The sequence below is a fragment of the Haliotis cracherodii genome, unplaced genomic scaffold (genome assembly GCF_022045235.1).
Source record: "Haliotis cracherodii isolate W230 unplaced genomic scaffold, xgHalCrac1.p SCAF_6, whole genome shotgun sequence".
Classification (NCBI taxonomy): domain Eukaryota; kingdom Metazoa; phylum Mollusca; class Gastropoda; order Lepetellida; family Haliotidae; genus Haliotis; species Haliotis cracherodii.
In genome coordinates, this window is record NW_027266319.1 from 60,902,329 (window position 1) to 60,964,395 (window position 62,067).

Genomic DNA, 62,067 nt, shown 5'->3' on the forward strand with positions numbered 1-62,067 from the left:
TAGAAGAGATCGACCAAGTGGAGGCGGGGGTGTAGCTGTATATGTAAAACTAGTTTATATGTTAAAAACATCAACTGTGCGTAAATGTACTCGAAGCATTATGGGTACAGGTAAGAGTGAAAGAGTGAGTTTGGTTTAACACCGCTTTTAACAGTATTCCAGTTATATCACGGCGTGTCAGCTTAATGTGGGAGGAAAGCCCGAAGTGATGCAGGTCTCAGACGTATACCACTTCGGTGAAACCTACGAGCACGGGTATGGTGCTGACAAACCTAGAAACATAATCGGGGCGAACCGGGATTCGAATCCACAATCATAGGTTACTGGCGTGCCCAAGGGACGCAACTCTGCACAGCGAATCGCGGCGCCTTAGACGAATGGGCCACCCGTGCCCCCGGTACAGGTAAGATGCAATTGAGTGAGTGAGTTAAAGCTTAACGTCACATCGGCAATATTTCAGCAATATCATGACGAGGTAAGATGCAAGGCCAGTAAATACGTAGTAGGGACATTCTATAGGTCAGATAAAAATTTCTGGGTCCCCCGCCGTGATATTGCTGGAGTATTGCTAAAAGCGGCGTAAAACCATACTCACTCACTCACTCATTCACTCACTCACTGTTTAAGGGACACGTAAGAAAGAAATGTAGTGCATCCTCCGTATGATAGTGGCAACAACATCTGGGGCTATCGGATATAAATCTGACAATTTTGTCGGCGTTAACATCATTGCAGCCAAGCCTGAGACGGGAGTGTATAACCTCACAGAATCTTGATCCATAATTTAAATCAAAGTATATACCATTCTTATCATTGCTTTTTATAAAAGTTCCTAAGCTATACGCTTTGGTTTATTTAATTTATTTGAATTCCAAATATTAGTTGTGTCTGGAATAAATGATGTGTATTTGTTTTACACTTTATATTTTGCAGCTTTGGGCAGTTTCTCATATTATAATCACTAACTTGCAACGGCACGCTATTTGGAACTATGGATGAGAGATACTCCGATACTAGATTGTTAACCAGATATTCAATACTTGAAAATGCCTTCTATCTTCTAATGGCGTAAGATTTGTTTCTTTATAAAGTTTACCGTGACCAGTGCCACGAACGGCCCCACAAATAGTTCTGAGTGCATCTAGATTCAGTTTTTCAAGAAGCAACGCCTGATCTTTTGTGCATTGTTTAATGTATCCTTGGACGGGTCTACTTTTCCGGGAAGTTGGAAAGAAGCTTCCGAAGTACTTTTTTATAAGAAAGGTAATATCAATGAATGTAGTAATTATAAATTATAGCTCTCACGTGTTGTGTGGCGAAAATGCGTTTTTAAGTATGTTTTTAATTACTTAAGAGATAATAATTTGCTTACAAATCTTCAATCAGGTCTCATGCCAGGAGATTCTGCCGCTAACCACCCGACTTACTATGATTTTATTGCTGGAGAATTGGATAAAGGCAAAGAAATCGGAGCAGTCTTTTGCGACATTAGTAAGGCCTTTGATAAAGTTTGGCATAAAGGCATTATCCATAAACTCAAATCCTATGGTATTGAAGGGAAATTATTGAGATGGTTTGACAACTACCTAAAATATATGTCAATGCGTTGTTATCAGTGGGTATAGTTCAGTTAGTGAGTGAGTTAGTATGGTTTTATGCCGCTTTTAGCAATATTCCAGCAATATTACGGCGGTGGACACCAGAAATGGGCTTCACACATTGTACCCATGTCGGGAATCGAATCCGGGTCTTCGGCGTGACGAGCTAATGCTTTAACCACTAGGCTACCCCACCGCCCGTATATAGTTCCGACTTACGACCAGTTACGAACGGAGTTCAACAAGGATCAGTTTTAGGACCGCTACTGTTTCTAATTTTCATAAACGACATTATAGACGATACTGATAGTAATATTAGATTGCTTGCCAATGACATGTCCCTATATGTCGTGGTAAATGATCCGAACACAGCAGCACATTGTCTGAAAAACGATCTAAGTAGAATATCCTCTTGGGCAGAAAACTGGCAGGTCGATTTCAACTCTAATAAATCAGTATCTGTTCAATTTTAGAACGTCAGTCCAATGATTCACTGTCTCAGGAGTCTCAAGTATCGTTCAAAAAGAAAAAAAACACTGGAAACTATGTATACATGTTTCATATTACCCATATTTGATTATTGTTGCCACATGTGGGACAACTGCACAAAAGAACAGGCGTTGCTTCTTGACAAACTGAATCTAGATGCACTCAGAACTATTTGTGGGGCTGTTCGTGGCACTGGTCACGTTAAACTTTATAAAGAAAGAAATCTTACGTCATTAGAAGAAAGCAGTCATTTTCAAATATTGAATATCTGGTTAACAATCTAGTATCGGAATATCTCTCATCCATAGTTCCAAATAGAGTGCCGTTGCAAGTTAGTGATTATGATATGAGACACTGCCCAAAGCTGCAAAATATAAAGTGTAAAACAAATACACATCATTTATTCCAGACACAACTAATATTTGGAATTCAAATAAATTAAATAAACCAAAGCGTATAGCTTAGGAACTTTTATAAAAAGCAATGATAAGAATGGTATATACTTTGATTTAAATTATGGATCAAGATTCTGTGAGGTTATACACTCCCGTCTCAGACTTGGCTGCAGTGATGTTGACGCCGACAAAATTGTCAGATTTATATCCGATAGCCCCAGATGTTGTTGCCACTATCATACGGAGGATGCACTACATTTCTTTCTTACGTGTCCCTTAAACAGTGAGTGAGTGAATGAGTGAATGAGAGAGTGATTGAGTGAGTGAGTGAGTATGGTTTTACGCCGCTTTTAGCAATATTCCAGCAATATTACGGCGGGGGACACCAGAAATGGGCTTCACACATTGTACCCATGTCAGGAATCGATCCCAGGTCTTCGGTGTGACGAGCGAACGCTTTAACCACTAGGCCATTCGACCGCCCCAATTTTCGAGTATATATATATATACCCGACCCTGTATATACTCGGATATGCTTTTCAAAAAAAAAAAAAAAAAATATATATATATATATATACCCGACCGCCCCTGTCCCTAAAACAGTACAGAAAGGCAAAATATTTATCATTTCGTAAAAGGCTACGATTTAAATTCAATTCTAAATGGTAATTCACATTTAACGATTGTAACAAATCTTGAAACTTTTAAATCAGTGCACAGATATAGTCTATCTTCTTGCCGATTTAGAGATTTATTTTACCTTTTATTATGTTTGTGTTAATCCTGATTTAAGGTCTACGGGCGGCCTTTATACACCATGTCATATGTATTCATCACTGCCGAGGGTGAGACACAAATAATGATCTACTTTCAGGACCTCATTATTCCTTCTTGAAAAGCTGTAACCACCCCTGCCCAATGAAAATCTACCCCACCCCCACTCACAGAGAAGCCGCCCGTTTGTTCTTGGAATTGAAGTCATGCGAGATAAAAACGCATTGATTAGATCAATCTAGCCGCTTAAAGAGGACTCAAATCATTTGTGAAAATGTCACGTGTTGTGATCAGACTGATAGGTACATTTTCATTACACAAGGTACGTGTAGATACATGTCGATACCGTGTTCGATATAGCAGCACCGACATGTACCACTGTTCTAACACATTGTCTGTAATGCTACTGATCCATACACCTCCGGGTCTAATGAGTCTTCACTGAGTATTCGTGTGGGCGTGTAAGAGGTCTTATTATCTTTTGTTCAGTGGGGTAATCATATGTGTCCTGAGAGTGCCGTAACTAGAGATCTAAATATACTCACGTTAAGTTTATCCCTGCTTTTCGTGAAAGGCGAAAGGGATTGGGTGGTCAGGAAATGACTTTGTTGATGCATGTCATCGTATTGCAGACCAATTGCTGACCGCCTCCGTGGTCTAGTGGTAGAGCGTTCGCCCGGACAGCGGAAGGTCCGGGGTTCGATCCCCGACCACGTCATACCAAAAGATGGTACTTGTTGTTACCCTGTCTGGTACTCGGCATTAAGGGGCTAAAACAAGGACTGGTCGGCTCGGAGTCAGTATACTGTGTCTGAGTGGGGTATTCATATTAAACTAGCACTATAAATCGGCATCAACCCGGACTAGTACAAGCAGTCACCCACATACACGCACATGCACGTCGCTATGTAAGAGCAATATTCTTGGACGCGACGTTAAACCCCATTTCACCTCACCTCACCTATCCCAATTGCTAGGGTCGATTCTCACGATGTCTATCACCGCAGACTCGATTATTTACAGACCGCCATAATATAGCTGGAATATTGCTGAGTGCGGCGTTAAACAACAAACAACAAACGACACCAAAATGTAACGGGTACACAATTTGGTTGTGTTTTGAACGTGTACGTCCTGGCGTAGACTGAGATGAGCAGCAGAGACCCAGAGCCTGTCGGTCCCACAGTCCCAGGGAAAGGCATTTGCGGGAAGCGTCAGGTAGTGGCCTTATGGAGACCTATTCTGATCCGGAATCGCAGCAGTTTCCACGACTATGATGCCACGAATGAGTGAGTGAGTGAGTGATGCCACGAGTGAGTGAGTGAGTGAGTATGGTTTCACGCCGCTTTGGGAAATATAACAGCAATATCACGGCGGAGGACATCAGAAAATTGGCTTCACACATTGTACCCATTTGGGAATTCCAACCCGGGTTTTAGGCGTGACGAGCGAACGCTTTAACCACTAGGCTACCCCACCACGCCAACATGACTATGAACTATGTATAACTGATGATAATACATGTACAACGAAGTATGTAATCCTTTTGTTAGAACCATACATGCCCAGGACATAAAATCAATTCCTTTTAAGTAAGCCCTGCAAGAACTTTAAATAGGACAAGGTTATTAAACACATTTTAATACAGAATACATAATCGGTGTGCATACATTATATTCTGACAGTCTAAACATTGAACTATGATACACGAATATTCATTATCAATCAATTTTAAAGTTTTTTCAACATGAACACGTCATAAGTGGTTACTTGTACATTTAAGAGTGTTTGCTGGCCTGAAAGATGGATAACGAATTTTAAATAATTTGTTCTCACTGTCCAAAAGAAAAAGAAAAAAAATCGCTGTGCATTCTGTTGTCCTAGGTATATTTATAATAGTATTATAACTACCGCATCAAATCTACACTTCATAATAGAAACATGTGGAGAAATCACCCACCGTTTTAACCGTTTTAATAATAATGTATGATAAAACTCAATCTTATTAATATCAGACCTCAGTTCTCGCTACCGTAATGGGATGTCCTCAGATCTTTGTTTAGCTGTAGCGAGAAACAAGATCTGATTTTAATGAGATTGGATAAAACTTTAAGCAATCAGAAAAAAAGTATAGACAGTGGTGTGATGTCAGGCAACGAGGCTACAATGAAGTGACGTCACCGTCAGCACCGTTTGAAGTAATCAATACGTGACGTACCGTAACGTAGGAATTAATTCAGCGTTTTGTTTGACACATACCGCGGCACCTTTCACGATTCGAATTAAATCTATGACTGGAACGCGTCACATTTGCGATAACGTGACGTCATCACTGATTGTCAGTGATCCATTCATTTTATTTTCATAACTTATTTTATTTTTTACGCCCGATGGAATCTGTTTTGGCAGACAACCGAGACTGATTGTTATCTGGCGTTGACGTTGACGTTGACGGGTTAGAGCTGCGTAGTCAGTATTCCAGTAGACTTCCTTAAGTTCAAAGTTCTGTTTTCAATGTGTAACAGGGACGTAACGGTTAAGACTGCCCCAAACCCTTTAAAACTTAAAAAAAAAAGATTTCTTGACGGTGGCATTGTTATATTCTTAGTTTGTTTGTTGTTTGTACTTTAACGCCGTACTCAGCAATATTCCAGCTGTATGACAGCGGTCTGTAAATAATCGAGTTTGGACCACATAATCCAGTGATTGAAATCATGAGCATCGATCCACGCAATTGGGATATTATTAGATGCATCAACCAAGTCAGTGAGCCTGACCACCCGATCCCGTTAGTCGCCTAGATTGATGTGATATTCTGTGACAGTTGTTTCAATTGAATTAATCTGTAATGACAAGAGAACATTATAGCATTGCGTGTATACATATAATGAGAGAGAGAGAGAGAGAGAGAGAGAGAGAGAGAGAGATACCCGCTCAATCACTTTCACGTTGGTGACAAGCATATTCAAACCCCTTTATGATGGCTTTACCAAATAATATACTCGTTCGTTTAAGACAGCACAGGATGGGATAATTTACTAAATTAAATGATAAAAAAATGCATTTTATGCAAAAAAGTTTCTTTCCGATTCTGATTTATTGCAAAAATATCTCAAGTATGACTAAGATGCTTGTTGATATTTCTCAATCTCTTTCAAATGAATTTACTTCGCTTTGCATGAAGGGAGAGAATGTTCAAGAATGCTTAAGAAGCTGCAGATAAATCCACAAAGATCTGTGGACATCCCATTACAGGTCACGTTCGGAACAACATTTCGCAAACTTTGGCCGATCAATGAAAAGATCAACAGGAAGTTGACATTAGCTAAACAGAAAGCAGCTTTACGAGCTTTTTGACCCTTGTTTCGAAATGGCGACTTCCATTCCGGACCATGCTTTGAAAAATAGTTTCACAAAGTTCTTGATTCAAAATCTGAAAACTGAACAAAACAAAACTCTGGGATGTCTAATAGATGGCCGATATTGTATGGCAATACTTTCCATTGGCTATAGAAAATCTCTTCCGTTTCAAATGTTTATCAAATTCAACGTTTGCTTATTAATGATTTCTCTGATGCAAGACCAAGTAGAAAAGCTGACAAATATCGATGATATTACAGCGGTTTACAAAGGTGAGTATTATAAATATTGAAATTCAACCAAACACGGCAATACATTTGACATGATAATCGTCCGCCCTATGCTATGCACTATGTTTAAAAGTAATACTATCTAGATCTTCTACTAACATAGGAGTACCTTGGTGAGACCTTTTAATGAGACTGAACCGAAGGGGAATGAAACAACACAAGATGTGGCCAAACGAATTTCGAACCTATGAAAACCTTGCGAACCCAACATGATGCTTCTTCCGAATCTTTCCAAAATATAAATCGCTGTGGTAAAATTACATTGACATAATACCTTTTTTTATACATAACACTGGATTGCATCAGACTTTAAGCATTATTATAAGAACAGAAGTTTGTCTTTTGTGAAAGTGGTTCTTTACATCTTTTCGAAAATCTAGCTTAAAGATTGTTTTTGTGACGCTTTGTTATTCTACAAGTCATTTTTTAAGAAAGGGATGTTTTTAAGTCCAATTACTTGAATAGGAATTCAAAGGATGCATTTGGCTGCACATAACCGAAGAAGCCCCGACCATCTCAGTGGTCCGATGGTATTCCTGTCGGTCATAGCACATTACAAGACACAGTCACGAATATGCAGGATGGATGGAGCCGATTGCAAGACCAATCATTCCATCAGGACCACAGCTGCAATACGCTTATATCAAACAAACGCGGATGAACAAACCATTTACGAACATACAGGTAAACAAAAAGAGGAGTCATTGCGTGTACAAAACGAACTGGGTGGTTGATCTTTTATTACCGTGTGTAAGATAAAAAAAATGTAGCCGCAATGTATTATAACCAGCAATATTTTTATACAGAAACTAAAAATGTTCAAAACTGAAGTTGAATGTGTAATTGACGTTAGACGGTAAGAATGCGGAAAAAGCATTTTGAAAAGTGAATGAGTATGGTTTTACGCCGCTTTTAGCAATATTCCAGCAATATCCGGGCGGGGGACACCAATATGTGCGTCACATATTGTACCTTCGGCGTGACGAGCGAACGCTTTAACTACTAGGCTAACCGACCGGCCCCAATTTTGAAAAGAGAGAGAGAGGTTATCACGCGAGTGTGTTTGGTGATGGTAAATATCCAGCATTAGGAAGAAACATTGTATTTAGCGAGCCTTGCAGGATATTTACCATCCCCAAACACACAAGCGTGATAACCTCTTTATCATATAATGTCATTCTTAAATTCTGTGCTTGGAAATCGCTTTCACTCTCTCACAAACATTACCGAAACGTTGCGAGTTTTCCTGGAATGCGCGCATTAATATTTACTACGTCACAGGGTAAGTGATGTGTCAGTCGGACAGTGACAGTAGCCAATGTAGTTCTAATTGAAATCTGTTTCTTATGCAGTGGCGAAGCAACATATACGCAAAACAACAATTGTTTTTAATTGCCTTTCGCGGCAATCCATCTGACTGTCCGCTAGAGTAACTGCCCTTTGTCAAAGGGAAGCTACTCTAACCCTAGTCTATGAGACGTCACGGCCAAATTCAGACGTTGTTGATAGTCGGCCTGTCCTGTCATAACGTTAAGAAGTGATGTACACACAGCGATAAAAGGTAACAATTCAAACATATTTCGGTCAAATCGAACTATTTTAATTTGTGGAAAAGGTTTCAAGCCGTAAAGGTATACAAGCACAGATATGGCTACTGATCCCGTTTGGCTAGGCCTAGCGCCCTCGCATAATTGTTTCGAAATTTATATCTCCAAAGTTGCCAAAATTTATAACAGCCTTAGCGACGTCACAGTTAGACACTGATTCTAAGTATATTAGACTGTTCTTTTGATAATGATAGAAATTATCTCTGTAGTTTATCCAGATTCACGATGGTTAATTCTGACTCGATTGCCGAATGACAAGGGCGACGCCATGTTTGTTATAAACACTGAAAGTAGTCCCTCCTTGACCTTTGATATTTGCATCTCTATCCGCATTTGACCCCAACGTATATCTTTTTTATCCGTTGGCGTTATTCTGCCGAGAAACCTACTCATTATATGATAAATGTATCTATGGGTTATGTCCGAATTTGCAGCACCGAACTATTAATCTTACCACTTTTACAAGTGTTATGATCGAGTAGGGTGTGACAATGGAACCAGTAGAATACCGAGCAGTGATTAGGTTTTTATATTTGAAAGGTCTTGTTGAAGGTCAAGGAAGTAATGCGGTGCGCTAAAGACACCAAGTGATGGGCAGATGAAGCTAGTGTCTGACCTCCTAGCTCCTGGCTCCAGAAATTTAAGACTCGAACACTACTGGCAACTGTTAGCTGACAGCACTAGTAGCTGATAGTACTTCGCTGACACCACTGGCAACTGCTACTACGTACTTATCTGGCGTCACTAGTAGCTGATAATACTTCGCTGACACCACAGGCAACTGCTACTACTTATCTGGCGTCACTAGTAGCTGATAATACTTCGCTGACACCACCGGCAACTGCTACTACTTATCTGGCGTCACTAGTAGCTGATAATACTTCGCTGACACCACCGGCAACTGCTACTACTTATCTGGCGTCACTAGTAGCTGATAATACTTCGCTGACACCACCGGCAACTGCTACTACTTATCTGGCGTCACTAGTAGCTGATAATACTTCGCTGACACCACCGGCAACTGCTACTACTTATCTGGCGTCACTAGTAGCGGTCACCACTGGCCACTGCTACTTCTTCGCTGGCACAACTGGCCACTGCTACTTCTTCGCTGGCACAACTGGCCACTACTACATTTTCGCTGGCACAACTGACCACTGCTACTTCTTCGCTGGCACAACCGGCCACTACTACATTTTCGCTGGCACAACTGGCCACTGCTAATTCTTCGCTGGCACAACTAGCCACTGCTACTTCTTTGCTGGCACAACTGGCCACTGCTACTTTTAAGCTGGCACAACTGGTAACTGCTACTTTTTAGCTGGCACAACTGGCCACTGCTACTTCTTCGCTGGCACAACTGGCCACTGCTACATTTTCGCTGGCACAACTGACCACTGCTACTTCTTCGCTGGCACAACTGACCACTGCTACTTCTTTGCTGGCACAACTGGCCACTGCTACTTCTTCGCTGGCACAACTGGCCACTGCTACTTCTTCGCTGGCACAACTGGCCACTGCTACTTCTTTGCTGGTACAACTGACCACTACTACTTCTTCGCTGGCACAACTGGCCACTGCTACTTCTTCGCTGGCACAACTGGCCACAGCTACTTTTTAGCTGGCACAACTGGCCACTGCTACTTCCTCGCTGGCACAACTGGCCACTGCTACATTTTCCCTGGCACAACTGGCCACTGCTACATTTTCGCTGGCACAACTGACCACTGCTACTTCTTCGCTGGCACAACCGGCCACTACTATATTTTCGCTGGCACAACTGGCCACTGCTAATTCTTCGCTGGCACAACTAGCCACTGCTACTTCTTTGCTGGCACAACTGGCCACTGCTACTTTTAAGCTGGCACAACTGACCACTGCTACTTCTTCGCCGGCACCACTGGCCACTACTACTTCTTCGCTGGCACAACTGGCCACTGCTACTTCTTCGCTGGCACAACTGGCCACTGCTACATTTTCGCTGGCACAACTGGCCACTGCTACTTCTTCGCTGGCACAACTGACCACTGCTACTTCTTCGCTGGCACAACTGACCACTGCTACTTTTTAGCTGGCACAACTGGCCACTGCTACTTCTTCGCTGGTACCACTGACCACTACTACTTCTTCGCTGGCACAATTGGCCACTGCTACTTCTTCGCTGGCACAACTGGCCACAACTACTTTTTAGCTGGCACAACTCGCCACTGCTACTTCCTCGCTGGCACAACTGGCCACTGCTACATTTTCCCTGGCACAACTGGCCACTGCTACATTTTCCCTGGCACAACTGACCACTGCTACTTCTTCGCTGGCACAACCGGCCACTACTACATTTTCGCTGGCACAACTGGCCACTGCTAATTCTTCGCTGGCACAACTAGCCACTGCTACTTTTAAGCTGGCACAACTGACCACTGCTACTTCTTCGCCGGCACCACTGGCCACTACTACTTCTTCGCTGGCACAACTGGCCACTGCTACTTTTTAGCTGGCACAACTGGCCACTGCTACTTCTTCGCTGGCACAACTGGCCACTGCTACATTTTCGCTGGCACAACTGACCACTGCTACTTCTTCGCTGGCACAACTGACCACTGCTACTTCTTCGCTGGCACAACTGGCCACTGCTACTTCTTCGCTGGCACAACTGGTAACTGCTACTTTTTAGCTGGCACAACTGGCCACTGCTACTTCTTCGCTGGTACAACTGACCACTACTACTTCTTCGCTGGCACAACTGGCCACTGCTACTTCTTCGCTGGCACAACTGGCCACAGCTACTTTTTAGCTGGCACAACTCGCCACTGCTACTTCCTCGCTGGCACAACTGGCCACTGCTACATTTTCCCTGGCACAACTGGCCACTGCTTCATTTTCCCTGGCACAACTGGCCACTGCTACTTCTTCGCTGGCACAACTGGCCACTGCTACCATTTCGCGGATACAACTGGCCACTGCTGCCAGACGTACTTGGCTCAATGTTATCCGATTGTTTATGATGTGACACGAGGTTTTTACAATGTGCCACGAGGTTTTACAATATGATACTAGGGTTTACAATATGATACGAGGGTTGACAATGTGCCACGAGGTTTTTACAATGTGACACGAGGTTTTACAATGTGATACGAGGGTTTACAATATGATACGAGGGTTTACAATGTGATACGAGGGTTTACAATGTGACACGAGGTTTTTACACTGTGACACGAGGCTTTACAATGTGATACGAGGGTTTACAATATGATACGAGGGTTTACAATGTGATACGAGAGTTTACAATGTGATACGAGGGTTTACAATGTGATACGAGGGTTTACAATGTAACACGAGGTTTTACAAACAATTTCAAAGCCTCGTATCAGGGTTTACAATGATCTTTGTAAAAAACATTTACCCTTTACACAACAGAAGTCAACATAACCTCCCATGGCTGCATTTTGGAGAAAGGCACAAAATGGCTTCTGCCATTGTAAGTGACGTAATAACTTCTATGGGAACGTCCCCAAAACAACAGGGTGACTTCCTCGAAGTTTCTTTAAAGGGGCGATAACTCATTTACATTTACAACGTTTTTATCCTAAAATGATTAATATTTAGTGTGACCCCGACAGAAGCTCCAAATGTATACCTGTGTATTGATGTGTTAATGTTCTATTGCCAATGGATATGTTTATTCCGAACTGTTGTAACTCAGATGCACCCATTTGTAAGTAAAACCGATAGTGAATGGCCCTCCGAAAGTGTATGTATGTGCACTGCAGCAAATATGTCGTGTTCTTTGCCATATGTCAAGATTTACTCGGGATTAAAAGCACTTGATTGCTATATCAATATTTATACCATATTGAATGTTGGTACCGTGGTTTGATTTGAACGAATGTCACTGATATTATTTCATTTACTGTTTTTAGCGGTAGGTAAATGCATTCATTCCCACGAGCCACAACTTCATGTCAAGTAAACGTGGATGACCAAATTATTTCGATCATACAGGTAAATATATAGGATTGTCCACATAGTGTACGAAACGAAATGCATCCATTGGTCTCATGCCGTTTCATATATTCGCTCTATAGACATACGAACAGTTTATTCTGTTGTATATGAGATAACTGATTTTATACGTGACTATAGTCAGTGAGTTGGGGTTAACGCCGCTTTTAACAATATTCCAGTTATATCGCAGCGTGTCAGCTTAATGTGGGAGGAAAGCCCGAAGTGATGCAGGTCTCAGACGTTTACCACTTCGGTGAAACCCACGAGCATGGGTATGGTGCTGACAAACCTAGAAACATAATCGGATTCGAACCCACAATCATAGGTTTCTGACGTGCCCAAGGAACGCAACTCTGCACAGCGAATCGCGGCGCCTTAGACAACTGGGCCACCCGTGCCACCCGTGCCCCCTACGGGACTATACCTATTGTCAGTTGTATTCTAATACCATCGATGTACAATGGGATGTTTATCATGAAATTAATTGATCCACACCACTTATTAACGGGACTACACAGTTAATACTTTACTCCCCCGACCACGTACATGAACATAAAAGCCTATTATCTTTGCTTTCAAAATGGGTATAGAACAGTGAGTGAGTGAGTTGGGTTTAACGCCGCTTTTAACAGTATTCCAGTTATATCGCAGCGTGTCAGCTTAATGTGGGAGGAAAGCCCGAAGTGATGCAGGTCTAAGACGTTTACCACTTCGGTGAAACCCACGAGCACGGGTATGGTGCTGACAAACCTAGAAACATAATCGGGGCGAACCGGGATTCGAACCCACGATCATAGGTTTCTGGCGTGTCCAAGGGACGCAACTCTACACAGCGAATCGCGGCGCCTTAGACGACTGGGCCACCCGTGCCCCCTATAAAAGAACAATAAATAGCAGGCATAGTCGGTAGATTAATAGCAATGATAGTGTAATAGGAGTTGAACGGGTTTTATCTCTTTTAAAAGAAAACAAATACCCTACGTGGGATAAATGGGTTGATATTTTTGCACAAATTGAGTACTTAATTAGTAAAAATATTTCTGCTGTGTTGGAAGCTAAAAGGGTTTTCATCTATAGCAGAAAAAAAACAATTTTATTTTACATGAGTGAGTGAGTATGGTTTAACGCCGCTTTTAGCAATATTCCAGCGATATCACGGCGGGGGACACCTTAAATGGGCTTCACACAATGTACCCATGTCGGGAATCGAACCCGGGTCTTCGGCGTGACGAGCGAACGCTTTAACCACTAGGCTACCCGACCGCCCCTTTATGGTACATGAGACCCACTCGTGATATACTATATAGAACACATAGATGTTACTATCCGTGACACAAGACGGTAACAAAGGACACATGGATGATACACTGCACACGCGTGTATTGCACACATATGATATACTACATCGGACACATCGATAATAAACTAGTATTACAGTGGACACATGGGTATGTGGGTCCTTATAGAAATATAAACTAGGAAAAAAAGATGGTATACTTTATAGGACACATGTTTTATATATTCCATACCACACTTAATGCTAATACTACACAGGACACATCAACCAAGTCAGCGCGCCTGACCACCCGATCCGGTTTGCGACTGACATACACACTTGACCTTCCCTAAGCCCTTGTAACTTAATAGTTAGTTTGCTTAAAGTCATATAGGTTTGAGACACCAGACAAGTAACAACGTCACAGTTTCATTTACAAGTTATTATTTTCTTAAATGCTCGACGAAAATCGGGACTGCTAAAATTGTAAAGGAAAGGGTTGATGGTTGAGTTGAGATACGTCAGCCAAAATGTTATGGTGTAGATGACCTCTGGAACAGCTTCCGGGTCAAAGGCGCTGATGTCAAATACGACGTGGAAGGGCACCCAACATATCATGTAGCCAACTATAATATAGGTCAACGTCACAAACACTTTCCGCTCTCGCTTGTCTGTTGAACTGTGGTCCGATTTATTAGAATGGTGTTTGGGGGGGTTGAGAGAAGTTGAAGCTTGTGCAGGGCGCCCTGTTTTAACTGTTGAGGTGGGGTTGTCGCAGTCATGAACGACGCTAATGGTCGAGACGGAACTTCGGTTGTCATGGACGTCGTTATTAGCTTGGGAAGCTTGCAGTTTTGCTGGATCGAGCAGAATGGGTGTTCTGGAGTTGGCGTCTTCGTGGACGGATGGTTTTGGTTTGGACGAGGTGATTGGCTTTGAAAGTGGACCAAGTTTCGCACGTTTCTTCATGAACAAAAACACTTTCAAGAAACAGAATATTTGTATCACACAGGCGCCGTGGTGACCCAGTGATGCAATTACGATGACAAACGCCTTGTTCTCGGACGGTTCCCACTTGCAGACTCCGGGTTCGCTGTGGGCGATACGGTCGGTGATGCAGGGAGGCAGCCATAGGATCAGCATGAACAGCCTAAAACGAGACAAACATTGGAAATATATAAGCAGGGCAATAGAGGTTATCACGCGAGTGTGTTTGGGGATGGTAAATATCCTGCATAAGGAATAAACATTGTATTTAGCGAGCCTTGGCAATTTCACAGTTAGACACTGATTTTCAGTATATTAGACTGTTCTTTTGATAATGAAAGCAATTATCCCTGTAGTTTATCCAGATTCCCGATGGTTAATTCTGACTCGATCGCCAAATGACGAGGGCGACGCCATGTTTGTTTATCAACAGTGAAAGTAGTCCCTCCTTGACCTTTGATATTTGCATCTCTATCCGCATATGACCCCAACGGATATCGTTTTTATCCGTTGGCTTTATCCTGCCGAGAAACCTACCCATTATATGATAAAAAACATTACATCTGGAGATGTTAAGTGATTGAATATTGTTTTGAGCCACAGTCAGAATCATTCCAACAGGTTTGCTTTAGGTGGACTTCCGGTATGGCACGCATGTTAGTGGCGTCGAGTGTCGAGATCCCTCCAAATTGACATTAATTCCAATGAAAATGGCCACAAGTACAAGTAATCGACCTAAAAACGATACAGATTGGAAAGCAGCCACCCAAACCACGCTTACGGAAGAATTTAGAACGAACAAAAATAGAAATACATCAGACATAGAAACGCTGTGAAGGTACAGACAAACATGGCGGCCGCCATTGAAATGGAGACGACTTTAGACATGAAAGCCTTCACAGCCTCATCATTGCGAGAACACCAAACTTAAATTTCTAATGAAATAGACTCTACTAAAGAAGAGACAACGAACATATCCAATAAATTGGAAGAAACCCTACGCTCAAAAACTATATGCGTAACATGGCAGACATCCAAAAACAACGAGAGGTATATATAAAGAAAAATAATTTGCTTATCTACGGCATTCCCGATAATGAAGACCCCGTAATGGCATGCAAGTAAATCTTCAGTGAATTCGGAATCGACGACGAACAGACCTTAATGAACATTCATCCTCTACCTCGTTTCAAACCCGGAACAGAAGCACAGCCTCATCCTATAATCATAAACTTTATCTACATGCAAGACCGACAGGCAGCTTTCAATGCGGCCTGGAAATCAAGCAGTCTCCGTTCACGCAAAATAACCATAAGAACAGACTTGCCGACTCCTTTGAAGAAATTCAGAGGCAAACTCGCAGCAAAGGCCTTAGACATGAGGAAAACATTCCATGTACAAACCAAAATATTCGAGAAAGGAATAGAAAAAACAGTGGAGCCCCTGAAAGACTATAGAGTTGGACGACCCCATCGCAACTCGTAAGTAGAAAGTTCTAAGAAAAAGTTTAATAAACCAGGAAGGGCAAATAATGTAACTGAAACCCAAGACGCTTGACTTTTCAGTTGAAAGGAAGAATTTCCTTTTCAGCTTTTTTCAGATCTACTCATAAACGTGAACATCCATCAGAGAAGTAAGAAATAGTGATGTTGTAGGAACTACGTATAATCTGCTCCCCGTTTATATATGTGAAAAAATATTCTAGGAGGAAATCATAACGGTTTTCAGACTATCATCGGGTTGGGGTGGAGGGGGGTATGAATACACCCTGGAACAGCATGTAGTGAGTGAGTGAGTGAGTTGGGTTTAACGCCGCTTTTAACAGTATTCCAGTTATATCACGGCGTGTCAGCTTAATGTGGGAGGAAAGCCTGAAGTGATGCAGGTGTCAGACGTTTACCACTTCGGTGAAACACACGAGCACGGGTATGGCGCTGACAAACCAAAAGGAACAGCATGTAAGTATGGAAATACGACTTATCACCTTCCATTATTTTCATTAACTTCGGAGATTGTGCATGTCTTATTATTAATTATCCGGGCCTGAATGGCGTTTAGAACTATACTTTTTTTTAATATACCAACATTATTTTATATCGTATGTGGAACTTATATGTTTAAAATAATATTTTTTTGTAACCTTCCGGAAACAGTACCTTACGGAAACATGACAGTAAATAAGTGTCACTTTATATGTTAGACATCAAAGACTTAATAGTAAAATGATTATTCTCGAGGAGGTAAAATAATACCCTTGGAAAGAAATACTCGAGCAGGTGATGATAACGGTTTTCATACGTATCGTCCTGTTTTTACAAAACTCCCGGAAGCAGTCCACTAATTTCATTTAACTCTTGAGATTTTGCATATCTTACTATTTCCTCTCCAGGCCTGCATATTGTTTACAATGGAGATATCGACAACACAAATAACCTTGACGAATATATTTATAGAACTTTATCTATTATAATACAGTAAACTACGTTTATTACGAACACGCTTATAACGAACTGGCGGATATAACGAACTGTTCTTTTGGCCCCGGCCATTTGATGTATGTTTGATGTATATATGCTGTATATATGCTTATAACGAACTACGGTTATAACGAACTAAATTTTGTGGTCCTTTTGAGTTCGTTATAACCGTAGTTTTCTGTACACTGGAAATTGATCATGTGACGATAATGGAAACATCTGATAAGTCAAACAGCCAGTATGGAAACACGTATTATCAGGAACAAACATGGGACACATACAAAATTCGGTACCACCACAGTCCTACTGGAAAACTTCGTGTGTTTGTTTGTATATCTTATGTTTATCACTCCTCTTGTTTTACAGACACAAAAAACACGACGATGAATACATCTCTTTCTGTACTTTGTTACTTTAACAGGACCATATAAATGTACACCTCTAGAAAATGGCTAACAAAATAAAAGTAGCATCTGCTAACCATAAAAGCTTCGGGAAAACGAATTAGATAAAAGAAACAATGAATACTTGGAGAAGAATAAGGTCCGCTATATATGCAACATCCATATTAAAAAAGAGTGAGTGAGTGAGTATGGTTTTAAGCCGCTTTTAGCAATATTCCAGCTATATTAGGGCGGGGGACACCAGAAATGGGCTTCACACATTGTACCCATGTCGGGAATCGAACCCGGGTCTTCGGCGTGACGAGCGAACGCTTTAACCACTAGGTTACCCGACCACCCCTATTAAAAAAGAGAATACTATGCGCAACAAATGGTGACTACAAAGTATCATTGCACCGTATAAATCAAATGCTAGACGAGTAGCCATTTTAGCCATGTTTCTAATAACGAATCTACAGTAATTTCTGGTTGGTTGGTTTGTTGTTTTAGGCCGCACTCAGCAATATTCCAGCTGTATGACGGCGGTCTGTAAATAATTGAGCCTGGACCAGACAATCCAGTGATTAATATCATGAGCATCGATCCACACATTTGGAATCGAGGACATGCTTCAACCAAATCAGCGAACCTGTAGTGACCACCTGATCCTCCTACGATAAGCATAGTCGCCTTTTACTTTGTGGTGACTGGAATTGGTCAACAATCCTTCAATAGACCTTTAAGGCTAACAAAGCATACATAATCTACAAGCATGAAATAAAGTTGTAGAATATTGTAGATTGTGACTTACGTGAAGTCTAGAAAGAAAATAATAAAGAAAATAATCCCTGACAGCAGGCTAGATAAGACTTTATTTCTGGTCTCTTTAGAGATATTTAAACTCACTCAACGATCAGTCTTGCGAGGACATAAATCCGATCACTCAGTGACCACCCTCTGATGCACTTTACAAAACTAAAGGCAGAAGCTTTTGGAAGTAGGATGCGTCTTTATAATTCAAATGAAGAGCTTAGAGCTAAAAGGGGCCAAAATGCACTTTGGCCCTTTTTTTGCATATTATTGTACAAATAACATCTTTGAGTTCTTGTCTACCTGAAAATTTGTTTTTGTATGTTTTCAATATAGCTACTTAAAATTCTATAAAGGGCCAAAGTCAAGTTCCGAAAGAGCCAAAGTCACTTGTATTTCAACTATTTCAACAAAGTTAGCATTAGTTTAAATCATTTAAAAGTACTTCAATAGCATGTGTTTGTACTTGCAGTAGTAGTTTATCAATCTCAGATGTTAAATCCAATGCTAACAGGGCCAGAATACAGACATTGGCCCTTTCCACCCTTACACAAATTAAAAACGTGAGTTTATTTCCCTTTTTGAATGTTTTTATAACAACATAATTATATATCTCTGATGTCAGAATGCGTTAATGTCTAGGAATTTATCGGCAAGAAGAAAGATCGTCAACATGCATGATATTATGTGTTTTCATCACTTTTCTCAAAACAGACTCCATATGACATTGGCCCTTATGGCTCTAAGCTCTTCAAATATGATTTTGTACAAGTATAGAACAGTTTTAGGGAAACAACATTAGAATAATAAAAACATATACTAAATACGCTATTACGAACAAAACTGTAGATGATTTAGACTTTGAATTGAAACTCACATTCGCTTTTTTGAAAACCTTTTTAAGGAAAGTGAAAGTGAAATCAATATAAAGATCATCAAAAAATGAAAAAGACAACATAAACATATTTTGGAAACTCCAATTACAGAATTAGAAAATGAGAGAAGATATATCAAATTTTTAAGGAATCGATACGAGAAGAAATCAGAGAAGAGGAAAATAAAGGTATAAAAAATAGAAAAAGAATACACTGGTATCACACACCTATCCACCTATAACTGAAGGGAGTGGTATAAGATGCTGTGACTCGCTGTACAGAGTTGGGTTCCTTGGGCACTCCAGAACCCTATGATCGCGGGTCCGAATACCGGTTCGCGAAGATTAAATTTGAGTGAGTGAGTGAGTGAGTGAGAGGGTGAGTTGGGTTTAACGCCGATTTTAATAGCATTCCAGTAATATCAGTGCGTGTCAGCTTAATGTGGGAGGAAAGCCCGAAGTGATGCAGGTCTCAGACGTTTACAACTTCGGTGAAACCCACGAGCACGGGTATGGTGCTGACAAACCTAGAAACGTAATCGGAGCGAACCGGGATTCGAACCCACAATCAAAGGTTTCTGGCGTGCCCAACTCTGCACAACGAATCGCGGCGCCTTAGACGACTGGGCCTACGCCCCCGGATACATGTGTAGTTAATTATGGACATATCTCATAGGTATGTTTTTTTCACATTTTGTGGATACATCTTTACATGCGTGTATTGAATCAATAGCAGCTGACTTCTCATGATGTGTTTATGCAGTTGCAATATACTCGCAAAATGGACTCTGTTTTGGGGAGAGATTTTGTATAATTATGGACAGGGCATTTCTTTATTATCTTATCGATTTCTTCTCCCATATCTGAGAATAACCATGTACTCATTGTGTGAAGAGCTCATGTTGCCACAAGATGAAACTATTCAATCTCTTTCTGTTGACAGAGCCTCTGGTACGACTGATTAGACTGACAATGTATCAATGCTGAACATCTCGATGTACATACAGCCTCTTGTTGGGTGACATTTAGACAGTACTGTGTTTTGATGGTATGGACAACTATTTAAGTTGATGTCATTCTTGAAATATGGATGTTTAAGACGTAGCTTCAGAAGCCGTCACGGTGCAAGAATACAATTTTTGAGAGAACTGCCCAATTTGTCATATATTGCGAAATGACTTTGAAAACCTCTATCTCATCATATTGGCGTTTGTCAATAGTTGGTAAATAAAGAAAGCATCTCATTGATGTATGGAGCCTGAAAATATTATTTTAGGGTTCGCTAACGATGAATCTGTATTTATTCATGCTAGGAGAGCCCTGAAATTTCCCAAGGAAGGAGTAACTGGTCCGTCAATGTATACCTAATTTCGAAATTACAATGTCGCAAAAAACGGATGTCAAAATATGTCGTTCAGATGATTTTATTGATTGATTGGTTGGTTGGTTGATTTGTTGTTTAACTTCGCACTCAGCAATATTCCAGCTATATGACGGCGGTCTGTAAATAATCGAATCTGGATCAGATTTTCCAGTGATTAATATCATGAGCATCGATTTGTTGATTGGACATTCACTCGGTGTTGACAAAGACGATTTAATGAAATACCGTATAAGGAATAACTCGTGAATAGGAAGAGACAGACACAGCTGGGACTGTGAGATGACACGCCCCCCCCCCCCCCCCCCTCCCCTCCCCTCCAAGTCTATGTATAGCAACTATTGCTTGATAAAACATGTCACCTGTATCATCATTTCCCTTCTCTGAGGAATTGTTGTTGGATTTCTAGCGCCATTATTTTCAATTGGTTTCTTGACGGGTGCCACGAATGAACACTTGACCTGCCTTTGCAGGTGTTTGTGACGGATACCACCGGTTGGGCAGGAGTAATTCGTAACTATTAATACATGCTTATGATATAGTCGGAATCGTGTGGTGATTCTAGTTTCAGCAGAGATTCCTGATGATTATGGTGCTGGTTTTGACGCTTTTATGAGTGAGTGAGTGAGTTTAACGCCGTTTTTAACAGTATTCCAGTTATATCACGGCGTGTCAGCTTAATGTGGGAGGAAAGCCCGAAGTGATGCAGTTCTCAGACGTTTACCACTTCGGTGAAACCCACGAGCACGGGTATGGTGCTGACAAACCTAGAAACCTAATCGGGGCGAACCGGGATTCGAACCGACAATCATAGGTTTCTGGCGTGCCCAAGGGACGCAAATCTGCACAGCCAATCGCGGCGCCTTAGACTACTGGGCCACCCGTGCCCCCGCCGCTTTTATGAATAATTATACATAATTCATAAGAAGCAGGTATAATGAAGCGAACTAAGTATATATACTACCGACAAAAAGTAAGATGAAATGACAGCGAAGGTGTATGGACGATAAATGGCTGAAAAAAAATTAATGTTGGTCCAGTAGATTAATATCTGGTGTGTCCACCATGTTGGGCGATGCATGCAGCCTTATATTGATTAAGTTGTGTGTGCATTCGTCACCTGCAAGAAGACTCGTCCCCCTCAGTCGTGACCAACTCGTGTTATTCCGGGATGATTTCAAGTTCTTCGTCAAAGAATCCCTCAGAAATAATTTCTGTTTTTACATATGTCTTGCATCTAAAAATATACCCAAGACACAGTTAAATGTGTTCAATCATACTGTATAATTTCGCATGTCCTGATGTGCTTTTAATTGCATCTGAAATATAACTGATTTTTTTGGGGAAAATATGTGAACCATTGCGCAACGAGTTGACAATTGTTTGAGGTATGCCCGTTTGCGCTAAGACGGAACCCGGTCGCAAACATGGCCACGAGAGGGGCACGAGTCACTATTCGGCTTGTCCCGAAGTAACACGAGTTGGTCACGAATGTTGCGTTTTGTGTACTTCCTACCTTTCCGCCTGAAGAGTAACCTGGAGTTGGGCCACGTTGGCGGGTGCTGGGTCCCTTTCGGGGTCATGTCAGGGAACTTAGCAGGCCAGTCAGATAATCGGTGACGACCTGGGCACGGTGTGGTCTGGCATTGTCATTTTCAGTGCCACATTTCTGCCGATAATTTTAGCGAATGGATCAACGACAGCTCGCCAGAATTTTGCCAACATATCGCTGTCCAGTCCCTTCACAATATCCAAATCAGTTTGCCTGTCATGTGTGATACCGCCCGACCCGATGACACAACCGCCCCAATACAGTTTGTTGCCCTGGCATACCTCTGGCCGCTACGTCGCCTACAACGTTTTCTTCCATCCGTGAATTGGAATGAAAACCTTGATTCGTCTGTAACCACGGGGTAACGCACAACCCGTACCTACTGTTGTCTAGCCCACCTATGGAAATCTGTGAGGGTCTCACCTTTAGGTCACCGAGGGGGTTACAGGGCACCTTGATTTCACGCCGAGGGCTGCATAGTGCCGGTTGTTAACGTTAGATGTTGGATCGCCTTTCTTTCTATTGGAAACATGATTTGAATCAGTGCAATTAATGTAATGAGACGATCTGGTCTAGATCCTTTAGTTAGGGACGCATTGCAACCCCATCCGGTTGATGGTACTTGTTGATGACGAGAAATTAAACTTTTTGATTTGTCAAATATTCGGAAAACCTCGGACGTCCCCCACCCCACCTCTGTCGTAACCACTACTCACCATTCTGTCTGTTCATTGAGATACATACACTACAAAACTGTTAATGTTGATCGCTTTACCTGCATTTAAACATACTTTTAAACATACTTTAAAAACATGCTGAACTGTATGTATGTACGCTGAAGAATTACCAAGCAACAGCCAATTTACAACGTTTTGTATTTGCCTTGTGCGTTTAAAGATGCAAATATACTGAACCGCAAAAGAAACGTCACCCCATGTAACAGTGCATGAAAAGTTGTCATTTAAATAACTAGGTAATGTTTGTCAAAGTTTCTAAAATTTAACATGTACTTGTCCGGAAAAATGAAATTTGATGATAAAAAAACCAAACAGATGACAATAAAATCGATCGCCCTAATGCATCACGGCAACGGCCATGGTAACCCAATGCACGTGAGTTCCGAGCAAATTGAAATGGACATGCGTTCCCCCATTTCTTGCCCTATAAAAAATCACCCAGATCGGATAATATTCATTCGTTATTGAATTGCTACCACATCCCATGATTGACAAGAAATCAGCGACACCAAGCCCTTGGACGGCTGCAAGCTGGACAAACCGCCCAGAAAGTATGTCTCAAAGAATATTTACAGTGTTTGGACAAATAAGGTTTCTCATATATCTATCCATCATGGTGACGTTTCTTTTGCGGTTCAGTATACATTTAGTCCATGCGGAAGCTATTCGATGAGGATCGTTAGCGTCATGTTGGCAGACACATTTCATTAATGCCTAAGTATTGTATTGTTAACAATGCTAATGTTTGGACATATTTTGGTCAATATTCTCGTGCAAACGGTAAATCACCGGTTGGTTTGTTATAGATATTTCGGAAGAAAGTTAATTTCGCTTTATAAAATGATATTTACTGAGAACTCGACGTGCAGTATTCTCTATTTTATAACCTTGGAGAAAATGTTTTCATGTCATATTTACTAAAATATGCTCATCTTATTATCAGAATTTAAGACATTAACGCTTAGTCACCAGGAAATGAGGTGAGGTGCAGAACTGGGGTTTAACGTCGCGTCCACGATTATTGCACTTATATAGTGACGTGCATGTACGTGTGTGTTTGTGTGTGTGTGGCTGCATGAACTAGTCCGGACTGATGCCGATTTATAGTGCTAGCCCACTTAGATACCATGCCGCAGTTTAACATGAATACCCACTCAGACACAGTATATTGACTCCGAGCCGACCAGTCTTTGTTTTAACCACTTAATGCCGAGCGCCAGACAAGATAACAACAAATACCATCTTTAAACGTCTTTTGGTATGACGCGGCCAGGGATCGAACCGCGGACCTTCTGCTCTCCGGGCGGACGCTCTACCACAAGAACACGGAGCCGGTCACCAGGAAATGAAAATAGTCACCAAGTTTCATGAAAGATCATAAAACATTCAGTGCGCTTACAAAGACAAACCATCGAAAGAACTCTCTCCATAATCATCAGAACTCGTGGCTATGTGTCCATGGTACAGTTGGGACGATATCATGAGCATTTATGAATCAAATAGTGATGACATCAAAGATGAGAGTATCCACTGGTGGCAACCGTCACAAACACATGCTAGTGAAGTGTTCACCTGAATAAACACGGGAACATAATTATGGCAAGGTTCAAAATAGGGATTTTTATCCGGCATCGATTTCTCCACAGATGCGCCGAGTTTGGAAATATTTCCCACATGTCTACCATAAAACATTTTGAAAGCTTTGCTGATGCTTAGTAAGTCTAATCACATATTGTGTTCTGATTTGGATGCGTCCTGGGGTGTATTCAGTTCAATGTTGAGAAGAAATGAACAACGAACGAAGGTATTATGCGCTTGAAATACCTCCTCTTGCCGGATATCAACACGTGAGATTGTCTCCGGCAAGAAAACAGGTCGATAGTCTGCAGTAATCTGGCGTATCACTGTTTAAAGGGAAATGAAAAACACTGTTGTGTACAGAACTATCACCACCGTCATCACAACACCCAACACTAATCAATATTGATTGCTCACTAGCCGCGAAAATACAGACAACATACAGCTGTTACTTCTTAAATTCGATCATTTATATCTTTTTACTACAGAGATACGAGGGGCACAGGTGGCCCAGTCGTCTAATGCGCCGTGATTCGCTGTGCAGAGTTGCGTCCCTTTGACACGCCAGAAACCTGTGATTGTGGGTTCGAATCCCGGTTCGCCCACATTATGTTTCTAGGTTTGTCAGCACCATACCCGTGCTCGTGGGTTTCACCGAAGTGGTTTCACTTCGGACATTCCTCCCACATCAAGCTGACACGCCGTGATATAACTGTAATAATGTTTCTGGCGTGCCCAAGAGATGCACCTCTGCACAGCGAATCACGGCGCCTTAGACGACTGAGCCACCCGTGCCCCTCGTATCTCTGTAGTAAAAAGATAAAAATGATCGAATTTAAGAAGTAACAGCTGTATGTTGACTGCATTGATTAGTGTTGGGTGTTGTGATTACGGTGGCGATAGGTCTGTACACAACACTAACTCTCCTCACTATTTTGCCACCGGACAGTGATTATAACCTGTATACCAATGAATAATGCAATTATGATGTTCTTTACGGGACCACATTTCGAAATGCTTTACATGTACCATGAGCAATCTACGGGGAGTCCACTAAGTGTCCTGCTGTTTCCTTAAACATATCCTGTTTTAAGAAACTCAACATGTCAATTGACAATTAGTGGACCATTAGCGTCCTGTATTGGATAGCAAAATGACTGTCAAGCGATGTTCCAGTGTCACCTCGTGTTTGCAGTGCCATTACCAGCAGGAAGCGGCTGTATAGAAATACGAAACAATCACCACTGTCCAGAACATTAGATGACGATGCATCCTGGGTACTTTGTAAACGTGAGTGAGGATATCAATACTGACTGGTACATGTCATCGTAATGTCAGATGTGTGGGTAAGTAGATGGTTAGATCTCAGTGCTTACTGACAAATGAACGTTGAGTGATTGAATGTGAATCTACAACCACAAGTCAATGGAGACATTGTTACTTCCGCTACATTAAGCATAACAAAGGGGAGTAGCCCGGGGGACAAGCTCTTTAAGATTCAGCAACCGTGCTTCCTGTCAGAGAGGAAGGGAGGGGTGGTGGCACGCGAAGCCCATGGCAAGTCGTTCTTGGGTCCCACTGGCGCGTTGGAGCGTTGCATACTTCTGCCTTCTGTGAATCAACGATGGCGGTTCGAATCCCACATTCGCAGTGATTATGATTCCAGGTTAGACGGCAACACACCCGTTCTTATAGTTTCATCTAAGTGGTACGCGTCTAGAACCTGCATCACTTCTGGCCAAGCTGACATAACGCGTTGTTGAGTAACTTAATAATATTCAAAACTCTCTTAGTGTCATGGAATCTGTCTCTGTGGGGCGGTCGGGTAGCCTAGTGGTTAAAGCGTTCGCTCGTCACGCCGAAGACCCGGGTTCGATTCCCGACATGGGTACAATGTGTGAAGACCATTTCTGGTGGCCCCCGCCGTGATATTGCTGGAATATTGCTAAAAGCGGCGTAAAACCGTAGTCAGTCTCTGTGTGGTTCGGAGTCGGGGTCAAGAAACCAAAACAAATTGAAATATGTTCTCTCTGTTGTCTCATTTGAGAGAGGACATGCCCAAAATGAATAAAGAGAAGATATTTGGATGAAACAGTATAATTTATATTCCATTTCACATGATGAATGCATGTTGAGATGGCAAATGCAAGAACAGGGAGGTATATGACAGCTCGACCATTTAATTTAATTTATAATCGACCTTTTAAGGGGGGGGAAGGGGACTTGGATTTTTGTTTTAGGCGGAATAATTTTTAAAGTTACCACCCTTAACAAGTCCAGTGGGCGATTTCTATTATTTTCATTATATTTAGAAGATCATGTCAGTAGAGTCCACATCATCTTCATCCTGATCCTGATACAAAAGGTCAAAGCGTCAAAAGGCTAGGAACTCCAAGAAACTTTGAACGAGTTCCATGATTCACTGACATAAAAGGATGTAGTCAGTCTGAAGAAGTTGGAACTTTTGATATAGTTCGTTATGACCCCCAGTACTTTATTTTCTTGTTTGAGCAGTTGGGTAGCCCAGTGGTTGAAGTGTTTGTTCGTCACGCCAAAGGTACGGGTTTGATTCCCTGAATGGGTACAATGTAAGAAGCCTATCTCTGAAGACGCCAGCTGTGATACGGCTGAATTTGCTTTGTAAGAGGCGGCATAAAACAATACTCACTTACATATATTCGTGTTCGTTATAACCATGTTCTACTTTAGTGTCTTTTGTAAATGTCAAAAAACGTATGCCATGGTTATGAAATGGATCAGTTAAAGTATGTGTGGGTGCGTGGGTAGAGGTGACGTTGAGGGTTCGTTCCCCTGCACTTTTTTATTGTTTTATGTTAATGTCCCAACGGATAAGTTAATGTCCCAACGGATAAGTGAATGTCCCAACGGATAAGTTAATGTCCCAATGGATAAGTTAATGTCCCAACGGATTAGTTTATGTCCCAACGGATAAGTTAATGTCCCAATGGATAAGTTAATGTCCCAACGGATTAGTTTATGTCCCAACGGATTAGTTAATGTCCCAACGGATTAGTTTATGTCACAACGGATAAGTTAATGTCCCAATGGATAAGTTAATGTCCCAACGGATTAGTTTATGTCCAAACGGATAAGTTAATGTCCCAATGGATAAGTTAATGTCCCAACGGATTAGTTTATGTCCCAACGGATTAGTTTATGTCCCAACGGATAAGTTAATGTCCCAACGGATAAGTTCATGTCCCAACGGATTAGTTTATGTCCCAACGGATAAGTTAATGTCCCAACGGATTAGTTAATGTCCCAACGGATTATTTAATGTCCAAACGGATAAGTTAATGGGAGTCATCACACACCTACCTCTCAAACAGTTCATGCAATTAAAAGGATTACTGTAACCAATTATTTTGAGCGAGCTATGCTCATATCTATTTGCAATAAAATGAACAGTTTACGCAATTAAATGAACAATTCTCACCAATTACTAAACATTATTGGTCACCAATATAGTCACCAATTATTCATGATGAAGTTTTCTCATCCCTATTTGCTATTATTAATCTTTCCATCATTCGAAAATGTCAAATGCGCAGATAGATGTAAGATCTCTTCCTACGAGTCGGGGTGGGTTGTGGGGGTTTGGGGTGGGGTGGGGTGGGGTGGGGTGGGAGAGATATTTGGTGACGGTAGTTTACGTGTGTAGGGGAACAGGAGAGAACGTAACGGCATTGTCATCTGGCAGTGCACAGCCAAAGACTGTAGAACCGGCAACAACCACCAACATCCACAAGTCCACAATGACATAAAAGGTATTTTCCATTTAAACAAAAAATGTTTAGAAATAAGAAGAAATGTTTAAAAATGCTTAATTCATAAATCAATTATAATATATTATTCTAAAAAGCTGCATTTCCCAAATACATTTAAATTGTATGTTTCACTATTTTAGGACTATTGTTGATATTTTGTAGATTGGAGAGACATTTTTCTCTTTGAAGAAGATGCCCATGAAGATCCGGGGTAAAGTAGGTCTTCAGCAACCCATGCTTGCCGTAAAAGGCGACTATGCTTGTCGTAAGAAGCGACTTGCGGGATCGGGTGGTCAGGCTCGCTGACTTGGTTGATGCATGTCAACGATTCCAGTTGCGTGGAAGGATGCTCGTGGTATAAATCACTGGATTGTCTGATCCAGACTCGATTATTTACAGACCGCCGCCATATAGATGGAATATTGCTTATTGCGGCGCAAAACAACAAACTAACAAATCTTTGAATGCGAAGGCTGAGACTTCTCGACAGTACCATGAGGAAGTCAACCTACTCCGTGTAGGACAGCAGATAGAGGTTCTGTATGTTAATCAAATAAGAAAACAACTGCATCACATGCCTGTGTTCATTATTATCGTTGTCGTTACACTTCGTCGACAAACTAATTGCAATGTTTGAAAATAGCATAAAAAGATGCTATGCCCCCTGTCACCAAACCTCCTTGTGAGTTAGAACAAGTCAGCTCTACACAATAGAAAGATGATAAAGGGTGACGTGGGAAGGAACTGAAACGATATTGATGGCATTCATTCTCCTCCCAACTTTCAAAGACTGGCGTGATTTTCTCTCCACGTGGATCATTTAGCTAGCGAAGGGTGGGTAATCAATGCAATTATTATCTCTCTTTCTATTGATGTGCATTAGCGATATGTAAACTGAAAATGCGCTTATTCAATAACACAGTCATGTTTAGCACACATGTCGGAAGTTTAACCTTTAACGACAATTACTAAACATTGTTCTTAGGGTCTTGGGACGGTGGTTGGGGATAGGAGAGACAGGACATACTTTTCACTGCTTCCATGCACGCAATATTATTTCCGTGAATTGTGAGCCGGACAATTTCATTAATTTCAAAACACTTTTTTTCCATAATACCCTGCGAACAATTTACTTCTTTTTGGTAAAACCTGAACAAACATAATTGTTTCCCGGATTTGATTTCAATAAGGAGATAAACATAATGTGTTTTCAATGTAGAGCTAGGTTTCCTGTAGATTAAACCGCGCTAAATTGAATTTGGAACCGATCTGGAACGGGCAGCGATGCCACACATCCTTTGAATATTGTAGTAACCGAATATGCGGATATTGTAATCTGTAATTCTAGCTATAATTATTTAAATATGCCGGAAGGCTCGCTGACTTGGTTGATGCATGTCATCGATCCGAATTGCGTGGATCGATGCTCATGATATTAATCACTGGATTTTCTGGTCCAGACTCGATATTGCTGAGTGCGGCGTAAACCAACAAACCAAACCAAAACCAAAAAAAGCCTACCAACAATGACCGAAAATAGTACTATTCTATGAATGTTAAATTCCGCTTGATGCGGCCGTCAAACCAGCTGTTTCAATCAGAGGGGGTTTATTGTGATTTAATAGCCTCTGACTGACCAATCAGAATCGAGTAAATTCCAAATTCATGGTAGAATGTTTTTTGCTTGTGGTCCAGACTCAATTTACATCATAAACAGGCCGCCGTCATAGGGCTGTGTTATTACATAGTGTGGCACAAAACCAACATACAAACAACTAACATAGAACGTGATAAACTAAATATTATATGAACTAAAACTATAAGTACTGACCATATTGATATGTAGACTTAGTATGGTTGACAAGTATTATTTTTTATTAAATCGCCAGTGAGTTATTTGATATATTGCCGAAATAATCATACCAAATGTTGGTGATTTAAATTTCTGTTAATAGAAAAAGATTCTTCCATAAAATAATATTATACAGGAACAATGTGTTTTCTGCAATATAGATGTAGCGCTGTCGAGTTAATTTTGTACAATTATAGTTTTTATACTTACCTAAATACCCCACTTCCAATGATGTGGGTTTCAAAACTTCACCAAATTTGCTTTTTTTCAGATGTACTGGGTACAGATATCGCGAAAACTATTGCCATATATAGTGGTTCAACTATTGCATAAATAGTGATTCAACCATTTCAATATGTAGTGGTTCAATAGTTGCAACATCTAGTGGTTCAATCATTTCAAAATAGAGTGGTTCAACCATTGAAGAATTATAGAGGTCCAAATATTTCCAAATATAGTGGTTCAACCACTGGAATATTTAGTGGTTCAAACATTTCAATATTTAGGGGTTCAAACATTTCAATATATAGTGGTTAGACTATTCCAGTATTTAGTGGTTTAACAGTTGCACCATGTAGTGGTTCAATCATTTCAAAATATAGTGGTTCAACCACTGAAAATCTATAGCGGTCCACATATTTCAAAATATAGCGGTTCAACCGTTCCAATATATAGTGGTTCAACCGTTCGAATACATAGTGGTTCAACCGTTCAAATGTGTAGTGGTTCAACCGTTCCAATATACAGCGGTACAACCCTTCCAATATATAGCGGTTCAACCATTCCAGTATATAGCGGTTCAACCCTTCCAATATATAGCGGTTCAACCCTTCCAATATATAGCGGTTGAACCCTTCCAATATATAGCGGCGGTTCAACCCTTCCAATATATAGCGGTTCAACCCTTCCAATATATAGCGGTTCAACCATTCCAGTATATAGTTGTTCAACCCTTCCAATATTTAGTGGTTCAACAGTACAATATTTAGTGGTTAATCTGTCGCAATATTTAGTGGTTCAACAGTTGCTTTATATAGTGGTGCAATATATAGTCTAAACACCAAAGTCTAAACACCAATCCGAGTGTACAAAACAAAGCAGTATGAACATCTTTAAAGGTCATCCTCAGCTCGCTGTAAAGACTCCAACTATTTATTCCAACTGTGCCCTGATTATTATGCTTGGTTTGAAAGCATCGGACCCGTGCTCGTGGGTATTACTAACGTCATGTATCATTTTGGCCTTTCCCAAAACATTAAGCTGACACGCCGTGATATAACTAAAATGCCGTTCCTGAGTTCACTCACTAGTGTAATAGAATAATAGAAAACTTTTTTCGGTTAAGGGTGCGACCGATTAAATCAAAGTGCAACAATCAGAAAATGAAATACAAACAGATCAAGTTTGAATTAATTTAATTTCTCCGATAGCTCAATTTTTTTTATTTTTTAAACCGGCTCACTCACTCAATTTTTATGATGTGGAAAAAAAAGATATTAAATGGAAGTATAAAAATCAAACAAAGATGCTGTTAAGGATTTAAATAATATTTGATCAAATGTCTTGCATAGTATTTATAAACCGTCAATGCCAGATAGTAATTAGTCTCGATTATTTGGCGAAACAGATTCAATTGGTGCAAAGATAAATAGTGGCTAAGATTACTTAAATGGATCACTGAAATTCAGTGATTACGCCAAGGGTTCGCGAAAATGGTAAGCAAGTCACGCTCGCCCGGTAGCACCCGTCTGTGTCTTTTTCCTTAATGTAAGACAGGAGACAACACACAAACATGTTACTCTGCCGATAGTCGCAAGTATCCTTCACTTTATTGTTCGGGATAAACCGACAGCCCAACAAAAGTTTAGGCCAACTTTTATTTGGTATTGACGTTGATAAATTTAGTTTTATTTTATTTCGATCTACCCTCGTTAATTGGTTTGTAAAACATCCATCAACATATCAAAATAGAGATTTTAATACAAGTAATTGTATAACTCGATAAATACATACCAAATGATACCGATGACGACGAGCGTCTTCCTCTTGTTGTGGTGATTACGGTAATGGATGCTCCATTGAACTGACCAGAAACGGTCAAGCGATATGACCACTAGCGTGAAAACCGACGCAAACGTCATACCGTAGTCGAAGAAGATCCACAGTCCGCACATGAAGATGCCGAGAGGCCAGTGTCCGAGGATATTGTCCGTTGTATACAGGGACATTGCCGTCAGCGCTACAAGGACGTCGGTGATGGCCAAGTTGACGATGTAGTAGTTGAATACCGTCTGCAGGCGTTTGTCTTTGTAAACGGCCAAGAGCACAAGAAGGTTCCCACATACTGTGATAAGTACAAGGATGTACAGAATCACCCCGAGGATGATCCTAATGGGGGGAATAGGTTCCGATGGCAAGTCAACGTTGTTGGACAAGTTCACTGAAGTGTTGCTCTCCATCATGGCCGAAGAAGAAATCTTTCAGATTATTAACTATGTACTTCAAATAGCCCCGCCAGTGTGGCCACTTGACTACAATTACTTCTCACCAGTAACTCATCAACAAATACCCGTCACCTCGGCACGTTATTGCCATTATACAGTATACAGTAAACCATCTTTTGAAATACCATACATTAAAGAGCATTATCAGTAGACACCGTCATTCCATGTGTTCCCCTTTTTGCCAAGATGTGTAATCAGTAATCGAGGCTCTTCTCAGCTTCAAGCTACAGAGAACGCAACTCTTCCTTAGCTATCACACGTCTAACCTTTCAGTCAACTGATCAGTGTCAACGCCTGAGAAACATCAGTTTGCAATGACTGAGATAGTACATGCCTTCATCGACTCATTCTGTGACGATCGTTGTCAATCTTTAAGACATGCGTCAGCGCCAGCTATTGGATATACACCTGATATCACATCCTTCGTTAAAGCCTCGAATAGACCATTCGCTGGAATTAAAGTAAGGATTGTGTGTTGGGTGTTTTTAATTAACCTGGATCGGCTTATTGGTCTTCACCTCCATCTACTATATTTTGAACCAGCTTATTTCACCTGGCATAACGGTCTTGTTTACATGTCGCCTGTCTCCATAGTTATTTGCCGCAGTGCGTTTATGTATTCGAGTCTTGCATGTGTTGAATAAATCCTTACTGTCGTGTCTTCAGGCGATGATGTATTTTTCTCCCGATCCTGCATGAATGACAAAATAATGTTGGTCTTTGATTTCTGTACATCATTTTGTTTACAGAATTTTCCAAATGTTTTGGTTATGTGTTTTCAAAGAATATTGTATGACTGTGACAACCAAAATATTGTTTTTCAATTGAATGGTTTTAACTTTATTTGGATATGAGATCACCTGCGGTTGTATGCATCGTGCATCATTCAGGTAGTGTAATGAAAAGCTTGATGAGTTGCGGAAACAAACATCCTTGAGAATTGCCATCTTACTGTATCGAGGTAGAACAGGTAGGAAGGTTTGTTTTTGGCTCACTAAAAAGCCAGGTAAAATAACATCGAATATATTGTAATGACATGTATCGAAGTGAGTGAGTGAGTGACAATTTTGTCACATCGGCAGTATTTAGATAAGATAGTTTGGATGAAGTGGGGTTTAACGTCGCGGCCACGATTATTGCACTTATGTAGCGACGTGCGTTTGTGTTTGTGTGGATGCCGATTTATAGTGCTTGCTCACTGAGATACCATGCGCAGTTTAACATGAGTATCCCACTCAGACACAGTATACTGACTCCGAGCCGACCTGTCCTTGTTTTAGCTTCTTAATGCCGAGCGCCAGACAGGGTAACAAAAAGTACCATCTTTTAACATCTTTTGGTATGACGCGGTCGGGGATCGAGCCCCGGACCTTCCGCTCTCCGGGCGGACGCTCTACCACTAGACCACGGAGGCGGTCTAGATAAGATAGACAGGATATATAGATAATGCTTTATTACCCGTATGGGAATTCTTTTTATAGTATAAATATTAAATAGTATAGTTTCAGTCATATATTGATCATGAGGAGAACATTTATAAAGAAATCCGACCATACAACTCATACATCAATATTACACTATATACTATCTTAAAGTACAAGCTATAGACGGCGATCAAACAAGGTTAAATCACGTGACTGGGGATTAAAGTGCAACGGACAGGTTGGTTTGCTTGTCCCGCATCTGAGTATTATAGACATCCACCCCCACCCCACAAACGCCTCCATACTCCTTCGATATTGCTTACGACGACGTAAAACAACACTCACTCACGGAATCAGTTTCCAGTATTTATATTGACACCACTTTACAAATACGACCTGAGTGAAATACAGTGTAAACTGTTGTGTCGAACTCTTACATCTCAAATTCTCCGTTATGTCGTATCGTCCAGGCAAATTCGTTTAATGTGTCGAATTGTTGTTGTCTTGAGGTTATTGTGGAGCCACATGGCTCGAAATCTTTGTAACTGTTATCGAAAATGAACGATATGATTCTCTGATGTTTTAAATGAAGGCGGATGAAGGCCTTTTTTCTGACTTTTTCTCAGGTCCTACGAGTATTTAACTGTAGCTTGAACATTGATGATTGTAGGGTTAGCCAATCTCACTCTTCCACCCACCCAAACTCGCCCATCCACCCACAACTAACTCATTCACTCACTCACTCACTTAAAACAAACGTTGAAGTGCTTGTTCCTAAACGCTAGTGTATATCTTACGTCACTGGTGCTTAATAATCACCACAGTTTGCCATACAGCCAACACACACATGTGCATTCATATATGCACACCCGTTTGCTGTTTTTCATGCAGCCACTAACTCACTCACTCACTCAAACATCAACTAATTCACGCGAGCAGTAATCCATCACGGACATTTATAACTGGACCAGTGATTTGCCTATACAGATGTCTACAAATCAGTTTGATTTATATTGGTATTGATTAGATAACGAGCCCTCTTGTCCACCTCTACTCGCTTTATGATGACAAGGACCATTAATACGCTACAGCGTGCATGATGACATCGACAGCCTATTTGTAACAGATTTACCCTGTTTTTACAAAGCCTATATCTGTATTAAACTTGGTAATAAATTTAAATTTTGCCTGACATGATGTACTACAAGTATCCATTAAAACTGGTTTTAAAACATATCATACATGTTATTAATTGATGAGATAAATCATGAAGGTTTAAGGGACATTTATCAATTTGTCAAGGGTTCAAGATAAATCATTCTACACGATGAATACACAATGCCATTTAGAAAGTTGTCAAATGTAACAAATGTTATATTTGGGATAACACTTTCTTAGTGAAGTACAGAATAGACATACATGACATTAAGCCAGCTGCCTGGTCTGAAAATATTTGCATTACTGAGGTTTTTAAAAAAGAAATTGTCCTTAAAGTTGCTTGAAAAAAGTATTATGTTTGAGACTGCTGGATAAGATTGTCTTCTACAAAAAGTACATTTTTTGAATATGTTTTCTTTTTCAAATAAATATTTTGGCTAGACCATCTAGTTCCTTTTGTGATGTATTCCAACGAGCGGTTTCTTATTCAATCCATTAGGATAGTTAATTACACAGTAATTAATGGGGTTGTTTTGGAACCCCATTTGACATGCATGGGACCCATTTGTCGCATTCGTGTACGATGTGATCCATCACGTTTCACATCACACCAGCACAGTGGTCAGTCTTTAATTAGACATTACCACCACCACCACAAAGATAGGATCATTTGTCACACAGCTCAGGACGCACACGACAGGACACTCGGTGCCCTGGGCTTACATTCTTGGCAAAGACAAATACAGTAAAGTACGGTTATAACGAACTCAAGGGACTACTAATTTTAGTACGTTATAACCGTAAGCATATATACAGCATAACTACAGCAAATAGTCGGGACCAAAAAAGTAAGTTAGTTATATCCGTCAGTTCGTTATAAGCGTGTTCGTTCTAACCGGAGTTTACTGTAGTGATAAAATATAAGAAGAATATTGACTTTCAATGTGTATGAGTTTGAACCTTCATAGAGTGTATGAATGTTGTTTGTTGTTTAACGCCGCACTCAGCAATATTCCAGCTATATGACGGCAGTCTGTAAATAATCGGGGGGCAGGGGTGGCCCAGCCGTCTAAAGCGCCGCAATTCGCTGTGCAGAGTTGCGTCCCTTGGGCATGCCAGAAACCTATGATTGTGGGTTCGAATCCCGGTTCACCCCGATTATGTTTCTAGGTTTGTCAACACCATACCTGTGCTCGTGGGTTTCACCGAAGTGGTAAACGTCTGAGAAATGCATCACTTGGGGCTTTCCTCCCACATTAAGCTGACACGCCTCGATATAACTGGAACACTGTTAAAAGCGGCGTTAAACCCAATTCACTCACTCACTCACTCACTGTTAATAATCGAGTCTGGACCAGACAATCCAGTGATTGACAACATGAGCATCGATCCATGCATTTGGGATCGATGACATGCATCAATCAAGTCAGCGAACCTGACCACCCGATCCCGTTAGTCGCCTCTTACTGCAAGCATAGTCGCCTTTTACGGCAAGCATGGGTTGCTGAAGTCCTATGTCGTGTCCAGATTCGATTATTTATAGGCTGTTGTCATATATAACAAACATTATGTTCCTTTTAACACTTTATGCCATGCATTTAAGAAATTCAGCCCTGCATTTTTGCTATTTTCCATATTTTCCATATCGACATTATTATTATGAGTGAGTGAGTAAGTAAATGAGTTGGGTTTAACGCCGCTCTGAACAGTTACCATTTATATCACGGCGCGACAGCCCTTAAGCGTGAAACCCACGAGCAGAGACCTATTCTAAGCCGGATCGTCACAGGCCTTGTATGAATGAGGGGGATTTGTTGGAACACATAGATTTAAATACTAGATCATTTATTGAGATATGCTTTTTAAGAACAACCTCTTAGGCAGCCACAGTGACGGTGCGTCGTGTTCTCAGATGCTTCGCTAAAAGATCAAAGGCGTCAACTGGACTATATCCTGCGATAAAGTACATTTTTTAGTTACGTCATAATGGGCTGACGTCACGACGCTGTTCTAATTACCTCCTCCGTGAACTTCCGTATCCTTGGTAACATCGTCCTGCCTTTACTGTCGAGCAAGATGGCACATCCACATTAATGAAAAATCTGGGAATCAGCTTCTTTAAATTTGTCGAATCATACTAGGAACAAATAGATTCAGACTTACGGTCATTAGAAGAGAATTGTCTGTTAAGACCTCTCAGGCAGCCGCAGCGACAAGCCGTGTTGGGCATCATCGATCAAGTAGCCAATCATTCTGGGTGATTATAAAGATGCGTCGAACAGATACTGAATTGAGTGAGTGAGTGAGTTTGGTTTTACGCCGCTTTTAGCAATATTCCAGCAATATCACGGCGGGGGACACCAGAAATGGGCTTCACACATTGTACCCATGTCAGGAATCGAACCCGGGTCTTCGGCGTGACGAGCTAACGCTTTAACCACTAGGCTACACGACCGCCCCTTGATACTGAAGTAAATTCTCAGATTGGTGTTGAGGGTTATGACGTCCTCTGTCAGTCAATACACGGATCGAGTCGATGGTTAGGGTGTGCGTTTCTTCATTTATTTTGTTCGCTAGGATGTGTAACGTGTTCAAGGTAAAAGGATCTAATGGCCATAAACATCCCGTTTGTATTTATTTGTGCAAAGAAATCCCAGGGGGTTTCTCCATAAATGCGGAAGTAAACCGTCACGTTTTACGTCATTTCAAGAATAATTTTCTCGTGAAAAACGTGTTCAAGGTAAAAGGATCTAATGGTCATAAACATCTCTTTTGTATTTATTTGTGCAAAGAAATTCCAGGGGGTTTCTCCATGAATGTGGAAGTAAACCGTCACGTTTTACGTCATTTCAAGAATAATTTTTTCGTGAAAAACGTTCAAGGTAAAAGGATCTAATGGTCATAAACATCCCCTTTGTATTTATTTGTGCAAAGAAATCCCAGGGGGTTTCTCCATGAATGTGGAAGTAGACCGTCACGTTTTACGTCATTTCAAGAATAATTTTCTCGTGAAAAACGTATGAACGTCAAAATATGTACGCCATGTGTCCGGCCTTTCTCCCAATAGAAAAGCCGCATTTTCGCGTACACATTAAAACACTATTACAAGATAATAGTTACGCAGAGCATCGATTCCTTGCCGCAAAATAGGCACTTGTATAATTATGTTGTTAAAACTGGTCGGACCAAAATATACAAAATCGAACCAGACCCTATTATGGACTGCACTGTACATTGGGTTCATGGCTGTCTATTTTTACGTCTAAATCGTTAGAAAGAGGTGATGGTGTAAAAAAGAAGAAGATGGAAATTTAGGGACCAGTTCAATTTTCCGGTCTCGGCAAATGATGCGATTTTCAGATTATATCGGAAGGGGAAAGAATTGCCTGTCTCTCTCGTTCATGTTTTCCGATGCTTAACTCTCTCAAAAATATAGTTTCAAGTGAAATGTTTAGGTGTATTTGAAGGTAAAATGAGGGTATAAAATATCCATGACATTCTTCGATTACACTTTTGCTTGTGAAAGTCGGTGCAAAAAAACCATCGGACTGTATCAGTGTTACTGTAGTGATGAAGACGATGAAGTGGTCAGTAGCTGTTAGAAAATTAGAAGCCAACATGTGTTCACATACATGCTGTATATTGCATTTGTATACTATGTATATTGTCAGCTTAAAATTGATCATCATATTTATAATGTCTCCTTTAGAGGTGAGGTGAAATGGGGTTTAACGTCGCCTCCAAGAGATTATTGCACTTATAAAGCGACGTGCATACACACGTGTGTGTGTGTGTGTGTGTGTGTGTGTGTGTGTGTGTTTGTGTGTGTTTGTGTGTGGCTGCTTGTACTAGTCCGGACTGATGGCGATTTATAGTGCAAGCTCACTGAGATACCATGACGCAGTTTAACACGAATATCCCACTTAGACACAGTATACTGACTCCGAGCCGACCAGTCCTTGTTTAAGTCCCTTAATGCCGAGCGCCAGACAGGGTAACAACAAGTACCATCTTTTAACGTCTTTAGGTATGACACGGCCGGGGATCGAACTCCGGACCTTCCGCTCTCCGGGCGGACGCTCTACCACTAGACCACGGAGGCGGTCATGTCTCCTTTAGGAGACAACACACACAAATCTACACATTAACCCGGGTTCTATCGGTAGGGTAGGAAATATTCTCTTCGCGAACACCTGGTTTTAACACTGATTTACAGTGTTTAATTCATAGTTCTTTCACCGCTATGTTGCCTATTACACCCAGTGGAATCGGAAGATATTGGAGACTGACTATTCTCTGGCGTTGATCATGATGATTCATTGGGAAGTAACCATGCAGTCTTTAGTGTAGAGACATGTAATAGGTATATTTGACAGCGCTAAATTGAATTCGGAACCCAACGCGTGGCTTGAGAGAAGTGAAATATTTAATTCAGCGCTGTCAATTCGATAGGTCGCACAACTCAGTACACAGTAAGAGTTCTATAATAACAACGTTAAACGCGAACCCTTTATGCTCCGTGAATGAGTAAAACTGTATGAATGGAATCCAATGTTTGGATTAGGTTGTCGAAATGAAATAAGGAACACCGATAATTGCCGACACATTATCTCCCCACGGTTAGCAGAGGTAGCATTGTATACGACCATCACACACAATAACACAAGCCTAAGTGAATATACGGGGGTTAATGTTTTCAGTTAATTATAGAAGGTTGAAAATCCAATATAGATATACGCACCTAGAACACACAATGAACGTGATATAAACGAATTGACAATTATTGATACAGAGCGAATTATACCAAGCAAGATCATTATTATAGAATAATGTACTTATAATTATGACTGAGTAACACACAAGCCATACATCCGACAAAGTCTATCTAAATACAATACCGCATAGGCATTCCCGCAAGATACTGTATGTGCTAGTCACAATACAAGGTGAGGTGAAATGGGGTTTAACGTCGCCTCCAAGATTATTGCACTTATAAAGCGACGTGCATGTACGTGTCTGTGTGTTTGTGTGGCTGCTTGTACTAGTCCGAACTGATGCCGATTTATAGTGCTAGCACACTGAGATACCATGCCGCAGTTTAACATGAATACCCCACTCAGACACAGTAAACTGACTCCGAGCCGACCAGTCCTTGTTTTAGCCCCTTAATGCCGAGCGCCAGACAGGGTAACAACAAGTACCATCTTTTAACGTCTTTTGGTATGAAGCGGCTGGGGATCAGTCACAATACAAATGTTAACGTAAAACAACATACTCAAGTTGAATAGGTGTTATATAGTCTCATTAACAACAGTGTTACAAAGAGAATATCGGCAATAAAAACAAAGGTTTGTTTGTTTCTTGCTTACCTTCCTGGTGCCTGGGCCTAAGTAAACCTGGGGTGCGTTGCAAAGCGCCAATGGCTTGCAAGCGATGTACAGCGATTCGCCTTACAACAGTGTGCTAACGTTCAGCCGCTTGCAAGCGAAACAATCGCTGGCTGAGGTCGCTTCGTTCTCAAACCAAAATGGCGGCTTACTTTGACAGCGGAACAAGGAAGTCTTGACTGGATCAATGAGAAAATATGCAAAGGCATCTGACACCCAATCATCCTCAGTCTGCGCCACATCTTCAAAGTAGTCATAAATTTCATCAGCTCGTCATCGAGCCTCTTCTATTACGTTCTTCATTACGCGGATGGTCAGGCTCGCTGACTTGGTTGATGAATGTCATCGTATCCCAATTACGTGGATAGATGCTCATGATGTCAATCACTGGATTGTCTGGTCCATACTCGATTATTAACAAACCGCCGTCATATAGCTGGACGATTGCTGAGTGCGGCGTTAAACAACAAACAAACAAACGTCAAGGCCACCAAGCGGTAGTTGTGCCGCCATTTTGGAAGAGTGCGCAAGCGCTTCGAACTGTTGCAGATCCCGGGATGAGCGATTTATTTGCTTTCTCTTAACGATTCGTGGCTTGCAGTGCGCCCCTGCATACCGCTCAGTGCCGCACTGTGATGACGTCGCGGTTTCAAAAACGTTTACGTTGTAACAAAAGTGTTACAACGTCTTTATTTCTTCACACAGTGTAACAAAATTATATAACAGGCAACTCGAGTTGATTGTCTTTCCAACAGTATCTAAAGTCACCAAATCCAAAAGATATATGCACTGCCCAGCCATCGGTAAAAGTGCTGGTATTGTGAGTTTCCTACTTTTCTACATTAATCGTAATGTGGCAAGCAAAGTCAAGTAAGCGCTCTTGTTTGAAATCTAAATGTCCAGTAATTCATATCATTGGCAAGTACATATCCTAACAGTGATAGACAGATTCACTTAGAATTTTTCGTGAGATATATTTCACGTCAAAACGAAATTGACGGACGTGGTCGTGATTAATTCATACGCAGACTATTTCAAAGATTATGTCACACTACGAATGACAGTTTGGAATGTATATCTTGAAGAAATCCCGGTTACGTCCATGTAGGTTTCAGTGACCGTGCTCTTTTATTAGTGATAAAAACAACTTCGGGGTAATTGACATCGTACATTTTCAAAGGACAAAATGTGAAAGATCGCTAAACAGCCCTAATATTACTCAAATTGACATCGCTCAATATCGGGCATCATTATAATTTCTTAATGATTAACAAGATTATTCTAACGTAATACCACACAAGAGTAAGTACATGTAGATTCAATTAAGGATTGACTGTGTATTTTTTCGGTTCATTGAGGTATGAATCGAAAAACTGATGTGCATGTGGGTTTGTTAAGATGGATTAGTTTAGGAAATTAATTACAAACTCGAATTTACAAGTCAATTTTGTGATTGCTCTCAGCACAAAAAGCAGTGAACATGAAATTCATGACGAGGACTTCGGAAACTTTCAGCATTGCGTGTGCAGGTCATGCGGTCTAGCTCATATTCCTACTAATCGATGAACGGAACTACACTGCCGAGTTCGGTTTTCACTCACCAAACAGTTGAAATGAAAAATTGTTTTAAAATTGATGTTTTTTGAATGCATATGTCATAGTGACTTGCGAATTGTGAACATTTTCTGGATAGAGGGCGAAATCAGGACAGCTCTTTTGGTAAACGATCACTGTGTATTACAGGTGTGGGCAATTTTATCAAGATCTACCTAGATACCTTACATGGACCCAGGCCTATATATCGATCAGAAATCTTATACCGATGTATGGTATATATGTATCGATCGATTTAGGCGTAATCATGCAGTTTCATTTTGAGATATGGCTATTTCAGAATCGATTACTAGTTTATGTTTAGCAGATATAGGCTTCTACCGTGCAGTTTTTCCCCTGTGTGTGTGTGTGTGTGTGTGTGTGTGTGTGTGTGTGTGTGTGTGTGTGTGTGTGTGTGTGTGTGTGTGTGTGTGTGCACGGTAGTCTTATGAGGTTAAGAAATTTATATACATTTGTGATGGAATACTGAATTAAATATTTATAAAATGCACTATTTCAAAGGTAATTGATGCTAAATATATATCACAAGACAATTCAACATGCTATTTATTTAATCAAAATTCAAATTAATGGTTAAATTTTGATGAGGAAGAATAGATACTGCAGTACAAATTTTTCAGGACATTATCCATTGTAGAAAAACACCCACAGACTTGTTTCAAATTTGATTTATTCTAACTAAAGATATATTATTTCAGTTTATCATTATCCCTTTTCCTATGTTTACAAGCAATGAAACTGTGCATAAAATTGCTTGTCCCCAATACTATCCTGCGATTTTTTGCATACAAGTGTTTCTAATATGTACATACCTTTGTATCTGATCTTTTAATGATAAACGTTTATTTGCACTTTTGGTTTACCATGATGTAATCTACATATATATGGTATCATATAATAAATGAAATCTGTTAAATGGTAACCAGACTTCACAGGATCAGTTCAATATTATGTCAATATGGGGATTTTCTCACTGTTTTTCAATGGATGCGGCTATAGCTATTAAAGTGAAACTACTTTCCCTGGGAAATTATTTCTGCTACATGGCTCCAGATAAGGACTGTATGTACAAATACAAATATGCGAGATAAGATGTATGAATTAAGGAAATTACCTGATATCTGTGAATGGCCAAAGCTTTATTTAAATGTTACTTTTATGTTTTGAGCAATTTTCCCCTCAACCTCTTGACATCATCATCATCATATCTAAGAGCCCACTGCTGCTACACAAACTTAATACATAATATTCTTATAGTTCTATTTAAGAAAACCAGACGTTCAGCCGTTGCCTGTTGGCAAACATGGATGAGCTGACTGAACTCTTAGCAGCTTTTCCAAAATCGAGCAACTGAGAGAGCACTGGTGAGTGGATTAAATTTCTTTAGATGTATCAAGTATAGGAAATTTACTCCAAGTTTGATACATGTTGAATATCCGGGGTAGAATAGGTCTTCAGCAACCCATGCTTGCCGTAAAAGGCGACTATGCTTGTCGTATGAGGCGACTAATGGGATCGGGAGGTCAGGCTCGCTGACTTGATTGATGCATGTCACTGGATTGTCTGGTCCAGACTCGATTATTTACAGACCGCCATCATATAGATGGAATATTGCTGAGTGCAGCGTTAAACAACAAACCAAACCAACTGCTACATGTTTCTGACTGAAATATTTATAAGCATAATTATATTTAACATCATGTTTGCCCTATCAAGGGCCCCTGACACTTACTATGGTAATCTTCCAAATGAAATTTCATGCTAACTTATTTTTGATAGACATACAAGAGAGATGCACACCTAAAACTGTTCTCCAGCAAGATTGGGGGAGGGGGGTTATCATGTGGTTATTGGGGATGTTTATTGGGCTAAATAAATAGGGTGATATGTCAGTTATAAAATCTTTTTTAATTGACATAAGAAACCGATTAGGGACCTACCATGCAATATTGGGAGGGGTTATGTTATTTGCATATATAATTACACATAATTCAATTCACCTATTTACACATATTATAAACTCATCAATTTACTTACTAAGATTCCGATAATTCTAGGGTGGGGCCTTCTGCTTTTAGCCCCTATATTTGGATAAAGGCCCACATGTTCAAATACAATGGGGCATTTTTATATTGTGCTGTATGGGCAAGTGCGGGTGTACCTAGGGAATATATGAAATTGTCACATAAAGGGCCCATGTCAGAACATTCCTTGAGTGAACCCTGTATTTAAGACTTGACATAATATATACACACATATGTAAGTTGGTGCATGTGAACAGGGTATTACTTATTCTATTATTCCATTATGTTATCAATAACTTGTTTTGATACACTTGTGAAGTCCATTACTTGTAATTGTCAGAGTACATGACATTACTTATAATATGCACACTGACATTTTTTGCTATCATTTGTAAACAGAAGCTGAGGAGGAAGCCTGCAGCTGAGCTCTTACAAGCCACTGACAAGTACATGGTGACCCGTGTAAAGGAATGGCTTGAGTTCCAGGAGCAAGGCTTAGAAATGGCACAAGGAAAACGCGTACTGAAAAACAGAGCAGTAGATAGAGTATCTGCAAACAAAAGTGCTGAATTGCAACGGAACAAAGAAATCCAAAAAGTTTGTGTTGACAACATATTTTTCACAGGGTTATGACCCTTGTTTTTGAACTTGGTACATATACTGCAAGGTTCTCCTGGACACTACTGAAGTTAATAAATTAAACTTTCCGTGCTTATCTATGGTACAAACTCCAAAAGATGGTTTTAAGAACTTATTTTGTATGGAGTTATGGCCTTTGCTTCGTGCTTTTTTAACTTGATGGAATGGGGGGAAAAAGTTTGTCTCGCAAACGAATTTGAAGCCACATAAATGAAATTTTGCAGGCCAATATGAGGTGTATATGTTCAGACTGAGTTTTAAAACAGATTGTGAGAATATATGTTTCACATCCGCCTTCTTGCAGGTAGTAACACTGTTTTCTTGTAAATAATAATAAATTAATAATAAAGTTTATTATTCTATTTTGCTCTTTGTGTTTAATTTTAAGTATTAACTACACATGTATTAGGGTACATAAAAAATAGTACTGTAACTAGTTAAAGCATTTCGATTGGTGTGTACAGAAATGGTGCGTTTTGGCTATACGTTTTGTTGCGTTTTTACTCGGGGCTTCTAAAATGCAACCAACAATATTGATAACACCATCAGGATTCACTACATGCTAAAACACGTATCAAATTATGGTTCCGTGTTTGTTACCTATTTGCTTAAAACCATTTGCGTTTCTTTTGCGTGTGAGTATATTTACGACGTTGGGCCGATGTCGATCCGATGAGCATAATTTCATCGGCCCGACAAAGTTTGCCGACGGTGGGCCGGTGCAGTGCCGGTGCAGGGCCGATGACGTTTGCCGACGTTGTTGACGTTCGATCCGATGAGCGAAACTTCATCGGCCCGACGATGTTTGTCGACGCTGGGCCGCTGCGGTGCCGATGCAGGGCCGATGACGTTTGCCGACGTGGGGCCGATGTCGATCCGATGAACAAAACTTCATCGGCCCGATGCAGTTTGCCGACGTTGGGCCGATGCAGGGCCGATGATGGCATGCTACCTGGGGATGTCGTCACGGTAGCGTACGTAATTCAAATTGCCATTAACAATGATGAGTGCTGTTCTACTATACGTTGTAATGCCACCCCATACCATTACATTTTCACCCCCAAACTGTTCACGTTGATCGAGTAAGGCGAGCGTCGCTAACACGTTTTCCTGAACGCCTGCACAAGCACATCAGAGCTGTCCAGGTGAAATCTGGACTCATCAGTGAACAGTGTACTGTCCCAGTCTTGTCTTCTGAACCTCAGATGCTTTCTAAACCAAACAAGGCGTGCCTGGCAGTAACGTGGAAGCAACATTGGGCGTATCGCTAGACGTGGGGGTCGGATGTTGTGCTCCTTAAATCGGTTGCGTGTGGTTCTGCCACTGAGGAATTGTCCGGGCTCTTAATGTGATAGTTTGGTATCGTTTCCGTAGATGTATCAACCGAATATGAGATTTATGAGCACCAGACAGCTAAACAAGCTCTGTGTGCTGTTCACGTAAAAATGCATAGACATCATGCTCCCAACAAACACGCAAACATCCAAATTGTGCGATCTGCATTAACATGCACGTGCCATTTGTGAATCGACGAGGAGACACCTTCATCACAATGTATTTAAATATGGCTTATTCATTTTTAGAATAAGTTTTACAAGAAGAACAGTTACTTTTGCTCTCATATATATAGCTACGCGATAAATCGCATGGACCAATCAAGAACAAAGCGTGGTTTATTTAAGAAACAAACGACTAGTGGGAGTTGTTTATCGTACAATAAAACACGGCAGGGAGAAAAAACAGAAATGACGTCATGATAGAACATTGTTTATCGTGAAATGAATCACTATCTGTTTGTATTGACACGGTGTCCAAGCGCGGTTTATATCGGAACCAATACTCCCATAAACTGCTTAAAAATTAATCTTCAGACTATTGAAAAAAATAAATATTTAGGAATATCTTCTTTAGCAGTTGTACAGAAAAGCTATCTGAGCGCCTTACAAACCTCCGCCCCCCAGCCCCCCAGCCATCCCCACCCCACCCCGAATATAAACAGTCGGTCTCTTGTGGCGGCGAGATGTAAAACATACTGTCAATTTAATGTATGGATGCGCATTGAATCCCAGTGATGGAAGACGTCACGCAATGCTCGGTGGTAGAGATGTTGTGACACAGCAGCCTGGTAGGACTGTCTAACCGAGAAAGAGTTCCTCTTGATATCTTGAGCGACGAGAAGAAAGATCAAGTTTTGAAATGAAACCTTCCTGCTTTTTTTTAGCTTGTCATCTACACAGGTCATCTATATCATCACCATATGTCACAGTAGATGCATGCATGTGAACTGTGGGTTGACCTATCACCATATGTCACAGTAGATGCATGTATATGAACTGTAGCTTAACCTATTACAATATGTCACAGTAGATGCATGTATGTGAACTGTGGGTTGACCTATCACCATATGTCACAGTAGATGCATGTATGTGAACTGTGGGTTGACCTATCACCATATGTCACAGTAGATGCATGTATGTGAACTGTGGGTTGACCTATCACCATATGTCACAGTAGATGCATGTATGTGAACTGGAGGGTTAGCTTAGCACTATATGTCACAGTAGATGCATATATATGAACTGTAGCTTAACCTATTACAATATGTCACAGTAGATGCATGTATGTGAACTGTGGGTTGACCTATCACCATATGTCACAGTAGATGCATGTATGTGAACTGTGGGTTGACCTATTACAATATGTCACAGTAGATGCATGTATATGAACTGTGGGTTGACCTATTACCATATGTCACGGTAGATGCATGTATGTGAACTGTGGGTTAACCTATCACCATAGCGGCTTTAACCCCAACTTACTAACTCACGGGCACCTTGTTGGTCACTGTTTAAATTTTGAGACTAGTGGTGAGAACAAAGCAATACAATACGGATGTCTTACCTTATGTTTTTATTAAAACAAACGGCAACAGCCCTTTGTACAGATACAGTCATGATAATCACAGTACAGTTTCAAATCCTGCATCCAAAGCTCATGTTCTCTTTTCAAAGATAGTATCTTCAGGTTAATTGAACAGGTAATGTTGCTGAGAAAGCTATAGTATAAGTGAAAACAGGATATAAAGAAAACAAATGGCGTTGAAATGCATAAATGTAAGTCAATACTATTTATTAATGCTTACTTCCTCTTAAGGAACTAAGAATTCTCCTCTTCGTGGGCTGGATGCATGGTTGTACATTTGGCTTGGCTTGTAGGACAATATACTGCCGGAAACGAACACGGAAACACTTAGTTTTAGACGCTTTGGAAACATTGTACACAAACATATCTCAACCTTTGATTCTGACTTTCGAACTGTAAAATTATTTCCCTGTATTTTTAATTGTTCCCTTATTCGTTTCCATCAGTATAGTAAGAGGATATGAGGCTATTCTTGTCGAATGATGTAACAAAATTGATATTTCTTTTCAAGAGCCACATGTTCTATATATTATGTATTTTGTCATTGATCTTACAAGTACATGTCTGAAAACCATTGTGCCAATCAGGAAGACATCGAAATAGACACCAGATTTGTATAGTATTTCATCTCTAAATAAATAATACACCGGAGTACACCGGAGTACACCGCCGTCTAAGTTTGTATAATAAAAAGAGCAGGATTTTGTTTCTTGGATATTGTTTATCGTCGCATTCAGCAATATTCCAGGTATATGGCGGTCTGTTAATAATCGAGATTGGATTCTATGATTGACATCATGAGCATCGATCCCGCAATTGGGATACGATGACATACATCTGATTCCACCATATCAGTCACATATTACGATAGCCATGGGTCCTGAAGACCAATTCTAACCCGGACCTTCACCGGATGTCCGACAGGAAATAACTGTTCATCCTATATAGGGAGTGTCCACACTGGAATCAACGAATTTTGTGAATAACAAAGAAATTACAGAAAAGCGTATGGTAGGCCCACTCAGGTTCAAGAAGCGAGTCACACGTGCATACTCGACGAAATGAATCATTTTTTACTGTTTCATTTTAACTTTAATATTAGAACTTTAGATTGTTGTTTTACTATGGTCATATGAGGGAGCGCTCATTTCGAAATTATGAGAAGGCAGCGGCTGTAATCTCTTTGAAACTGGAAACTTTGTTCTCAGGTTTTACCCCAAAGAATATATTGTTAGCTGGACATTTTGAAAAAATGTGTTATGATAGAAAGTCAAATTGTTTAGCTTCTAATTTCACAGAGAAATTGCGTATTAAAAGTAGTGACTGTAAAAATGTCCTACCTCTAACGAAAATTCTCAGCCCAAACCCAAGACTATTAAATAATGGGTCCCAAACTGGTGTGACTGAGTACGGTAAGGACGCCACGGCGCCATATCCGCCCTAACATAACAAAAGACACTACTTCTTCACAACTAATTCTAGCTAAATCTGGATAATAAAGCAATTATTACATTCGTGTCAGAACTAATACACGCCTTTCGTTAAGTTTGTACGACAGACACACTTAAATGTATGTAATGATCTCTCCTATAATAAAATATTTGACATGAGGATTATCATGAAAATATGAAGAGAGGGTTATTGCAAAAATACACATGTATTGTTAAAATCAACAAACGAGGCAGGGGAACAAAGACTATTCGCCTAGATTCGTAGGTCTAGATCTACGAACCATCGCTACAATAGTCATCACTTGTGAATATTTTTCCACCACACCAATCTGATGTCGCTATGAATGTTTGCATTGTTCTTATTACTATGATCTGTCTTAAAGATACACTCATATGTGCTACTTGTATCCACCGCAGCACATCTTAAGAAATCAAACGGTGCAATAAATAACCTTAAATAAATCTTGCGTGTTTGATACATTGCAGTTTTGTTCACGAACAAAAATATAGAAGGCCTCTTTTGTGAAAATATTAACTTAATTGATTGATTTTTAAAGTCTCTGGTCGAAAAAAAAAACACTTAAAAAATTATGTCTTAAATACTGCCCTAAAGGAATTAACGTCTTAAAAGAGGTCATGCTAAAATGTTTCTTTATAATGACAAACCATAGGACATGTAGTTTACGACTGCAAAGAAATAAAGTATTGTTCTTGTAGCATTGTCACAATTATTAAATATTGTATCGGTGGATACATAAACTAAGTGAAAAAAAACAACACTTTAATTTCACGATTAACACACGCTGATTGTGTAATTGTATAAAAAAATGTACCCGTTAATCCACACACTTCTTTCCCTGTAATGACATCCGAACAAAAAATCAAAAAGCGACAAAAACATTTTCAGTCCATTGTACGATTCAGACTTTATATATCATAACCATGTGTTTATGAATCATTAGAAAATAGTGATGATACCAGGTTTCAGCAAGAAAGTAGCAACAAATGCAATGTAAGTACGTAAGTGTAAGTTCGAGACGGCAGTTTCCGACTGGGACGAGGGGCCACTGGCTTTCAAGCAGTCTATGCATATCATAACGTAGGTGTAGTTAAAATACATACTCGCTATAACAAGACAAGCAAATTACAGTTAATGTATCAAACTTATCATTGTATATAATATATGAATGACAAGTGCAGTAATGTGTTTAAGATACAAGAACAGTCAATACAAGGACAAATTACAATAAATGTATCAAACTAATTATTGTATATAATATATGAATGACAAGTGCAGTAATGTGTTTAAGATACAAGAACAGTCAATACAAGGACACATTACTCTACGTGTTTGCACTAAACATCTGCAAACTTTTTATAAGGTGTTCTCCTCATCACGAAAGAATAATTAAACAGAGACAGCAATATAACAGCTATATCTAGACGGTCTGTAAATAATCGTGTCTCTGACACACAAACCAGTGATTGATATTATTAACCATGACTACACCGGTTCAATACATCAAGTAACCGACCCAGACCACCCGATGCATGTCAGTCACTTCTTACAACATTCAAAGATAACACAGGACAAACTTATCATGTTATACCACGTAAGGAACTTGAACTGAATCAAGCAAATCTTATAATTCCATGCGTGTGATATTAGCATTTTGCAGAAAAATTGTTTCCTTGACATTTCTTACTTCCTTGTTTGTGTCATGACTGGTTTTTAGTGATTCATTCAGCCTTTTACGCCTAATGGAATCTGTTTCATTAGCATCCCCATTAACTAAAACGTCAAGTCAGAAAACATGCATTTTGTCATTGTTTTGATGTTTTCAGGCAATCCCATCTGATATGTACAAATGCTAAAATGACTACAAAGACTCCTTCACCCATTTGGAAACAACTGCTGCAGCAGATTCTACTACTTCAGCAGCGGACCCAACTATCTGAGCAGCATGTCTATTGCCTAGCAAATCTTTAAAGTTCAAAGCTGTGTTTTTTAATTTTTCAACATGATCACCAGCTGACTGTTCGCCATCCTCTTTCTTTGATGCTTCGGATCCACCGCAAGCACCTTGCTCATCAGGACAAACTCCACCACAAACATCCTGTTCATCAGGACAAAGTAGTTGCAAGACTTCTTCATCCATCCCTGCATAAATACCTAATTCATATGCTGTCACTCCAGCATTGTTTAGTAATCCTTTGTCACACCCATTCGAGATCATTAGCAAAATATTTTCCAGTGAAAACTCTCCATTCTTCTGAGAAATCATATGTAGAACGGAATTACCATCATTGTTTAGACAGTTCACGTCAGCCCCTTCACTTATGATTCCACCAATCACATCTTTGTCAAAGGAATCAGAATCTTCACAGTACTTGAGCAAGATTAGATTCATAAATGCGTTTCTAATCTCATCATTTGCTATGTTGTAGGGAGTGTGTCCTTCGTTGTTCAGGTATTGCCAGTCAGCCCCTTGTCCTAGAAGCCACTGGATACGATCCAGGATGTGTGCTCCAGAAGAACCACAAACCATGTGTAGAGGGGTGTTACCATACCCATCTGGTATGTTTACATCAATACCATACTGCTGCAGCTTACCGAGCACATTCTCGGTATGGCTGTCCTGTAATGTACAAGCTTTGTGGAAAGCTGTTTGTCCTAGGTCATCTCTTTCATTTACTTCCCCTCCCGAACGAATAAGAGTTTCGAGAACTGTTTCCGTGAAGGGACCAATAGCCATACACGCTGCGTGAATAGCTGTCAGGCCATCTTTTGCTTTTGCAGCTATGTCAGCTCCCTGTGCAAGAAGCATACTTATAATAGTAGGACTGTGCTGTCCATTGACACTGCATATTCTGTGAAGAACTGGTCTCTGGTCTTTATCAAGTAGTGACAACCGAGTTTCCCTTGACAGCGCTTCTTCTACTTCTTCCATTGTGTACCTACCGTTTCCAAGACAAGCCTGATTCAACATGCTGTCAACCATAATCATCAAGATTTCATGTTCACTTTCATTTTTCCGGTCCTCAATGATGTCAGTGGGTGAAATGTGTTGGTCATTGATAATGTTGACTTTTGCACCTTGGTTAATCAACAATTCAATCATGTGAAGTCGGCTATCTCCTCCTGATAGACAAGCCAAATGAAGTGGTGTGTTCCCTTCATTATCTTGGCAGTCTAGTTCAGCATTTCTTGCACACAACGCTTGTGCCATAGAACAGCCTGGTTCATCTGACCTTTCACAAGCAAGATGTAGAGCAGTCTTGGCAGATTCATTCTTCTCTGAAATATTGACATCTGAATCGAGCAGTTTTTTAACAACACTCAAGGCAGCATTTCCTTTTGACATTGATGCCAAATGCAAAGGGGTATTATTTTCCTTTGCTAAAAGTAGACTGGATTTGTTCATGATAATATCCATGTACTCAAGACTGTGATCAAGGGAGTCCTTGCACACAAGATGAAGAGGAGCATCACCGTCTTTGTTAGTCTGTGTTGAATCTGCTCCCATAGTCATCAATAATTCAACCACTATTTTGTTGAATTGAACGTGAACCGCTGTGTGTAAAGGGGTGTTACCATCAGTGTCAACTATATTCACGGACAGACCACGTTGAAGCAGGTATTTCACCACATCCCCATTGTTCATTACAGAAACTGCATGATGAAGACAAGACTGACCACGTCTGTCTCTCGCCTGCAAATCCCCGCCACTCTGTAGTAGCATCTCCACAGCTCTACAGTTAAAACTCCTGCATGCAGCATGAACTGCAGTTTCTTCAAAATGATCTTTCATATTCACCTTAGCGCCATTGTCTAAAAGGAGTTCTACCTCCTCCAAGCAGAATCCTCTATCCAATAAGAGATAGAAAGGTGTGTGTCCATGCATGTCCAAAGAATTGACGGGGGCCTCACAATTCAAGAGAAAACTGATCACCACTGATCGTGAATTGTGTTGTTTTTCACATAAGACATGTAAAGGTGTTTTGTTCTCCTTGTTTAAAGATGAAATGTTGGCACCATTATCAAGGAGTAATTTGACAATGTCTTTGTTGGGTTGATCACTACCACATGCAAGATGCAACATTGTATTTCCATCAGCATCAATGGCTGATACATCTGCCTTTTTTTCCAAGAGTACTCTAATTCCTCCGACAATTCCTCTGCTACAGGCTGTGTGTAGTGGAGTTCTAGATGAACCCCCGCATCCATTGATTGGGAAACCTTCAACGAGCAACCATTTCAGTAAATCCAGGTCTTCATTACTGGCTAAAACTGCAATATGTAAAGCCCTCAATGAAGAACTGCCCTCTTCATAGATTCGGCTTTTAGATGTGACACTAGATTCATCCCATATCAGCTTTGCAAGTTCCATTTTGTTGCAGCGGCATGCCATCAGGAATGCAGATTCATCACAATCTACATTCAAAATATTGGGATCTTTCCCAATCAAGTCACAAACTATGAGGAGATTTCCTCCGCTGATTGCATGGGGCAAAAGATCACTGCAGTTAAGAGTCCTATCTATTAGTTTGTCGCTAAGGACATTATACAATTCCCAGTTTCCAGTTTCGCATGCCTGTGCCATCATGACTAGCCCTCTGCCTTCAACATTCGCATTTTGTAACATTGCACTGATATCTGTAGGAGAGGTAGTGGTTCTGAGAGCATTTAGTAAAGATACCACATCACTGGACCAAGAGATAGGTCCCATGCTCAAACAATGTTTGACAACATTTAACATCTGTCCACTACAAGCGTTATGAAAACAAACCTCACATGGTTTAGCATCCGAGTCCAGAAGGATGTCAGCCACTGTTGCCTGTCGAAATGAACATGCTTTTTCTAAAGCTTCATGCTTAATATGTTCAATATCCAGTCCACCAAACCCTTCTATAATGCGCAGGATTTGACGAAGGAAATAGGCATGTCCATGCCTTGCAATTGAGGACACTATCTTAGCGATATTTTGTGCATCATCCAATATTGGATTGTCTTGAAAGAACAGATACACAAAGGCCTCACCTTTGAACACGTCATGCTCTACAAAATCGGCTGTGAAGTCCTGGACTATTCTGTCTTTCAAGTTTGGAAACAAATTACTGTCTATCTTCACTGAATGAGCACCTTCAGTTTCAGTGTTTTCTGTTACAGTGTGGTGGATCAGAAAGTCTAATGGACACCACTGTATGAAGTATACAGGTGCGACCTTTGAGAAGGTGAAACACACTGCCTCACGAACTGCATCGTGCGAAAAGCTATAATGTTGGTCACTATACACGACCAGGTCACCAGTCAAGGCTTGGGCTGCATCTCGCACGTCCTTCAGGTCACATCCATGTGGCAATTCCATAATCCTTGTGAGGATATCAAGTGAAGCTTTTAAAATTATTTGCCCATCACTGGGTGTTGAGAAGTCAGTGTCCAGAATGTGATTGTGCTTCATTATCAATATGAGCAGAGCTGATCTGATTGGTTCGAGCTTTGCTACATGCTCACAAAGAACTACCACTGGGTGTCCGAAGAATATTGGCCATTCTTGCAGTGGTAGCTTTTTCTTTAACAAATATTTACAGCAGTCAAAAAACCAGGGGTGAGTGCTTGCATTGGCAGCAGTGGACAGTATTCTACAGTCATGTGCCAGTCTCTTGAAAGTAGCTAACTTCTCAAGAATAGCAAATTTTTCATAGTCCCTCAGAAAATGATCAGGATTTTGGAGTTGCAATCTATGGGTCTTGTCCAAAAACTCGTCAAAACTAGCAAAGGCCTGACTTCTGTCAAAGAAGCCACTTTCACTTGTTATAATCAAGAATATCCTACCTATACTTTTATCATGAAATATGTTTTCAATAACTTTATTCCAGCGAATCACCATATCTGGCATAAACACCCTTGATCCAAAAATGTCATCGATTAAAATCACAAATTTTTCTTTCTGAGAAATATGGGAATATTCATCTGGGTTGTTCAGAATCAGTGGTGTGTAATTCCTATCTCCAAAAGTAGCCAGTAAATACAAGCCAATAGATGACTTTCCTGATTTGGGTTTGCCCTCCAAGCAAACGTGACCATAGTGCAGCTTTTCTCTCGCAGCTTGTACAGCTTTTGTAGGATAAAAGGTTGCCTGGTTGAAATCTTTCAGTGTGGATTTCGATCGAGCTGTAAAGGAAAGCCGAACACATGGTTACCGATATCATACCTATAATTGTATGAAATATTCATGACAAATCAATCTTTGAGATTTTGTTAATCGGGTTCAATTATACAATCGTGTGAATGGGAGGGGGTAGTTAAAGATGTCTTCTTTAAACAGCGCCAGGGCAGTGCCTTATCAAGTACATACAAAGAACATCATATGAAGTGTGGCTGTTTATTGGTTGTATAAGATGGATCCCCATGTAATATTCTTTTAATCTTAAAGCACATTGGTATGTCAATAAAAAATTATATTTTCAGAATATTGTCTACAATGATGAGTGAGAAGTAGGGCACCTTGATAAAATGAGCCTTTTTGGCAGTAATACACAGTTCTACTACAATATCAGCTCTGAGCCCTTGTAGTTTGAGAAGTTGGAGCTTAAAGGTGCTTGCAATTTCATTTAAATAAGCCAATTTCAAACTACATTGTACGTGCCATGAACAAGTCTCATTAAAGAACCCACGTATCTTTATAAAAGTTCAGCTCTCTTGATTTTCAGAGTTTCAATATTTACCATTTTATGCTTCAAGAAACTATCTTACAGGTGTGACCAAATCTGAATCAAACTCTCTTGCTACACGATTTATCACCATTTGATTCTCTAAATTTTGCTTAAAAGGCTAGACACAAATGTAATGGTGCATAACAATAACAATCTGAAGTTTCAGAATCATCTTTTCAGCCTTTTTGGAGAAGTACATCTTTAACGGACAACGCACACACGCTCACACACACACACACACGCACGCACGCACGCACGCACACACACACACACACACACACACACACACACACACACACACACACACACACACACACCAAAGGCCCTAATGACTCGGACAAGAGCTCACTTAATTGCTTTCACAAGAAGTTCTCCTTAAGACATATTTGAGCAATAAAATTTAGCTTGGTGCTCTGGGACTGCTGTCTATTACCTACGGGTATCCCCTGGACATCATCAGGAAGCTTATTGGCGCACATCCGGACAATTATATATAGGAACACTATCGTATGTGGCAAGCAGAACAGATTACATAGATTAATTAGGTATGTATGAGTTCCATACCATTATTTAGTGTGTATTCTTGTCATATGGAATAAGCGAATATCTTACAAGTTCTGGTTTGCATAACTCGTGACAAGGTTCAAGTAACGAAACTGGAAACTGTACATGGAGAGTTTTCTAACCAATTCGCATCAAGCTTCTATTGCAGTTCAAGCTACTAATGATCAGCATGAACATGTATATCTGAAAGACATGTCATCTGATACAAAAAAAATAATCATGAAATTGAAAATAAAACGTGATAAAATACAAGAGTTACCTTTCATGTTTTCAAGGATGGTATTGTCCACTGCAAAAGCAAAACAAGGATGTTATTACACTTCTATAATCACTGTTTGATCTCAATGTTATACTTACGTTGTGAAATCAGTGTTGAAACAAGCCACTGCGAATATGATATTATCTGAGCGAATAATTTAAAAGATATATTTAAGTTAGCTTTAGATAAGAGAACAAATTAGAATAATCAAGACAGCATGTTTTAAGCCTGATCATTTTACCTTCATGGTGATGGACGTGAATCTCTCTTGCAACACAGGCTCCCGGAGAACTATCCACGTTTATCATCAATGCTTCGTCTTCAGATAGGCGTCCCGGCGATGATCTGGCAACTAAATGCAAATGCAAATATCACTTTTGTACGTGTAAATGCATGAAAGGAATACATCGTTGACAATATTTAATTTGATGAGTATTTTCAACACTGATCCTTAGTGGATATGCAGGAGAAGGTTTAGGGACAAGAAAACCAGCCACCTCCACGAAAGGTCCATTTACCTTATAAATGATCTGTCATAAACTTCTGACAGAGTTTTCTTGTTTGTGTGTGCATGTCTGAGACATGTGAATACAACAAACTAGACCATCGTTAATCAAGTGAGTGAGTGAGTTATGTTTAACGCCACTGTTAACAGTATTGAGTTATATCATGGCGTGTCAGCTTAATGTGGGAGGAAAGCCCGAAGTTGATGCAGGTCTTAGACGTTTACCACTTCGCTGAAACCCACGAGCACGGGTATGGTGCTGACAAGCCTAGAAACATAATCGGGGTGATCAGTGCTCATCAAGTGTTCAGATGTGAAGTAAATGGATCTTAATCTCACACCAAATATAAATTAAGTATTTTCATTTTTAAGAATATGGCACCCCAACTACATCAACAAAATGCTAGTTAAATCAGATTTATTTTATAGACCGTATCTTGTCTTTGTATATGAGTGTTGGTAATTAATTACCTTCACTGCGTGCTGCTTGTTGCTGCATCAGTGAAGCCAGGGTACGTTGACTGTTTGAAACAGTAGAAGCATTTTCATTGATGGATATGAATAAAAACGTTCTGTACAATGTAAGGCATTTGGCACAAACATATTGAATCAGAGTAGACTGTTCCTTTTGACTTGGTATTTACAGTGTCAATGGGTAGTTGCTTGATTACAGTTGTGTCAGAACTGTTTGTACCGTGACGCATTAAAAGCACGAAGCCTTGAAGGTGAACATGTTTACATAAAGCTGCGATCACAAACTGAAAGATTTACCTCGTGAGTGCCATTGTGTGCTCCATGTTGATTTCTGTTGAAGATAAGGCGATTGGCGTCAAATATACATGCATGACCCATATTATTAAACCAACACAATACCATACTCGCTCATTATCACAGATCTTATTCCACATTAAACAGTCTAAAAGAGTGATGACATAAACAAAATTTGACACACACGTACAGCGGGTGATTGAGTGAGTGAGTATTGTTTTACACCGTCTTTGGCAATAATCTACACTCCTATTCAAAATAATTGTTCATGAATGATACATCATGAATATACACACAATCATTTAAACACAATTCCAAAATAGTTCTGGTGTGAACTTTTACCTTCTTGATATATTCTTGGTGTTGTTGATTTGTTGGTCAAGGACAAGCTTGCAGTGGGCACTGTCGTGGAGCTAGTATCTGCTTTCAGGGACATCGCAGATACGGTATTTTCAACATCTGTATTGTGAAATGAAGACCCCGTATACATTTAGTTTTCTAGTTTGAATTCCATTTGACTTACACACCTACACAAGGACACGCACATATATCATGTGTTTGTTTGTTTGTTGTTTAACGCCGCACTCAGCAATATTCCAGCTATATGACGGCGGTTTGTAAGGAATCGAGTCTGGACCAGACAATTCAGTGATTGATAACATGAGCATCGATCCACGCATTTGGGATCGATGACATGCATCAGCGAGCCTGACCACCCGATTCCTTTAGTCGCCTCTTACGACAAGCATAGTCACCTTTTACGGCAAGCGTGGGTCGCTGAAGACCTATTCTAGCCCGGATTTTAGTTTTATGATTGTGTTTACATCTACATAACCTGGTTCTATTCTAAACGTTTACCCCCACTTTGAACGTACCTTGTCGGCCCTCAGCATCCTGTCTCTCTTCGCGAAAATCTTTCACCTTTTCTTTATCATCCATTGCATCGCCTCACTGCACACAGTTAAGCATATATATAGAACTAACATTTAATGCAGTAGTATATATATACATATTAAGATGATATACATGCAAGCCCATACACATATTGGCATGATATACAAGCCAAAACTAATGTACCTATTGACATGATATTGGGCGGTCGGGTAGCCTAGTGGTTAAAGCGTTCGCTCGCCACGCCGAAAACCCGGGTTCGATTCCCGACATGGGTATAATGTGTAAAGCCCTTTTCTGGTGTCCCCCGCCGTGATATTGCTGGAATATTGCTAAAAGCGGCGTAAAACCATACCCACTCACTCACTATTGACATGATATACATGTCTATATACATGTTCACACGATTTGCACGTTGTTGTTTTTTCAGTCATAGGTGAGGTGAGGTGAAATGGGGTTTAACGTCGCGTCCAAGATTATGGCACTTATATAGCGACGTGCATGCACGTGTATGTGTGTGTGTGGCTGCTTGTACTAGTCCAGACTGATGCTGATTTATAGTGCTAGCCCACTGAGATACCATGCCGCAGTTTAACATGAATACCCCACTCAGACACAGTATACTGACTCCGAGCCGACCAGCCTATAATGCCGAGCGCTAGACAGGGTAACAACAACGGCATTATATATATGAACAGGCACATCCACAAATGATAATGCATCTAGGGCTGTTTGTATTGTAAAAGTTCGTGGGTGTTTCCGAGAATACAAACTGAATTTACAACATACCTCATAATATATCCCAAATCACAAGTGTTATCGAAACTCGCTCACCGAAGATCGCAGGCGGGTTTCAAAATGGCGTATTGTGATGTGTTTTTCATTCGAGAGGGGCTAGACGAGTGGGCTGAGGTATGGCATGAAGCCACACGAATAAACTTGCTTATGACCAAGAGCACACGCAAACATAAGTTTAAGTGATTGATCAGTTGTTAATTCTAAAGAGCAAATGCCAGTAAAAGGTTTTATCCGGATAAATATGCTTATAGCATCATCATCATCGTCGTCGTCGAAATCATCATCATCATCATCGTCATTATTATGACAGTACGTTCGCCAAATTTACAAGTTATTTGAACTATACCATGTATTCATTTTAATGGATACCGCTGTTTCTCTGTTTGCCTTAACCTGTCCAGGGAACTTCCCACTACGTGACAAGGGTATTAACAAGGCGCCAAGATATAATATGTATGAGAGTAAAAGCGACATATTGTCTGTAGTGGGTTTAATGGAGCCCAGTGAACGTTAAACGCGAGGAGTGGAGGGTAAAAATGGAAAACGGTGACACAACGACAGTCTTAGTTTCTTACAAATGGACCAACATTACACATTTCTGACCGATTTAGTGACACAACTTGGAACGCTACCCTTTCGGAACCCTCCAGTATCCCGTTCGAACCACTATTACACTATTGAGGATTGGGTGGTTACAATGTGTGACAAGGATGAGTGTGTGCCATCTGTCGTGACGGCGTGAATAGATGCTCATGCTATCAACCTCTAGTTTGTCCATCCCAGACTGGGGACTGCTGCGTAAAACATGTACTACCAACCCACTCGCGTAACGTTTCGGACGTACACATCATAGCAATGTTCATTCTCTTGGCGGACTTGTTTTTAAATATAACTTTGAATTAATGACTTATTTGTTAATATGTTAACTTGGTCTCGTCGCTATATGGCTGGGATAATGCCGATGCGTCGTTAAATTTTAACTCACTCGCTCACTCACTCTTTTGGCGGTGTTCCACATCTGAGCCCACTCGTCCAGGCCCTCCCTCCAAACAGACCACGTAGCGTTGTTCGTTCCGGCTCTTGTCGCTTCACTCGTGGCTGTACATTGGACAAGGAAGCTGATTATATTCAGGCTAATGAAGTTTTATGTTTTTCGATCACTGCTCAAAACGTATTTTGTTCTGTGAACGAAAACCGAACAAATAAAAATATTTCACCAAGCATATTTTTCTTGCATGTCTAGTGAGTAGGTTACGTTTTTGGATATAGTCATGGGATGAATTAAGTTTTTCCCAGTTTTTATTCCCGAACAAATTATAATATCAAAGAAAAGCAAATTGTTTATACGATATAATTCACTGTTGGGTTAAAAAGACAAAACCCTAACGCTCCGTGACCACATACTAGTATACCCGCGAGGGAGTCCGAATATACCAGACACCCGGAGAAACAACGACAACCTTGATCTTGTTGAATCCTTCACCAACTTAATAAGTCACTTTCCTTTGTCAAACGACCTGCGCTTTTTAATTTGGTTACTAAATCATTTTGGCTCCATTTTTGTTATGAATACAAAATCATTTACAAAATGGTCGAGCTAACTTAAATTATAACATCTCACACACAGCCCCACAGTCCCCAGAAATCAACATCTCTCGATAATGTTCCGTCCCACATCGTTGTGTTTGTTGTAGTAATCTCGCCTCTGTACGCATAATCACATGTGCAGGAAGACCATATTACAATTGTTCAGAATAAATAGGAAATCTCGCTTTGTCAAACAAATAGATAGGGATGTTTCTGCTTAAGTATGAATCATTCAGGATGGAGGATGTCCGTCATATTACAGATAGCATGCACGATGGAGCATTGAATGTACAAATATGTCGTTGTATGGGCCGATTTGTTACAGCGAAAGTAACTTTATGTTTTAAGATTTTGTTCGACACATGACGTCCTGAATTGTGTGATAGGCATTACGTAAAAGTTGACAGATGACAAAGTAGACACAACAACAACAGTTTTATAACTGACAAAGACAGCTTGATAATGGTATAAGGATCTATACCGAAACGTCGCCTTTACTGTATTAAAGAAGTGTTGTGTCTTGCTTGACAACGGTATAAGGATCTATACCGAAACGTCGCCTTTACTGTATTAAAGAAGTGTTTTGTCTTGCTTGATAATGGTATAAGGATCTATACCGAAACGTCGCCTTTACTGTATTAAAGA

The 62,067-nt window shown here is 40.4% G+C and overlaps 3 protein-coding genes across 3 annotated transcripts; all 3 read right to left on the reverse strand.

The window, feature by feature from the left end:
* Window positions 1–9,753: 9,753 nt before the first annotated feature.
* LOC139446559 (keratin-associated protein 16-1-like) lies at window positions 9,754–11,450 on the reverse strand. The gene is made up of 4 exons (XM_071227857.1): window positions 11,319–11,450; window positions 10,929–11,274; window positions 10,389–10,730; window positions 9,754–10,160 (listed from the first exon to the last, which is right to left on the reverse strand). The coding sequence occupies exons 1-4, from the start codon at window positions 11,448–11,450 to the stop codon at window positions 9,754–9,756; spliced, it is 1,227 nt and encodes a 408-aa protein (XP_071083958.1).
* A 2,770-nt stretch (window positions 11,451–14,220) lies between these two features.
* On the reverse strand, window positions 14,221–32,669 carry LOC139446560 (alpha-2A adrenergic receptor-like). The gene is made up of 2 exons (XM_071227858.1): window positions 32,224–32,669; window positions 14,221–14,941 (listed from the first exon to the last, which is right to left on the reverse strand). The coding sequence occupies exons 1-2, from the start codon at window positions 32,667–32,669 to the stop codon at window positions 14,221–14,223; spliced, it is 1,167 nt and encodes a 388-aa protein (XP_071083959.1).
* An 18,544-nt stretch (window positions 32,670–51,213) lies between these two features.
* On the reverse strand, window positions 51,214–59,876 carry LOC139446026 (uncharacterized). Its single transcript, XM_071227290.1, has 8 exons — window positions 59,827–59,876; window positions 59,022–59,097; window positions 58,489–58,605; window positions 58,150–58,183; window positions 57,850–57,899; window positions 57,115–57,225; window positions 56,874–56,903; window positions 51,214–55,508 (listed from the first exon to the last, which is right to left on the reverse strand). The coding sequence occupies exons 2-8, from the start codon at window positions 59,083–59,085 to the stop codon at window positions 51,214–51,216; spliced, it is 4,701 nt and encodes a 1,566-aa protein (XP_071083391.1). The 5' UTR covers window positions 59,086–59,097; window positions 59,827–59,876.
* Between the last annotated feature and the right edge of the window lie 2,191 nt (window positions 59,877–62,067).

Bases quoted from the DNA above. Each gene is read 5' to 3' on its own strand.
- LOC139446560 (XM_071227858.1), bottom strand. From the start codon at position 32,669: ATGGAGAGCAACACTTCAGTGAACTTGTCCAACAACGTTGACTTGCCA. The intron at 14,942-32,223 runs GTATGTATTTAT...GTCTCGTTTTAG, and splicing joins GTCGTCATCGGTATCATTTG to GCTGTTCATGCTGATCCTAT.
- LOC139446026 (XM_071227290.1), bottom strand. From the start codon at position 59,085: ATGGATGATAAAGAAAAGGTGAAAGATTTTCGCGAAGAGAGACAGGAT. The intron at 58,184-58,488 runs GTAAAAGTTCAC...TATCTTCAACAG, and splicing joins ACCAAGAATATATCAAGAAG to AAATCAACATGGAGCACACA. The intron at 57,226-57,849 runs GTAATTAATTAC...ATTTGCATTTAG, and splicing joins ACAAGCAGCACGCAGTGAAG to TTGCCAGATCATCGCCGGGA.
- LOC139446559 (XM_071227857.1), bottom strand. From the start codon at position 11,450: ATGGTAGCAGTGGCCAGTTGTGCCAGCGAAGAAGTAGCAGTGGCCAGT. The intron at 11,275-11,318 runs GCGAGTTGTGCC...CAGTTGTGCCAG, and splicing joins CCAGCGAGGAAGTAGCAGTG to CGAAGAAGTAGCAGTGGCCA. The intron at 10,161-10,388 runs GTCAGTTGTGCC...TGTGCCAGCGAG, and splicing joins CCGGCGAAGAAGTAGCAGTG to GAAGTAGCAGTGGCCAGTTG.